The sequence below is a fragment of the Corvus hawaiiensis genome, chromosome 7 (genome assembly GCF_020740725.1).
Source record: "Corvus hawaiiensis isolate bCorHaw1 chromosome 7, bCorHaw1.pri.cur, whole genome shotgun sequence".
NCBI classification, from domain to species: Eukaryota; Metazoa; Chordata; class Aves; order Passeriformes; family Corvidae; genus Corvus; species Corvus hawaiiensis.
This window is the reverse complement of record NC_063219.1, coordinates 17691376-17763464: the sequence shown is the minus strand read 5'-3', so window position 1 is coordinate 17763464 and position 72089 is coordinate 17691376. Positions and strand designations below refer to the sequence as shown.

The window sequence follows — 72089 nt, the reverse complement described above, 5'->3', positions numbered from 1 at the left end:
TTCAGCTGGCTTGCAACGGAAAGGCCTGCAGTTACCCCCAGGCATGAACTTGATTACATGAAGAATAAAAAATACAAAATAAATCACATGCTTTAATTCTAAATTACATTATTTGATGTAATAAGAACTTCCATACCAGATAAAATCTAAATTAGTTGTCTGCCAATAGTAATTCCCAGATGTCTCTGAGGAAATTGCCCTATTCTTCAACCTCCTTTCCCCCCTCTGCAAGTATAATTGATAATTATGTAACAGCCTGACTGTAGGGGAAGTTATTTTCCAACCTCAGGTTGGTGGCTGATTTATGCCCTGAACTGTGAACATTTATATCCATTATGAATTTTTATCAGCTCCGATCTAACTCCCCTCACAAATGTATGAATATGTATGTATAACCTTTTACTGAATCCTGTTAAGCACTTGGCCTCAATGATACCATTTGCCAGCATGTTTCACAGGCATATTACTTTTGACTTTAACACCTTTTACTTTCATTATGACCATCAATGTTTGCTTGGGGAATGTATCAGTGATAGGGATAACTTCCAATACCCTTTTTCCCAGTAACTGCCTCCTCTGAACAGCTCTCAAGCCTCAGCTGGATCCTGTGTGCCTGTGCTGGACCAGAAGGTAACAATCTCCAGCCTGCCAACATTTCCTGCTCCATCCCTCTTAGTCCAGACCTCACCTTTACATTATGGGTTGATGACAGGCAGAAGGATGATTCTTGCAGTAAATGAAAAGGTTAAAGTGTCATTAGGACTACAATAATTCTGCTGCACCATGACTTCCTGAATTTGCGGGGATCATTACATTTTAATGTCAAGAGAAGAGTTTATTTTAGGGAGAAGAAGTTGTTTTGGACTATGGGAAAGACATTAGTTTTGATTTGTGTTGGGTCAGGTCAAAGAGGTGCTTTTGTAAAATACTGTGGAGGGAGGACTTAATCTTGGGGTAGGCTATTACAGCTACATTTTATCACAGGAAAAGGGTAGATTATGTTTGCTTTGGTGGATATTGGTTATTCCTGGTAAAATAAGGTTGGATTAGGAATGATTCTGAATAGAATTTTTTTAAAGAACTGTTTTACCTAAAGATGGGGTTTTACCAAGTGTCTACATGGGCTGACTACTGCTAGTTTACTGCTGGTTTTCTTTACTGCTAGTAAAGAATAGTTGGGTTTTGACTAGAGGCAAAAGAAGATGAGACAGACTGTAGGGAAGATGATACAGAAGCAGCAAGAAAAAACAGTGTTTTCCTTCTCTCATTCCTGAGACATTACTGGTGGCACCTGCATTCACAGGAATTTGAAATACAGATAATTACCAGGGTTGCCAGAGGGAAGGGGCACCCTTGCAGGTAAAACCTTGAAAAAGCACCTGCAATGAAGAGAAGACAATGAGACCAACTTCAATGGTCCATGCATGAAAAAATAGGAGTTTGTGAATCCTCATAACACACTCTATGTGAGGAACTATTATTGGGCTGGAAAAGTTCATTTATTAAGAACAGGGATATATGCAAAGCCAAAAGAGACATGTGGGGTGGTTACAACAGACAGTTGGCAGTAGCTCCATACAGTGACCACAGTCAGTATTAAGCATCTGTGGACTTAGCCACAAAGCTTCAATTTTGGTGTAAATGCTTTAGTTTGGGAGTGTGTGCTGAGATATGGTCTCTTGTTGGTTCACTTCATTATATAATGAACAGCTCTGAAGTTTTTATTTGGATTAAAATTTCCCTGGAACTCAAGTAATTTAGATCTGAGGTTTTGGCTCTGGTCTCTTCCGAGCTTGTACTCAATATAAATTACTCTCCTAGAACCATGACATGTTCAATTTATCCTCCATTTTAGATGGCTGAAAAGGGCATGCATAATTCTGTGCGTGCCACACTTTCTGTAATCTACTGTGACAAATAGACCAAATGACTGAAACTGCTAGGTAATACACTTTATTTTAGTCATGAACCCACACTCAGCTGTAGTTTAAATACCAGGCATTTGAATTATTTGATTTGAATCAATGCCAAATTCAATCTTATGCAAACTCAGAAAGAGAGAGGGAAAAGAAGTCCTGGTATTAACCCAGTGATTTATGTGTGGGAACGTAAGGCCTTAACAAGCAGCAATTGATCCAATTGTAACAACAGGAGTGGGCCACCATGAAAAATCTGACAACTTTTCATTGGAGCTGCTGTGATTGAGGGGTTGGGAACATGGTGATACTTTTACACACAGATAATGACCGCAGGGACCAGGATTCCCCAAATTCCACCTTCTGTCAAAAACATTGGTCAAGCTCAGTACACCATCTCCACTCACACTGGGAGGACCTCCATGGTGCAGTACAACAGAGGATAACAAGTATTCCCATTCTGGAGAGAAAACCAGAAAATAGTTATATCACACCTCTCTGAGAAAAAAATGTATTTTTTCATGATCTAATTCCTAATAACTATGTCAAATTAAGAGCTGTATCCAGAAATAATGAACCTTGAATGTTGAGTTTTGATCTCCTGGATCAATCTGATTTGCCCATTAGTTTGCCATGAGTTTAGATACAGGGAGGCAAAGTCACTTGAACATTCCCCATGGAGAAAGGAAGACTACCTAGAATTTTGTCAGCATTAGACATCCCACAGGGATAATGACTTCAAGGATTATTTTATACTCTTAAATATTACTATTTTTCTAAGGGCTCTTTTCACTATGTAGCAAGGCCATGTTTGCATAACCAAATGTTAGGAAAGGCAGCCAAAACAACTTCTTAGCTACACCTACTAATTCCAGTATTCATCTCAACCCAACCAAAGAGGTTTCTGGGTAGTGGCCTTGAAAGCTTGTTACTGCAGTTCTCTGTACCCACTGGTGCCCAGAGAAGCTCTGAAAGAGCTTTCTCTGAAGTTACACACGGAAAGGTCCAACTCCTTGTAGCTCTTGAAGCAATTTTCTCCTCAGCCAGAGACCTATCCTCTCATTTGATGCCTCTCAGTGGAAATGTTTTTTCTCTCAATTGTCATGCCAAACAGTTGTCTGCTTTGTTAGTTTTTTCACAGAAAGGCACCTGTTCAATTTTAGATACTGTTCAGCCTGTTCCACTTCAGTGGTCTGCACTACTCCTCCGAGAGCCCTGAGCTCTCCACATATTTCAGGCTGCCAGTTCTCCTATGTGCTTTTCCCCAGCAGCCAATTTTGCTCTGAAGCTCTTACGACTGAGCCAGCTTCCATTCCTTCATAAAGGGATACCCTCTTGTAATTGCAATTGAGGAGTTTCATAAGAGGCTTTTAATGTCTCCAGAGGGTTGTTGTGTACAATAAAAGCTTGAATTAAGCTTTACCTAACACTTGTTCATGCAATACTCATTTATTGGCAAATTGTATTTGTTTCTGCTGTTGACAAATACTTTCAGGTTTATTTCTAATGCCCCAATTACATTATTAGATTAATATAGGCCTCAATAAAATGCTGTATGCTTAGTTTGAGTAGCAGGAGCATCTCCAAGCCTGAATCACTAGTATGTACACTGCCATCTTGTGTTCTGAAGTTCTAGATAATATAAAAATTCACAATATACATAGAGCTGTTCACAAAATAGGAGTTAGCTATATGAGTGGAATCTGCAGGGTTATCAAAAGATGTTTGCTGTAATTTCTTTCTCTTTTTTGTAAAATATAAAATAGTCATGGAAAGAGCAAGTCTGACTGGTAACTCTCAATCCATCTGTTCTAAGGATCTATTCCTTTTAATTAGTGATTTGTGGGTAACCCAGTGAAAAAAAGAAAAAGGCCACAGAGAAAATTCTGCTACCACCAACCCATTCTCTTTTTTCCAGCATTAAGGTCTAATACAGACTCCAAGGCATAGCTCTGTTGCAAGGCAACCTCTGAACTGGTGTGGAGTTTCCAGAGCAGTTGTATGCCAAATGCTTCTCTTCTGCCAAAAAGGGGTATGAGAGAAAAGAGGGAAAACTTATATTTTTAGCTAGAATCTCTCCCTTTGGAGCAACCATGGTCTGAACACAACTAGATCATCACTGAGCCTCCTCCAGTGCTCACCAGAGGACTGGGCACTTGGTTGCAAGAGGACTTAAAGTGACATGTACTTACAAAATGAAGAAAGTGAATCTAACATCTTTGTCCTAAAGGGTTTATTGAAAACTGGTTTCAAAACACAAACCCAATGACATTTTGGTGGATGAAATAAGTACTGCATACTCTTTCTCTAAAAACGATCGTTCCTTCATAACATGCTAATCAAAGAAGCCTTTTTGTACATTCATACTTCCAAGTGCTTTCACTGTATATAACAGTATTTAGCTCTGCCTTTTTGTTATGTTTTTATAAAGTTTAGCTTCTTTCTTTTGTTGTTTATTATTGCAAATATGTAGGAGCACTCTCAAACACAGTTTTGAACAATGGCTCTATAAAACCTCAAAGATTTATATGCCGTTGTTGTTGCCTGAAACAAGCATAAGCAAGATAGGGAAAAGGGTGCAAAAGCAAATACTAAGCTTAGAGACACCTGGGGCAGGCAGGAAATACTAAAAGCATATCAAGGTAACAGATGCCAAGGTAGAATGGCAGAGAATATTAGCAGGGCAGAGAAGCACTCTCAGCCTTACTTGCTCAGACATTTGCCTCAGTTAGTGGCTTTCCATGCCACAGATTTTTCCTTCCACCTATTTGGCATTTCTTAGCCCATTTGTACATACTTGTTTACATGAACTTACACTATTATTTGCCACCTTTGAAAGGCAAACACTTGTAGCACACATTATTGTCTGTGGCAGGTAGGGTTTCTGTCTCCCAAGGTTATTTTTTTATCCCTTACATGCATAATATCCCATGACACAGAGTTTAAAGAACCTCCCTTTCTTGTGACATGAGCAGTTATAATGACTTGAAAGAGCTTTTGCTTCTTTGACAATACTTGTATAATACTTTACTGCTTTATAAACTTATCTTCAAAAAGCAACGTGCGTATTGTGGTCTGGTTGCATAACCTCCTGCTCAGTAACGGGAGAACATTCAAACTGTTTGCACAACACATTGCAGTCAGTGTTTAAGTAATGCAAAAAGCTTATTGAAAAGGGCTTTGTCATTTCAAAATCTGGAATGCTTTGCTCAGATTGTTAATGCTATTTTATTTACTTTATCTGCCCATAAGATTCCTGCCAGTTTTCTTAGTTTTCTAGTGGAGAGTCATACTTCCTTACTATATATCCTTTGCTGTGTCATTATCCAAGAGATTTTCAGATAGAAAAACTAATTGGCTACATATGAGGAATAATAAAACAGTAACTCCAATACTGCTAGAGGTTATATAAAATTAAGCAGGAAATTCTTTTCTGTAATCTCTGTTCTACTGTTACCTTTGATGGGATGTGCATTTACCTCCCTGGTGATTGAATAGCACTGGCTATAATAGTTATGGCAAAAGCAGAAGAGGGAAAACTACTGCAAACAGAGCAGGTCTGGGAGGAGAACTGATGTCTTTTGTGTCCTCAGTTCCTGGAGATGTTGGCTGACAAAGCCTGTGACTGTTCAGTCTAAGCCTCTCCAGCACCCCATGCTCCAGCTTTGAGCGTCTGCCAACAGCTGCCATACTGTGTTAGACTGCATCGTGTCCTAGCAATGGATGAAAGTTTGTTGTTTCCATTCCCAATTTGCTTTCCATTAGCTAGTCCATTTTGTCACTGTGGGACCTTCACTGATGCTAGAAGATGCCTGTTCATCAGCTGGCCCATGCTGGTAACTACCTACCAGCAGAGATTAGTGGTGGGAGACAAAATATTAGGGATAATTCTAAGCATGTGAGTTGAACCTATCTCCTCTGGATGAGTTACTACACTCTGCAGTACCATGTCTGAGCTGCCAGGTGAATCCTAAATGTACCTTTGGAGAAAATACTAGCTCAAGTTTAGACTTTCACATTCCCGTCTCAGAGTGCCCTCTGACCACCTAAGGTCACACGCAAAATTGCAACCACTGTGTGCAGCTGGGTCCAGCTAAAACAGCAGTGCCCTTGGGAGATCACAGAACACTCAGAGAAAGAACAGCATCAGGGAAGGGGCAGATAGAGCTGCATTGAACAAAACTTCAAAACATTTATTTATATCTTATCCAGTAATTAAGCTTAATATTTCTAAGCTTTTCCAGGGGTACAAAGCCTACCATTTCTGTTATTGCAGTCTTTGGCACTCCTGGTAGAAGTAAACTACCCCACATCCCCAGAGCACATGCTGCACTTCCCAGAGGCCTTGCATGTACTTTATTACTCAAGCATACTTGTCTGAAGAAACAGGAGGTCTACCACAGAGCACAAAACAACAGGCCTTGAATTTAAAATTTCATAGGTTTTTGTTTTATGGTTTAACAAAGCTGCCTTTCCTTTAAAGTGTCCATCTGCAGGGCTATAAACATTAGTGAGGAATCCTCTGCTTAGGTTTATTTTCTGTTAGCAAGAGCAGTTGGCCATCTGCTGGGTAAAAGGAAGGCTGGGCTTTGGTGCATTTGGAAGCAAAGGTCACAAACAGCACATCCCAGTCCTTTGCTAATGACACATTTAGGCTGTGTCAGATCAGAAAATGTCTTGTTAATACACCCTGCTCAGCTTACCAGATCTCCTTAGATCAGAACTGAGTATCGTGGAATTTCAAATTGCCTTCACAGAGACATGCTATCTGCATAAGATTTTTGCTGTGCCCAGATGTGGTAGGTCAAATGAAAAGATGTCACCAGGTCCCAGGGTCCAGCTTCAGCCTCTGTGTTTCAGGATGTGAAATGGGGATGTCTGCAGTAGCTGGGGACTCCAGGACCCACTGCCGGCCCTGTCTGGGCTGTGCTGGGACCTCCTGCAGTGATTTGCAGGGCTGAGGACACCAACAAAACTTGCCACAGAGTCAAAGCAGCTCATTACAGGTCAGCACTTCAGAAGTCTGAGGGATGCTTGGGCATCTGGCTCTGGAGTCTCATTCCAATACTTGGTACATTTTGAAGAGTCCTGGAAGGTAAGATGGAGTGAGAAATCAAGGGTTGACAGGGGGGGGAAAAAAAAATTGGAAATATTTTCTTTTAAATCCAGTCCAAACATAACTGACTCAAATCTCAAGTAAGATTGACAAGGAGTAAGGATCAAGTTTGCCCGTTTTAACACAGCCACCAGTGCCATACAACTCAAGTAAGAGCTACGGAAGGCAGGAACATTTGGCGATTCTGGGGTACACAGTATCACCCAGAAAATAAATCTGAGGCAAACAATTTTTCCTTTTTAATTTTTAATGGCTTTTAGAAACTGGTTAGAAGCTGTAATATAATGTATTTAGATACTATAGCAAAAGTGTTTAGAAGAGACTTCGCTGATACATAAATACACACTTCAGTTGATTACAAAATAATTGCTAAAAAGATTTCTGTAAAAGCCACGGTAAAAGCAGTGCTTTCTGCTCTGAGAGTTGGAGAGTTTGAATGATGTACTAAGCACTAAATGAGGAATTTAAACGTCTTATTGGAGGAATAAGACACAAATTATCTCTAGCCATTTAAGGAAAAATTCAAACACAGATGAAAAACTCAAATTAGGGGCTCAAGAACAGTAATTTTAGCTGTTTTGCTTTCCTGTGTACCAGGAGTCACCCTCTCCATTCCAGCTGAAATTTGCTCTTTTAATTGGAGTAGGGCAGTTTTAATGCTCTTGGCCCAAGTTGCTTTGCACCAAGATGTCCAAGCAAGTGCTACCATTGTCACAGCAAGACAATTGTCCTGATAAATCTCTCAATTTTCTAACTCTCCCTCTGCTGAATTTATTATCATGGTTTTATTCTTCCTTCAGTCACAAGGTTGTACTATTTTCCTTAACTGCCGTCTTAAAACTAGTGCATCCACAGGGCAGGAGGGAGTCCTCTAGCAGGGGAGCCAACACTATTATCCCAGAGTCTTGATGTTCCAGCAAGCTTGGGAATGATTGCCCTCAGGTTTCTCACCAAGCTGCTTTCAGCTCACAAGAGTATGAGGAATCACTCAGTACCTCTTTTTATGCCTAGTCATTAGGTATATTTACAGTAGTACTTTCTCCCTCAAAGTCTGGCACTGCTTTCTTTGCCCCCACTTTTTATAACTGTTCCTTTGCCCCTAAACTTCCAGTGCTGCAGCGCTGAGGAGCCATGAACACAAGGACAGCTTGTTTTTTCAGTTCTCAACACACAAAGAACATTGTGTTAAAGAGAAAATAAATTCTGTTTTTCTCTCATTTGAAAATGCCTACCTTCTTCAGCGACATCACTGCATGTAATGGAGCAGTAAGCTGGTCCCCTATCACACAAAGCAAGCAGCAGAGATTAATTATCTCACAAATATTTTGGAGAATCAAGCAGTTCACCCATTTGTGCTGCTCCATTTCCCATGTTTTCAGCTGAAAGAGCAGGCTGCTGTCTAAATTGATGGCATCCTTTTCAGCTGAGACCAGCTTAATCTATTTTGTGTTCTTCAAAAAAGGAGCTGCCTTTGTTGTCCCTTGTATGTGCCACATTTCTCTATTGAAACAAAGCACTGGAGAACAGCATTGGCTTGACAGTGCCTGAGACTGGAGTCCTCAGGTCTGGCAAGGCAGCACCGGCAGGAGCATTTAAGGTGTCCAGCTGCTGCAAATTCCACAGGATAAGCTGATGCCAGTCATTAACTGCATATACTTAATTAAACTTCTACAAGGGAAAAATCAAATATGCAGATGAATTCAAATCACGTCATCATCTGGAAGGAAACAACATTTTAAAAAGTTAAAATCAACAAATAACTGTTATTTCCAAAAAGGAAAGGGAGACAGACTGCCAGGCTGGCTGCTAGTGACTCTCACTGTTCTGTCTGCTGTAGCAGTGCTTGCTTACTTATAGGTAATGATGCTTTTTAGTGGTTCCTACCCATGAGTGTCCACTTTACTCTTCTCCAGGAGCATCTCTCTCTCATCACAAAGACAGTTTAGCTGCCTGTGGAGCAGCTGCTGAACTGCTCCAGTTTATGGCCTTGCATATTCAGATAAATTGCCACTCATTTATCTTAATATACTGTGCTGTAATTTGAAAAATCCTGAAAACTAACCCTTTCCACCAGCATTCTGATGTTAAAACTGTTTTAAAAATGGCAACACATTTGTATCTGATCAGGAACGTTGCTTTTATTCATTCAAATATTCTGTCCAGCTGCCTTTGATCACCCCAGCCTGAACTAGAGTTGAATCAACATTTGTTTTGTTTCGCATAATGACAGAATCAGCTACATTTGTTCAAACTTCCTTGATTTACTACCTGTTCTCGTTATTCAGACTTCAGTCTCTCTCCTCCTTTTGTTTTTTCTTTCTCAGAAGAGGCAGAACTGAACAACTTAGATCCAGTTCCAAGGAAAAGGAGAATGAGTTATGTAAGCTGCGTGCTTCTGCCCCAAACGAAGTGCAAATGGTATAGTTCTGGCATAATGATAATTTAGCTGCCTGTAAACCATTAAATCACTCCCTTTCTGCTGTGGTTGGCCACCAGTGCAACACCACATGGTGGATGGTGCTCACCAGCTTGTGTTTAAGTTCCCTGTTCACAGCTCTGTGACTCTGGTTCCTCTTTTGCTGACTGCAATTCCTCCTTCCCATTTCTCCGTTCCTTGAGGGATGGGAGACATACAAAAGAAACATGGTACAAGGAAACAGAACATGTTTTGTTCATGGCATTGGCAGTCTCCTGCCAAAGTTTTCTGTGGCAAGCTCAAAAAAAGCCATTTCTTAATGTTCCGTTTGCCTCCATTATCTTGCCATGTAATTGCTTAGGGTGCTCAATCCCCTCTTGGCACAGCACATGAAGAGACCATTAAATGCCCAATACCACCATGTGTGTTTGTCTGCACTCTGCCTGACTCATCTAATCTGTTCTCACAATCTTGGCACGCATTCCTGAATGTCTTCATTCTGAAGCATGCCTCTCAAAATGAATTGTATTAGTCCCCTGTATTTCTTCATACATACACGGAGGGCACCTCTGCTTTGCCAATCCAGAGGGAATTTGGGCCAAACTAGAAGGAATTGCAGGAAACTTTGGGGGAACAGACTAAGAAGGAACTGAATATCACCCAAGGCTGAAAAAAGATACAAGTACAGGGCATGGGAGAAAGTATCTTAAAGTAGCTTAGTGCATAGACTTCAAATCGGCAGAACATCAGGACTCAGCCTAACCCATTTCCCCTCATCAGACCTTAAATGACAGTGATAATCTTCACTCTTAGCTGTGTGTTAAAACACTATGGATCTGATTTAGAAAAGGATATGGGTGCCTGCATATATCAGAACACATACAGATGCTTCAGCGTAGTTGCAAACTGCCTTCCATTTTCACAAAGCACCTGGAAAATCAGATGTTTGTAAAATTCCCTCTTATTAATTATATAGTCTTGACTTTCCATTAGTGGCTACCTTTACAGGACAATTTTATTACTGTGTGGGAGATAATGATCACGTAACATGATATGATATGATATGATATGATATGATATGATATGATATGATACAAGAATTATTGAGACAGGCTTAATCTAAGCTGTGGATGTTTTATTCTGTTTTGCCATCTAGTTGCCTCAAGATCATGAAAACCTATTGTTTTAAGCAAGGGAAAAGACACTGTTTCACATGAGAAGTGATCAAACCAATGGTACTCTGTGAAGGGAACGCTAGAAGTAGAATCAAACACTTCAAACACAACACACACAGGTGTGTTTTGTTCGTTTTAAAGAGTCACATAATTATTTGTCAGCTTCCATTTGCATGGTCTATTCAAACACTCTGCCTATCCCAAACATGATGTTTGCACAATTACGTTGCTCAGTTGTGTGTCTGATGTTGCATACCTTGGTATTCCCCAGAGCATACTTAAGAACTGTCTTAAAATGTAATAAACACTAGAAGAAATTGTTCCTTCTCTTTAAAGCCTGAGGAAGGACTTGCAATAGCTGATTTGTTTCTTAAGCTGCCTTGCTATCTGATCCAGGAAAGGATTTTTGTGAGTCAGCTACAACAGTTAAGTGTTACAGTTTTAATTGAAATATGTCAAACATTTCTGCTAAGTTATCTAATAAATGTCCCTATTCCAGCAGTAAACAACTCTGTAATAAGATTCAGTCAAGAACTGTACAAATACACTAGGCTTTTCATCAACACCCTTTTCATATTTTAATTAAACACATAAAAATTCAACTGACTTAAACTGCATTCAAGCACAATCAGCAATCTTCACATCCTTGTATTTAGCCTCCTCCTGAGATGCTGTTCTTACCCAGAAATTGTAGAGCTCTTGTCATACTTTTAATCTTCTCAAAAGGATATACAAGGATTGAGTTTCTAAGTAAAACACAAGCAACATTCTCTTCCACAATACAGTTTATGTGTTATATACCTTTAGGAGTAACAACAGTTATTAGAATCAATATGTCTAGGGACACAAACAAGGAAAATACAGAATTAAGCAAATGTCATTATTAGGTAATTTCTTCTTTCTCCTCTAAATTTTGAGAAATTCCAGCAGACTGGGAGAATTTTAATGTAAAAAAATTTAGTGCATCAAACTACATGATTAGACTGGATTATTTAGCAAAATTTTGTAATATAATCTATTTTCTAGTATGGAGAACTGAGAATAGTCATGAGATTAAGTCACCAAGACAAAATGCAGTTGTACAGGAGTTGCAACAGCCAGGAAACTATAGAGGCAAAGAGTTTCTACAGAAGCTCCCTTGTCATGCTGGGCAGCTACATTTCACTTTAACTGTCAGCTCTCTTAAGGAAGGGTATGGGGAGAAAGTTTTAGGGCAGTAAAAGAGAGTGTGCACTTGAGCTCCTTTGGGATATGCACCTTGAAATGTCTGTAAAGGTCAAATTATGCTTAATTTCACTGACCAAGCCACGAGAAGCCATATGTGGCAACTATATTTGGTTTTACAGAACTGCCTCAAAAAGTAAGTATGAAAGCTTTTTCTCTTGACACACTTTCGACATACATTGTGGAAGAGTTGAAACTGGGCAGGGCTATACATCTCTATCTAGAGTTTTCTAGGAAGCTTGTCTCTCTTCCCTTAGTTATTTGGATGCAGCAGCACTGTCATTACAGCAGAATGAAGAAGGTGAAATGAGTTCACTGTGCACCTGCAAAGTATGTACATTGATAAACACATCTGCCACTATTGCTACCAGTGACAGAGCACAACTGGTTTGACTACCAGAAGTAATCGGAAGAAACAGAGATGCATCTCCTTCAGTTTGCAGAGGCCAGCTTTGAACTGAGAGATGCACAAACTCAGCTGTGCATACAGCTAACAATTTAGCAAGTATTTTTCTTTCGTGCAAAATTGGTGTACAGAAAATTCAGGTCTGGAATTACTAAATACATAGATAGTAAAAATATATTGCTAATAACTCTGCCTTAGAGCACCAGTGGAAGGCTTAGTGAAGTCACAGCAGTTTCACTGAGGATTCCATATGCATTTTTAAATATACTATGGACAAGGAACTAATACTTGATTCTCAGTGATCATCCCTCGTTCATACAGATACAGACTTACTTTTAAGTTCTAGCATTTCAGGTCATCTTGTAGACTGAAAGCTGAAATAGTAGAGTTTCTTTCATACTCTCTCTCTTTAACAGGAGAGAGTTGACCATCATGTACAAAAACATCTGCATTTTTTGAAGGTTTAAAGAGAGAACATACTGCCCACTAACATTTTCCATATAAAAAAGGTCAGCTTCCAGTTGGAGATCCCTAAATTGGAGGTTTCATTCACGGCCCATGTGCTCTCTTATAATTTTTTCCCTATTATCACTCCTATCCTTGTGTAACCTTTCAAATCCAGGATGATCCTTGCCAATGGCTTGAGGTCCTGCAGGCTTCTCCCTAGCTCTAAGCTCTGAGACCTGAGCCTTTCTTCTTCTGTGGCACTGAGGCCAACAGACTGAGCTCATAGTGAGTGCCATAAGATGGTAGTGGATGGATGGATGGATTGACAGATGGATGCAGTGCCTTTTCCGAGGGACTCTGCTGACATTATAAAAGTGGCACAATGCCTAAGTAGGTCTTAGAGAAATTGGCTACTTCAGGAAAACTTCTTGGCCCATTCCATATCAACAAAACTCCTCCCAGAGCATGAATTACTTGGTGTTGAATGACATGTTCATGAATGTGTGTAGGCTTGTTTTTTATTTCTTTTCCTCTGGTGAAAAAATGACTAATCCAGAGGTTATCTCAAGGGCTTATGCCTTTTTCCCTCTTTTATTGCCTCAACAGCTTCTTCTGAGTCCATGATTCAGCTGTCGATGTCCCACACCCATCTGATACCCAGGGCAGCCAAAACCCCACCTCTTCTGTAGGTGGTGTATAGGGGTACAGAACAAAAAGGTGTTCTAATTCATTAGTGTCAATCACATCTTAATAGTGGTTGAACTGGAGGAAGCAAGAACATCTGAAACATGCCTTATTCAATAGGTGTTTCCTTCTGTTTAAACCTTGCAAGTAACACCATGAAATGAAGAGTCTTGAAAAAATTACTTTCTACTTTTTTATTTTTCTAGAAAGCAAAGGCTTCTTTATGTCTATTTTATCAATGCCTGGTATTATGATAATCTTCTGTTGCCTTCAGAAGCAGCAAGGTGAATTAAGAATTGTAGCTCAAAGCTGTGTTACTTTATAATTAAAAATAAACAAAAAAATCCTGGAACTTTTTCTGCTATTTAGTCAGTAAAGGAATAGCAGGACATGTACTACAGCACCGCATTTCCTGCCGGGACTGGGAACTTTCTCACGGTTCAATAAAACTTCTTTGAAATGTTTCAAAATTCTTACTACAGTTTAGGTTGAACACTGTACTTCACCTTCTCTCCCAGATGGATGTACAGCTGCAATTTCCCATCACTTAATTTTCTGCATCTGATACCTACATCTCAGGGGCTCTCATGCTATATTAGGTGATTCTCTACAATCCATTGCAGAACTCTACTCAAGGCAAGAAGATTTGTCAGAAGAGTCTTTTCTTTCCACAGCCTGTGTGCAGGTTGCCTAGGAGTGTACTGTTTGTCCTGAGCAGCCTGTTCCCTCCATGGTCTCCCATGAGACCTCTGCATAATAGAACTTCATAACCTTGTTATGAAGACCTCTCTGAAAGTTTAAAGTAGTTTGGCAACTTTGCTTTGTATTACACTGTAAACTGGCTTTAAAACTATGTTTCTTGAAAATGCCAATGCACAGAATTCTGGAAATGCAGGCCTTTGATGACATGAGATGTCACATTGAGCTAGAATCTCACTTATGCTTGCAAATGCACCCAGTTTTGTGGGAAGGACAGCTCATGGAATGGCAAAGGCTGCTGCTTTGGCTCAACAACAATTAGAATACTTCCAACTACTGCATTGTAGATCTGCTGGTATTTTTACTGATATAAGTTCTCTTCAGTGTCACAACATACTACTTTTAAAATCGTGTTTCCTAAGTTTTCTTCTCAGCACTACTGCTCACCAGAATGAATTATATGATTAAATTAGGTAGAGTTTTTGAAAATATGCCAGTGGTTCACTTCAGGCAAATGAGAAACAGTGACCTAACCATCTGACAGCACATTATGTTACTGTTTTTATGACGATTGCCATCCTTCCAAGGGAAGCAGGGATTGCCTGCAGACCACTCATAGGAGCTTAGCATTCCTATTGTAAGAAAAGACCACTCACACAAAAACAAGGTGTGACTTAGCTACTCCTCTGCTTTGCAAAAGACAAGGCTCTCAATAGTTACCAAACCATATCACCGTGTCTCTACCATCCCCAGTTAAATCGTTGTCCACATGCATACTTAAAAATTAATTTGGAACTTTTTTGAGAAATAACTTGTGAGGTGGTGACAAATATTGCTTATCAGATTCTACTTGAGGTCAATTTTTTACTGTGAACCTCTACAACTAGGACCAAATAAATGACCAATGGGCTCATTATTGTTCCTTACAAGTGACTGTGATACAAAGAAACATCTGAGTGGATTTAGTATCTCTTTCCCAAGCGTTCAGCAGTGTGGAAAGTTTTAGATAACTGTGACTGAAAGTCCCCCCAGCTATATCCAGAACTCCAGTAAACAATGTGAATGGAAATTCAGTCGAGATCTGTGTTTGTTCCCTACAGACTGCCTCTGCAGAAGCAGACAGCTAAATGTGGATATGCATGAGTTAATCCAGAAACTTGTATACAAATTATTCACAGGGGGAAAATTTAACTCCATAACCAAACTATCAAACTGCCAGAACAGCTGTTTATGTTGCACTAATAACAGAAACCTAACTTAAGGCTGAGATCCCATTGCAACTAGTGCAATCACTGCCCCAGGAAAATTGCAGACTATTTTCTAGTCAAAGTACACAGAGGGCATAAAATCAATTAACAATGGTGAGAATAAAAGGAAAACAAATAGGAATAACACCTGGGTAGCTGTTATGTACCCCTTCTCATCAGTAGGCCTTACTGGGATTGGTCCTATTTATAAATAGTATATTTATCTTCAGACCAGTCTCTCTAGGGAGATACTGTAATCCTTGGTTTATAAATGGGGAGTTATGATTCAAAGAAGCACCAATATTGCATGTGAGGTAAGGAACTGAACCCAAGTCTCACTGCTTGTGCAGTACATACAGCTCCCTGGAGGACTTCCTGCAAATTGCTTAGTTAATGGAAAGGTACCATGTTGAAGTATCATGGGAGAAACAGGTCCCTGAAAGAGATTTGAAAGAGGGTAAGAGTTTTATGAATTTTCGTGGGATTTTATTTCACATATGTAGCAAACATCTGAGGAAGAAATGAACAAATAAATCAACAATGATAGACAAAATGTCATGGTGAAAGTATCGGTCATCACATAGATCCCAGCAATCCACTTCGGAACTTCCAAAAAGCTGGTCGGTGCCAGTCAGTGGCAAAAACCTGATCATGAAAGTAGCTCCTGTGTTACAACTGAGTAGGTTTCAACAGTGTGAGATACTTCATGTCACAGAAGAAAAGTTGGAATTAATCTGAGCAGGTCATCTAGCCCATCACCTTGCCCTGAGCAGAACTGCTTATAATGATATGTCTGATAGACGTATGTTGTCTGTTCTTAACGCTGTCTAATGAAGGTGACTTTGTTCTCTACTTAGGCAGACTACAACAGTTTTTCATTTTCAGTGCCATTAGAAAGTAGTCTAATGCTAATGCTGAAGTTATGTCTTGCAGTTTGAGCTCATTACTTCTCACCAACCTAGCTGAGACACGAAGGGCAGATTGATTGCTTCCTTTCACTCCATAGCAGTCTTTTACATATTTGAAGACTGATAACCTATCTTCCTTAGTCTTTTGTAAGGGACTCAGTTTGTTAAGCTTTTTTTTCATTCCTGATGGAAAAAACCCCTCTTATCATCTGTTCTACTTTAAATTTTTTCCAGTTCCCACATCCTTCCCTGAGTGGGACTCCAAAGCTTTCTGGTGCATCAAGGCAAATTCATAGTAGAAGAAAGCACCTGGGGTTGCATCAAATCTGTATCTCCCCTTAAATCCCAGTTCCTTTCCCTCTTCAAAGTGATGCTACAAGGTGAATCCTAGATGTTCCCACAGGGCCCAAATATGGTCAGGATTGACAGTTTTCGCAAGGATTGGCCCAATGATGGCTGTCCCAGATACAGAAGGGGATGCACTCCCAGCACTCAGTCAGCATTCATTTCGTGGTGCGGGTTTCCAGGGGGAGCAGATCACCGGGACCTGGATGCTCCCTTCTAGGACAGCCGAGTTGCACAGCCAGAGGCGCCTGGCTCAGATGCACTCACTCACCAGGGCCTTGTGTCCCTGTCAACAGCGACGATAGAATCTCTAACACCTGCAGGACTATGTGCCACCTCACCGACCTATTTCTTAAGTAACCCGCCTATGCTATTGCCATTAATCAGCATTTCATCATTAACTTAGGCAATCCTCATCTCTAAAGGATATCTTTGTGTTCTCTCAAGTTTGTTCAGCGACCCAGAGGGGCTATAATTACAGCACCAGGTGCGGGAAATCTCTAATAAACGCCTTCTCTCTCCCTCTCTCTGACTTGCCCCCCAAGCCCAGCCCTGCCGAGGCAGGAGGCTCCGGCAACACGCGCGGAGCGGGCCGGGGCAGCGGGGGAACGGCAGCGGGGGAACGGCAGCGGGGGAACGGCAGCGAGCGGCCCCGGGTCGCGGGGCGGGGGGGGCGGGCGGTGCCGCCGGGCCCGCGCGGGGAGCGCCGGGCGGCGCCTTCCGCCCGCGCGCCCTCTCACCCGGCGGCGGTCGCGGCACAACGCGGAAGCGATGGCGGCCGCGGCCGGGGAGGCAGCGGGAGGCGGCGGCGGCTCCCCGTCCTCCGCCCGGCGGCGGCTGCGCATCATCTCCGGGCACCTCCGGGGCTCGCCTCAGGCCCCCGGGCGGGGAGCGCTCTCCCCGAGCCCCTGCAAGGCGCAGGGCGGCTCCGCCGGGCCGGCCTCCGGCTCCATCCCGAAGAAGCGGTGGGTGCGGGCGGGGGTCCCCGCGGGCCGCGCCGGCGGGGCCGGGCCGGGCCGGGCGGTGTGCCGGAGCGCGGGGCCGTGGGTGCGGGCCGGGGCCGGGGCCGCCCGCGCTGCCCACAGCGCTCTCTTCCCGCCCGGGGACAGGCGCGGGCCGGCGGGGCCCGGAGGCCCCGCGTGGGGTCTGCGGGAGGAGCGGGGCTCCGGCGGGGCGGGAAGGAGCGGCGGGGAGGAGGATGAGGCACGTCCCAGTCGCGGGGGAAGTGCTGAAGCCATTCATCGCTGTAGGGACTGGAGGAAACCAAAAGAAGGTGTCTTCAGCCTTTTACCTGTTTCTGTAGTAAGTGGGATGGTGTTAAAGTGGAAAGTCGTTTATGGTCACCTTAGTCACTTCTTTAGATGTGATGAAGAAGTTTTGGTTTTGTAAAATACTTTGAAGCTGCTCTAATGGGGAATGCAGCACGTGTAAAGAGCAAGGTCTGTGTCTAGTCTCTCGGTCCTCCCCTGTTCACAGAAACCTTCAGCTGACGTGAATGCTGGCAAAGTGTGCTCATACGTTAGGCTCTAACAAAAGTTTCTTAGAAATGAATAATTTTAGAGATATGAGCTACTTTTTCTGGTTTTTACTGTCTGTAGTAAGGTGTCTCAGGTCACACGACACCAAGGGAAGATGAACAGTCAAATTCTCTAATTCGAAGTTATTTCATTGGCTCTTGGATTTGTTTTTATTCTATAGCTTTTAAAAATGCTACGATTATGATACCATTATGTAGTTTCATGTAATTTATTATCATGAGGCCCCCTTTCTGCTGGGGTGGACTTGTGTTAGTTTTGTGACTTTCTTATACTGCTCCCCCTTTCTCAGACATGGATTTTCTATATGTGTGTTGGCTTGCTATCTTAGAGGAGCATTTTAAGGCTTAGGTTGTAGACAGCCTCCTGTTCTCTCTTGAGCTGTGGACGGGGACTAGTTTGTTTGTGCATGGGGGCACTCCAGAGGCAGACCGGGCAAGCAGTGAATAGAAGAGCTGTTCCTCCTTTGAGAAAAATCCATTCAGCCCATGCTTTGCACTCAACCTTTTCAAAAAGAGAGCAAGAAGCAGCCTCAATTCTCCTAACAGGCAATTTGTGGCCTATGGTCACAAGCTGAACTTGCCTGCTTTGGGAGGACTGGAATGTCATGCACATGTAGTCAGCTGTGAACAGCTTTGAAAGCTTTTAGTTCTCGTTGAGGGGAATTTGATGCTTGTGCAGGAGATGTATCAAACAGTGCTGCTCGCTGGGACAAATGGGTTGTTCTGAAGTTGTTGCCTTCCATACTGAGTTTTGCTTTGGTTTGAATCTAGGAAGAAATCACTGTTTCTGGAAAAATATCAGCTTAGCTAGTTTTAAGGGATTTATTTTAAATGGATCGCTGTGTAATTCCTACAGCTAATTATTGCATCCATGAAGAGCAGGAGAAACAAACTTCAGTGCAGATGCATGTGACCTGTTTCTTTCTCTGTGGAAACAGAGGCTTAGGGAACTTAACATCTGTACTTCTACAGGTTATTGACGTTGCTCTCCCCTATTAGGATTTGCTGTAGGATCATAATGGTTTACTGTTTTTACTCTAAATAACTTGATCTGGACTCAAAAATTTTCTGTGGGGGTGTAAAGGAGTTGCTGGAAAGCTTATTCTGCACCAGAGGTACAACATTCTTGCTATACTTAGAGCCCAGCCTTTTTGTATGTGTAGAAACAAGAAAAACTTAAAGGCAGCTTTATCTCTGTCTTAAGGTTCTGTCTGAACATCTGAGATATGTTTGAAACATGCTTAAGATGCTGCATGTGAAAACTCTGATACTTCAGTATAGCTAGGATATGGGGATCTTGGTCGAGCTTGTGTTTGAGGATAATACCCAGGTTTTGGAGTGATGGCAGAGAAAGACAGTTCTGTTGCCTACACTGGTTTGGAGGGGGCAAGTGAGTCGTGTTCTAGTGACACTCATCTAATCTGGAGCTGATTTTTATATATGAGACCGAGAAGGTTGATGGGAAAATCTAGTAAAAATAACTGACCTAGAGACAGTGCATGCCTTTTACCAGTAATATTAGGACGATACAAACCTGGATGCTATTTTCTTGTAGTCTGTTGAATCCTGAGTCAGCTCTTCTGCCTCTTTTGAACTATTATAATTTTTCCTAGCAAAGCCGTAGCCAAAGTACCTTAAGCAAAATTTTTGTTCTTTACACCTGTTGCATCTTTCCTGTAGTGTTTAAATAGTGGCAAAGCTATAGACACTGCTTTAGCAGATTTAGGTGCACTCTCCTGATGTTGCATTTCTTCTGCAAAGTAGATGGCTTTCTTTGATTAAAAACCCCTTTGTAGTACTTTAGATCTGTGATCACAGAAGTTTTTTTCTGGCTGCTTTTCTAACAGTCAGTAGACAGTGGCCTCTAGAAACATGGCTTTCTTGTTGATAGTTCAAAGACCAAACTGTTAAAGATCTTACCTAGACATTTCTCACCAGCGAGGGGAGGATGGAGAGTATGTGGTATTGACTGAAAGTCTGTAGGTCTCATCCAACTCTTCTTGTTTCCAAATAAAAATGCCTCTGAAGACTGAGCAATGTATTTGCATATTGATGTGTTTAAGTATCGTAATACACTTTGTGCTTTTTCAAATTATAGCTATTGAGGTGGGAAAATTCCTCAAAAGACAAGCAACTATCTATTTGTCTGAGTATCCTGTTGAGGGAAATCTTAGGTACGGTAAGAGTAGAGAGATGTTATTTCTCAGTGGCATTCCCGGCTTGAATGTAATATTTTAATTGAGTGTTGCAGTGAAAGATGGGAATCATAGTTACACAATGTGTGTTGAAGCCTTAACATGATGATAGGTGTGCTGAAAAGGTTGATAAAACAATTGAACTAGAAAATAACTGTTCCTTGAAATTACATTTCCCATCTTTTTATGTTATGCTGTTGACTTTTGTTGACTGGTAAGCTCACTCTGCTGATGAGTTAAAAACTTACTTAATCTTCAGAATAACTGTATGTACATGAAGTATTCAACTTGTACTGCTTTGGAAGCAGTCAGGTGCTACAACTTTCTAGAATAGAGTTGTCCCAGAGTAACTGCTAGGTGTGCTAGAAAGTAAGAGTGCCTCAGAGGTGGAGCCTGCACTGATGCTGATGTCATCAAAATCACTTGTATATTATAACTTATTCAAATCAAACTTTAAACAATTTGGGTTTTGTTAAAAGGGATAATGATTTAGTTCAGCTAAATATTGACTCAGTAGCTTGTAGGCTTAAAATTTATTCTGTCCTGGAGCAAAAGAAAGCAGGACAGGATCTCCTGATTATCCTGTCTCTCTGTGGAGAAGCTGCTTTCCTAGGGGATGAAGAGAGGCTTGTGCATATCTTTTAATTATTGTGGGCATACTGTTACATGGGGTAAACTAAGGGATGACTGTGTAGCCAGCTGACTGTGTGTCGAGTTCACAGGCAGGTTGTTCAGAGTAATGTGTTAATGTTAACCTTCTTCATATACACACTTGCAATTCTTGCTGTAGTTGCTGCTAACAGTTATGATTTTATTATGCAGCAGCATTAATTAACTCCTAAAGAATTGGTACTACTTGAATACAACAAGTGTCTTCAGAGAGGCTTTGTATCTTACCTGCAATACTCAGAGTGATCTTTATAATAAAGACTTCATCCTTTAGAGAACAGTGCTTAAGCAACACTTCGTGCTAAACTGTATCCTGGTGTAGCTGACTTCTGAGTTTAAAGTGATGAAAACTTAGGGTGAAGAAGGAAAGAACCGGTGCCATTACACCAGTCTTAAGAAATCAGAAGAGTAAGAACCTGTTGCATTGAGGAAGGTGTGGCAGTTCACAGGCGGTTCTGTGATTTCATCAAAGCAATTAAATGTTAGTCAAAGTTAATACTTGAAGTAGAGGAACAGATAAAGAAGATTCTCTCATGGAAATATTAACATGAAAAAAGATGTCATAATCTGATGGTAAAAGTGACTTCATATGCAACAGCAATTCCTGTCTAACTTGTAGGTCCAAGTAGTTGCACATCAGGAAGATGAAGTGTAGGAAATCTATCAGAATTTAAGTAATACAATATTTATTGTTAGATCATTTGATACCAAGTAAGCCAAACTGGATATATTCATTAGCTAAATTTTATTAGAAAAAGAACCTAGGTAAAAGTGTGAAGTATTTGATATGTGAAGCTTAATATAGATTATTATATGAAAGCAAGTAGCAGTTTATGGCAAAAACTGAAAGACTTTAGTAGTTCAGCTGCTTAATATCTACTGAGATCTGAACTGTTATGTACAAGAAAATGAATGTGTATATAGCTGTTTATTTAAACTTGATGTGTTTATTTAAACTGAATAGAATTAGAGTAATCTGATAATGCAATAGACTAAAGTAATTACTTGAACTAGAAGCTACTTGGAGCTGAAGTAAAGTAAGGAGATCAGTAGTGCAGCAGATTGCAGTCAACTAGACTTTCCTGAAGTGTTACTGTACCTCTTTGTAGAAAATAAATAATGTGGAGTATTAAAAATCAGTTGCAGGTTGAATGTGATGGACAAGCATAATGCCTCTGTAGTGTTGTTATATCCAGAACTGGGTTGTTTTGTGCAAGTCTTTGGGGTAGGCCAGAAAGCTTCCTTGAGCAATTATCTCATATTTGCTACAGAGCATGCTAAAAGATTCTCTGTGGGATGGGTAAAACAGTGTTGTCCAGGAACTGAACTTACGTGCGCAGATAAATGGCAGACTGTTGATTCCGTCATTAAGTTATTTCTTTTAAGACAGCAAAGCAGGTTTCCTGGTTTTGCAAGCTTTCAGAAAATACTTCTCAAAGGATTGATGTCTTTGTGCTGTTTCATTTACTGCCTGGAAGTAGCCATGTGTGTGTGTTTTGTAGTAGAGCAGTCTCTTCAAAGATAAAAGTGAAACTGGTGTCAGCTGAAGTAGTAGGTGGAATAGAGAGAGCTTCTAGTAAAGTATTCTGTTGCATAAGAATCGTCATTTGGCCAAGTGTGTACTGAGAAGAATGATGATAATGTCTTGGCTTTCCTCGATCTTTAATTTGCCCTAATTGACTTTATTTACTATGGAAGAACACTAGAGAAACACTAATTTCCTTATTCCTTGGGGCTTTGTTTATTACAGTGTGGTGAAATGAAGAGTAATGAAATAGTCAAGGCTAAGAACTTGTGTAAGGAAAGTGAACACTTGTTTTATCAGAATAGTTTAAAGAAAAGCACTCTACTTATGGGTATCTAAACTCTTGATGTCTTATGCCTAAAATCTGGTTGTCTGCATTTGCTGCTTACTGTAGATTTAAACTGTAAATATGAGCCCGGGTTTGTGTTGTCATATCAGATATTCAGCAAACAGAATAGCGACTGATTCGGTGTATGGGCAGCTGCAGGGGCTTAGCTGAAAGTGTGGGCTACAGAACCTGAATGTGTCTAAGGTTATAAAACACATTATTTGACTTCAGACTTGAGAACAATTATATTAGGTTTCCTGCAGGGAAGGTCTTCCAAGAGGGAAAGAGTATAAGAGTGACAAACGCAGGAGATACTCTCTGCCTGCAGTATGGCGTTCCTCTCCAGATAAATGATGCTTTCACAAAGCAGTTCTTGAAGCAATTCCTTGGGCTACATGTTCTTTCTTTATTTCAGGCACCTGATACTAATTTACTACTGGCTTCAGAATCACTCTGTAGTGTTGCTTACTTGGTTGAGAAGTGTGACTGTATAATCTGAACAGAGATACTGCTCCAGGGGAGAGGGAGAGTGATCTTCTGGTACCACCTGTGGAAAGGGTTCTGAATTTCCAGCTGTTGGGCTGGGTTGGTAACCCAAAGTCCAACTGAGGTAGGCTCTGAGGAGTTGTTCTTTGGGTAATGTCTTGTTATAACACCTTACCACACCAGACTGCCTCAGTATTACTGCACCCATGCACTGAGTTTTGCAAGAACTCTACAACTTGCAAGACTGTTACATTAGGCAAATATTGGTGCTTAAGCTCGTGGGGTAGCCCTTAAAACTGCCACTTTAAACTGATTTCCAAGAATCTGCTGGTTCTTCCATTGTGCAACAGAAGTGCCTGTGAGTATTTTATGTGTATGTGATTTTAATGCTGAGCATCCGCTGGTGATTGAATTGTTATTGTGAGGAAACTGATGGGAGCATCTGGGCTTTGCTCCACCTGAGTCACGTTTCTCCAGCTGGGTTGAACTGCACCTTCATCTTGCTTCTCCAAAGAAGCCTTGGCTATCTGTGGGAGATGCTGTGCTTATCCTTCAGCTTCCTAAGGGAGAGATGAGAACTTTTTCATCCAGTCACTCTGACAGTCACTAAAACCTGAGATTTGAACAGTGCTGGCAGGTACAGTTTCGTTGAAATAGTGTAATCCAAAGGCCTCTGCCTGCCCAGCTGAGTGACTGGATGATTTGGGAGCACTAGTTTAGCTGATGGGCCAGGAGCCACCCTCCTGCCCCCCTGACTGTAAAAATCCTTATTCAGTGAGTCAAACTAGTATTTCAGTGTTAGGCATTGTAATGAAAGTGGCGTATTTAAATTCGCTTAAACTAGTTGCACTGTGTTAATCTATTGTCACTGCTTCCATGGTAACTTGTTTCCTTTCAGGCAGTATAATTCTCTGTGTGTATATATAAACATTAAAAACCTTAAGCAAGGTTTGATTTATACTACTTCATATATTTCAGTAGTGAATTTCTATATCTTAAGTTACAAGGCAAGAAAGAACTGGTTAGTTTCTACTATTTCTGGCTAAAATATTCCACGTTTCTGTCAAAAATGAGATAGTTAATGAGCTTGATATTTTGTTGAAGCCAATGTACTTAATAGGAAAGGTGTTTTTAAAGTAGACAGTTTGGGTACAATACTGAATAACATTTAGTTTAAATTGAGAATAGTATCAAATGTTGGTGAGATTCTTGGTTATGAGTATTCTTGGAAAGGAGTCTGGGAAGAAAAACAGAAGGGTGTAAAAATTATATCTTGCTACACATACAACACGTGTAGCATGAGCATGTCACTTGACTAAGTCAAACTAAGCAGCTTTTTTTTTCATAATGGGACATGAAACTTCCTAACATATTTTGATGTATTCAGATATTATACAGGGTATTCAGGTTGTTTTTTTTTTTTTAGTTATTTTAACATTTAGCAACCAAATTCTTAACTTTTTGAAGAATGAGGATAGAAGCTATTACTGCAAGGGTAATTTTGTTTCAGATGGTACAAAATGTTGATGTGTTAGCAGATACATAATTTGTAAAAGTTTAGGTATAATGAAGGTACATATTAGTTGCGTATCAACCGGTAGCTGAAGTCTTCAGAGACAGCACTGAATACACTGGGTACTTTTACAGGGAGGAAGCTTTTAATGTGTGCTTAAGTCTGCAGATGGTCAGCAGTTCTTTCTGCCCTTTATATTCATCTGGCATATGAGCTTAACACTGAGGTACTGGGAATGAAAAATTTGGGAAATGCAGAAGGTTGCATCGATTGCTCAGTTGCAGCTTGGATCATTCTTGAGAGCCAAGGTAAACACGGTGCCTGATGCTAATCTGGCAGGCAGCTCTAATTGCTGCACCAGGGCATTAGAGGGCAGTGGGAGTGCTGTGCTGGAGCTGGGCTGTGAAAAGTGTTTTCTAAGGAACGGTGACTGTACAAATAATGCTGTCCAGGGGCAGTATGAAAATGCCAAGGGAGGAATGCTGTTAAAACACTTAAAAGACTTTTTTCCCTTGCTTGCCTTCTATTTCTTATTATGCTGTCAAATCGCAGTTTTGATTTCCAAATGAGAGCTAGAAAGACAGGGAAATGCAGAGCCAGTGTGTGTTACAGTGTATTTCCCTTGCTTGAGGGAGCTGGGGTAGTGAGCCAGACCTAGGGAAGAGCAGCACACTGCCCTGGCTTCATCTGGCAGAGCTGCTTGCAGGTGGGCTGAATAAGATGTCAACTAATGTGTAACATTCTTCCAAAAAGTTCAGTCTTGAATTATATGAATATGACATTGTTATTGCCTCTGTAGTCATGGAGGCTTGGAGATCTCCTCTGGGTGTCTTCTGCTTTCCTCTCTGCTGAGGGTAATTCTCTTGAGTCTTGAGGTTCACCTGCTCTTGCTTATGAAGAACATACCTTTCAAGTGGTAATGCAAGAAGATCTGAACAGCTTGGTCTTCTTGCAGGCTGTGTGATACAAATCGGAACTGCATGATCAGCCTTTCTTTTAAAATCTGGCCTCTTTAGGCTTCACTTTTTTTAGGGAGCCATATGCAGTATTTCCTCTGACTTGTTCTTGGCATGTAGGCATGAAGTGCTAGAAACTGCAGTATGTAAATCAAACCACAGTTCTTAAACTGGCAGTATTCTGGTGTGGTGGAACAAAAGAAAGAATAACTGTAAGATGACTCATTCCAAAAACAGCCCTTCCTGTCTCCAGATAGAAAGATCAGACTTGCTCAGTATAGTTTTGAATATAAAAATTAGGTGCTTAAGTTTCTTGTTCTGGTGTTTACCTGCCACAAGATATAATACTGCCTATTGTGTGTGGTGGTGTGAAATCTCCTGCCTTTGTGTTACAAGGTAGCCAAGATGTTTGAGTCAGCTATTCTTCTACAAGCATGCAAACTGTTACTTTAGATTTTAATTAAATTATTATCATCATGCCAATGACAGGAGATATGTTGTCTGACAGAGCAAAGCTTTGTGTACTTAATTTTATTCAGGAATAGGTCAGCCAGAAAATAAACTCTTAGGAGTTAAAACTCTTAAACTCTGTTTTGTATTTTAGAGCCTGATCAAAGTGCCAGGTAGTTTAACACCAGCCTAGGAAATCAGGCCTTTAGAACAGGCAAGCAAATGGGAATGCGCTAGTGTAACAGAAAAACCTCGTATCTGGGTCTGTCTTTTTGTCCTTAATTAATAGTACCTCCCCATGATTTTGTGGGAAGTATCTGTCTGTACTGACACCAGGACTAATGATAGTTTCAAACCTGGCCATCATCAGTTTATCTCATGTCACCAGTTTCTTTAGAGCCTGGCCTTTTGTGTCTTGCTCTGATTGTCTCCAGCTTTGCAGCTAGTTTCTCTAGCCTCTTTCATGCATCATGGTTGTCATCTTTATTTTGGCACTGCCTTGCAAGAGGACTTCCCTCTCTAACTTAGAGGGGAAGCTGTTTGAGCCTTCTTCAGTTTTGCTTAGTAATATCAAGTCTGTTCTGACTTTACAAGATTTAACAAACTACAGAGGTCAGGTATATAGAAATACTGCATTTAGTCAGCAGAGGGAGAAATCTTGCATTGAGGAGGACTGCAGTGATTGGGATTTGAATGGAACATTTAGTTAAAAAAAATCACTTGAGTTGGCCAATTCTGTGTCACCTTGTTCTCAGCTGGGAACAGCTCCATTGTGTATGACTTAGTTTCTTTGTGGAAGTTCGTATAAATATATGCAGCATTTATAAATATACATATATAGAAATAAGGGTAAAAATGGGCAAGTCTGCATAACATGCTTTAAGAACCCTTTTTAATAATCTGTCACAATAGCACAAGGCATTCCCATGCTATGGAACATGAGTGAATCCTTGTCCTTTCCTGTGTGAACTCTACATGTGTAAAGGTCAGAGAGAGGAAGGAGCCCAAGGGGCTTCTCTGTCTGGACAGCTCTGCTCAGTTTAATTTTTGGCTGAAATTTTAGAATCGATTATTCAGTATGGAAGGGCAACCTAGACTGGCTGTTTCACAAAATTGTATAGTCTCATTTCAGTACTCAGGAACTGATAATGTTTACTTTAAGTGCCAGATTTGTCAAAGGCTGGTTAGAATGTCTGAATCCAGCAACTGTAATGAAATACGTGACCATGGCTTTTTTCCATTTGATTAATTAAAACCTTGCATACATGCAGTTTGAAGAAAATAGATTTTGTTTAACCCAAGGCTGTTGAATTACAGCACTGATAGTATGTCAGCAGTCTGTGTTAATATTATCTTTATAATGAAAACCTTTGGTAATCAATCATCATATGGTTATCTTGTATGTAATGTTGGAGCTGAAAGTGATTGAGGTAGTGCTTTCTCTGAATCACGAGGTCTTTTTGAAATGGCCACCCCGATCATCTTACTTTTAGGCTGGCAAAGAGTAAGAGCTACATTCACTGTATATGGGGCAGGGAGGTAAATGATCCTTTGACAGACTTCATTGAGATGCATTTCTTTTAACTAAAATTCAGTTTCTAGGATAGTAATTTCATTTGTAGTATAAATAAATAAGCAAACTTTTAAAGCAAAGCTAGATTAATGTGTAATTATTATTAGTGTGTTGCTGTTATTCCCCAAAGAACAGCGAATCACGACACAAGTCCAGGTTGCAAGGTATGGCCTCATTTAATCACCCATAACCTTTATAGCATGGCTCTTGAAAGAGAAATTACATGATTGGCCTATTGGCCCACCACCTCCCGAGGTGATGGGTTGAGCAGTAAGACACCCAAATACTATTCTCACAAAACTGAAAACAATTCTCACAACAACCCGCAGGTGCAACCAAGGTGCAGAAATGGTTTACATTCTTACAAACTGTTGTCCATCCAGTTCTCACGAGAATGAAAGCTTTCACAGAGAAGCTGTGAGTAGCTGGATTTCTCTAACTGCTTTCTTATGAGAAAGGAAAGTTTCACAGGAAAATTCCTCTGTTAGGCCCTGCTAGCATCTACATTAGTGTATTTCTTAAGCCTTAAATATACTTACATTGATACAGTTCTGATGACTTTATCATAGTTAGGACATCCTCTGATATGGTTGTGCTTAAGATTTTTCCATTTTCTGCTTGTATTTTGGCAGTTGTGAGTTTGAGTTTTATATATTTATAATTTTATGCTATCACATTCTGGTTGTATTTGATATGTTATTCCTGCACTTCTTGGGGTTTTGTTGTTTATGACTTTCAGTCCAAATGTGTCTCAAAGTGCCTCATCAACTGAATGTTAAGAATGCTGTGGGATTGCAGTAGTGATGACAAGCAACTAAAATCTTTATTCTCTGTCAAGAAAATAAATTGAAATACTAAATGTCTTTTTTATTCTGAAAATATTTACATGTTACCTATTTGTATGTTGGTGTTTATGTATAGACTGAAAACCAAGTATCTTTCACACATTACTCTTGCCAATTGGAGAATATCACCATATCACCACTGATCTACTCACTCTCTCTACACAGAAGAAAAATAAAAACAAAAGAACAAACCCCTTCAGTCCCAACAACCACATGTACTGCTAGAGGCTGGGGGCAGAGTGGCTGGAAAGCGGTCCAGCGGAAAAGGACCTGCAGGTGCTGGTCAACAGCTGGCTGGAGTGAGCCAGTGTGTGCCCAGGTGGCCAAGGATCAGCAATAGTGTGGCCAGCAGCACTAGGGCTGTGATCATCCCCCTGCACTCAGCGCTGGTGAGGCCACACCTGTGTTCCTGTGTTGGGTTCTGGGCCCCTCACAACAAGAAAGACATTGAGGGGCTAGACCGTGTCCAGAGAAGGGCAGTGGAGCTGGGAAAGGGTCTGGAGCCCAGGTCTGATGAGGAGCGGCTGAGGGAGCTGGGGGTGTTTAGCCTGGAGAAAAAGAGGCTCAGGAGTGACCTTGTCACTCTCTACAACTCCCTGTCAGGAGCCAGCTGGGAGTTGGCCTCTTCTCCCACGTAACAGGTGACACAGGATGAGAGGAAATGGCCTCAAGCTGCACCTGGAGAGGTTCAGGTTGGACATCAGGGAGAATTCACTGAAAGGGCTGTCAGACATTGGAACAGGCTGCCCAGGGAGGTGGTGGAGTCACCATCCCTGAAAGCGTTCAGGAAATGACTGGATGTGGCACTTAGTGCTGTGGTTCAGCTGGCGTGGTGGTGTTTGGTGAAAGGTTGGACATAATGGTATTGGAGGTCTTTTCCAACCTTAAGGATTCTATGATTCGACACAGTGTGCAATGACTTAAGCTGGTGGTTGTTTTTATAGAGCATCTGGTCTTTCAAGTCAGAGGATGCAGTCTGAGGGAGTAATGGTTGTGATTTCAGAATTTCTTTTGGCTCTATGTACTTTTGGTATGTACTTGATTTCTTGAATTGCTGTCTGGTAAGACTTTTTTTCCAAAACGATATGATGGAAAATCATTTTGGATCTGCAATATGCTAATATTGTCACTTACATATTTTTCTCCCTTTAAGGCAAGAACTTTTGAAGTGGAATGGGTGGGGATATAATGACTCCAAATTCATCTTCAATAAGAAGGGTCAAGCAGAATTCACCGGAAGAAGGTGAGTTGAAAATTTATGTAACTGAAGTATCTTATTTAGTAGTTTCTTTGAAAAGAGTTTAAAAGCAGTACAGTACATTTAATTCAAAGAAGGCAAAGAAGTTGCTGCGTCTCATATAACAGGTTATTAGTTCTGCATTTAACATGTTTATTGAAGTCTATACACAATAGTCTGACATAGTAAAATAGACTGTATGGCTTATTGGAATGTTTATTAAAAACGTTATAAAGACAAATTTATGTGAGTCTTCTCTGTAACTTGATACTCTGTGCGTTAATGAAATCACACCGAGAATCTGCACCACGTTCTAAAGCTTTAGGTAACGTGCAGGACGTCAGTGCAGTTTGAGAATCTCTTGAGCATCAACTAGTTTCTTTATTAAACTCCCACCTTGTTTTGGGTTTCTTAACCACTGTGCATTGAGCTATTTCATCCTCTGAAATGGAAAATTAAAACTGCTCTTCAATCGTGTATTCTGTAGTGGCACCACTTCTGATTTATTACCCTCTAACCCTTTATACAGCAAGGTTGTTTTTCTGAGAAATACAACATTGAGAAATGACATTAAAATGAAGCCTACTTGGGGATCTCCTAATTTTGTTCCAGTGGAATTTAAACCTGTCACTTGCCATCTTATTGGTTCGGGGGTTTTTTCTTCCTGAGTGGAAAGTAATCTTGCAGTCTCTTCCCTGTTTTAAAAAATACACTTTCCATAACAGTTAAAAACAAAAGAATGGAGAAGTAAAATTCTATCCTTCATAAAAATTTCTTCCTAGTCTGAGTCAGTCAGCTAGTATGAATTAGCTTGAGTCAAAGCTGCAAAAACCTAACTGGGATGTTGAGCACTTCAGTTGTTAATTTCTTGATTTTCAGGCCCAAATTAAAATGCAAAGCCTTGTATAAGCCAGTTCACTGTATAATATTTAGGGAGATGCTGCACAGAAAATCACACTATAGAAAAAAAAAAATAAGGGGCAGGACTACTTTTTTTTTCAGAAGGAAGCAACAAGGCTGCTTGACTGCTGAGTGACTGATACGTATCAGTCGCTGTTCTAGAATAGGAGAATGGTGGTTTTTTCCCATCATCCACATTGTCTCTGAGAGGTAACATTAGAAATGCCTTGTTGGGCCACACCCGTATAGTTTCTTTGGAATAGTTTGCCACAGTGGCAAAAGGAGAGTGTTGAAGTCAAAATAGGATAATAAGCATCTGTAGAGGTGGTGTAAATGCCTCATCCTTTCAGTACCCACTTACAGGTCTGCTGTCCATAAATTTGTCTAAATTTGCAAGTCTGCTCATACTGTTTGCCTGTGCAGCATCCAGTGGCAGCAAGTTCGAGGTTGTGGTTATGTAAAGTACTTGTGTTTTGAAACAAGTATCCCTTACTGTTTTGCAGGACTAGGCGAGTGATAGTTCTTCAGCCTATCCACTGTGTTATTGATTTATAAGACTCAGTCATATCCTCTCTTGCATTTTCTCCCCATGCTTCTGGAGTCCTGGGCCCTTCAGTTTCTGCTTGTAAGGCCCTGTGGTCTTTACAGTTGTTCTTTGCACCGTCTCTAGCTCCACCAGATCTTTCTGGAGATAGGGACAAAAGCTGTGTGCAGCACTCAAGGTGAGGATACAGCAGTGTTCTACAGAGCAGCAGAAAGGGATGAACTGTCTTCTTTCTTACACCTGCCCAGTTGATGCATGGCACTGTTCATGTGGGAACAGCCACAACACGTGGGCTGTTGTATGTGGTCAGTGAAGATGCCATGATGCTGACTACCAGTGTGATTCTGCAAAATAATCAAGTAATGGTTTTTTTTTTTTTGGCTTTTGCAATTATCTTAACTTCCATCTTTTTTTGTCTGCTTAAGTTTTTTTTTAAGGTCCTGAATTCCTATCAGTGTGATCAATAAACTCTGCCCTTTGCTTCTTAACTTAATCTTATCTTATCCTTCAGCCTGTAGAAGAACCTTTTCTTCAGTACTGTAGCAGTGTGTTTTCTTAAATAATATTTGGAGTGAACACCTGTGGAAATATAAAGGAATGTGGGACTTCATGTTCATTGTATCCACTTTATACGCTTTCTGTTTTTACACCCTGATAGAACTCCAAGGATTAGTGAAAAAGGATTCCCCTTTATGAAAGTCATGTTGACTTTCCTTACAGACCATGCATCAAATGATCTTTTTATTATAGACTCTGCCATCTCCACAGGGATAGATGATACTTGCTAGTCTGAGCAACTGAAGCTGTTTTTTGGAGTGTGTCTGCAGAAGACAGTTTTTGGGGGGCTTCTTGCACCATCAGTGTATACATACAACGCTTGCTTCCTGAGCAATTATGCATTGCACTCTGTGCAGTAAACTAACTTCTACGCTGTGACTTCTGTCTGTGTCTTAAAAGTTTTGGGGTTCCTGACAGCTTTAGTTTGTCCTTTGAGTAAGTGATTAAGGTTACCCTCACAAACCAGCTATAGTGATAGTTTGGCAATACTAAGAAGTAGGTCTGGAGAAGAAAACATGCTAAGGTGACCTGGGTCTCTGCCTTCCTTGCAAACTCTTGATGCAGATGGATTAAACTTTCATTACTTATTGCACTTTCCTTTTCACAGAATTCACATAATTTCTGTATGGGTATGATGAAACAGTAACAGCTGTCACAGGAGGAATGACTGAACACTGTCTTCCACGCTGAAGAGTCTAGCTTGAGTTGAGATAAGGTTGTATAGCCTTTTAGTTCTAGGAGTAGAGTAGGGGGTTTGTCAATAGAAGAGCTGGGGGGTTAGTAGAGATGAGGAAACAAAAAGAATTGATCTTTCTGTATAACAAGTGACTCAGTTGTAGAGTTGGTTGCACCAGCTGTGAAGGACAGGGTCATAACTGGAGTTACAGTGACTGATCTTAGAGGGACAACCCTATTAGGTCTAATGCAGTGGCCCAGGTGAAAACTATGGTAAGGATTCTCAGCTGCTGAAAGCTCTTAATATCAAAGGAAGATCTTATTTCTCCTCTCTTCTGGGAATAGTTTTGCACACGTAAATGTGCTGAAGGTGTGTATATGTGTACAATTAATAGCAGTAGTTTCTAGCTGTTTCCAGTGTGTCCCCAGCCTTATGTGTTTTCACATGTGGTGCACATGGTCAAAACCAGCTCCTCTGTCCATTGTAAGTCTGCATTTGTCACATGGCTAAGCTCTTGCCAAACAGTTTGTGCTGGACATAATTTTACAGTGCTTGATGGATTCTGATGCATTTTGATGAAGGGGCAACCTCATACTGTTTCTGTTTTCTTGAAAGCGTAAGTTGTACTGAAATGGGTTTGTGTGTCTGAGACTACATTGCAGTGTGTCCTCTGTAACTGGCTTGTAAACTCTGGTGCTGCTTTCTATACTACTGCAAGGGAGAGACCTTTCTTAAGAGTGGTGGGGTGGGATAACTGAAAAGCTTTATGCCCAAAGAAAAGTGATCCCATGCTGACAAATTATTTGATTCTGTGTGAAGTAAAGAACAGTTAAATACAATGAAATATGCGGTTGCATGAAAAGTAAATGTGCAGAAGCTTTGCAGGCTTGTAGGTAAAGAGTTTGGTTTAAAACTTCTGTTTGTGTGTACATAGAATTGAAAGAAATGTATCTGACATACATTCTTTTAATTTAAAATGACCCTGTGTAATATTGACTTTTCAGGTACAGATTAGGTGGTATGGTATTACCAACTTTTAAGGAATGGATAGAAAAAACCTTTGGAGCAAGTCTGGAGCACAAAACTACCTCTAGAGTAAGTAAATAGCTGAACCAGTTCTTTTGAACATTAGTCTTGGTGATAATCAAGACCACACTGTTAAAGATGATTCAGCTGTTGCACATAATTGATTTAAATACAGTGTATTACTACCTCCAAGTTTTTGGGGAAAAAAAATTCGTTTAGAACTACTATGTGAAACCTTACATGTCTTAGCATGACTTGTGGTTTCAGGATAACTGGTAGTACATGTATTGAAATGAAAGTTCCCAACACAGGGAGTTTTTTGTCCTGTCTATAGCTTACATTTCAAGACTGTAGAAACTGTTAGCCTAGAGGGAATTGTTTATACAACATGAATGTTATTCATGATAACAAAGAAAATACAGGGCAGTTAAACTGTGATGTGTTTTCGGTGTACTGAAAGATGTCAAAATTCTTATTTGACAGTAATTTTTATTTCCATGTCTGGGTGCTGAAAACTGACTACCAGAATACTCAAGATTGAACTGAACGTTTTCAGAAAAATAACACGTTGGGAATGCTCTGGGTTTTGTAAGTCATACATACTTTGCTTTTTAGAAAGAGTAACTTATGTTAGAGTCAGGAGACCTGGCTCCCTTATTAGAATCCCTTTGAAGCTTCAGGTTCCTGACAAGATAGCTGCTAAAGCAGTATTGGAAACAGGCTGTGCTTGTACTGTGACTGTAGCAGCCCTGCTTTGGGTAATGGATGGCTACAACCCATCCATTGGTTGAGTCAATGAGTTCAAGATCGCATTTTCTTTGAAGCAGGCAATCTCATAGGGCCTGAAAACTTGAACATTTCTTCAGTTTTCTATTCATCAAGACAATAATTCATCTGCTGTGACTTACAGGATCTCCATCTGCCAATATATTTTGAAAGATTCATCTGGGTGTGTTTTTGTTGACCAGGGTTGGTCTTAACTGGCAGCTGCTTTAACGTGCTGTGAACAGAGGTCTTGAGAACTGTTCCCTTTTTACATGTAGAGAAAGGATAGAGCAAAGTAGAATTGAAGGACAAGTACAGATTTTTTTACTAATACCCTGATTCCACAGTATGTCTTGCAGACCAGCTCCTCAGGATATCTGCCAGCAATGTTGAGTGCTTTTCTGTTATGTTGTGCTCCTCTGGTTTTGTTGGTCTTGTGATCTGAAGCAGGCTGACTACCTTGATATGGGATAGGACTCTTTGGAGTCTCCAGTATATACCTGGACTTCTCATAGCTAGTCTCAAGTACTACTGCAGGTCCCTCATTTTCATGGCTGTCATAACTCCTAGGGTATATTTCAGTTTGTCATGCTGTGCTGGGTTTTCAACTTCTACTATCACCTAAGCATGAAGAAAGCTGTGTATAGGAACAGCAGTAGGAAAGTGGTCTCTTGGTTCATTTGTCTTTCTATCCCATCTCTTCCTGCCTCTGTCATATAAGATTGGAGGGTTCCCTGTTGCATGTGACTTTTGTGTTTTAATTAACAACAGTAAATGTACCTGCTTCTGTGATGTTCAAGAACTGTTGATGCTGTTTCTTTTTTCAGACCAGACTTAACGTAGATAGCACTTTAGACCTAGTTCACACAGGCTTCCTGACTAGCTTTTCAGGGTGCAAATCTTAAAATATTTCAGTCCTGTGAGAATAAATAAAGGTATATTTTTGTTTGTCACTGTGCATAAGATTTTTATAGATAAATACTAACTTTTTAATCTTGAAGATTAAAACTAAAAGATTAAAAAACTTGTGGAAGAGTTATAAAAATCAAGATACTTAAAACCATCTGTGAAGAATTGTTATAGTTTTAAGTATTTCTTGTTACAGAGAACAAAGATCTTCAGGCACTTAGTGTTCAACTTGATATGAAATAGTTCTGTCTATGGAAATCCATCAAGAAACAAAAGTTTAAAATATAAAATGTAAACATAGCTAGCAAGAGTTTTTCTTAAAACAAGTGATTTAAAGATCTTTATTTGGTACCTATTTGTTTGTTTTTCATGTTTGCTATCAGAGTCCTTTGGGCTAGCAAGCAGCACTGTGTGAATGTGCATTAATAGCAGAATAGTAAGAGCAGCAGTTCAAGACCAGATTTATGTCGTGCTTACTGTGACTGGCTCCTAAAATCAAGGTGTCTCAGTAGTGGAGTGCCTCTCACCTAACAATACTTAATTTCAGCTTTTGTGTTTGTAGGTGACAAGGTGAATATATTGGAGGGAAATGGCTTTTTTTTAGCTGTCTGACACCTTATTTCAGTAAGTACGGCATTATCCTTAAAGCAAGTCAGGATGGCACATATCCTCTTCCAGAAGTCAAGTCACTCTGCATTTTTATTATGTCACATGTTCCTTATAAAAATTCTAACCCAAACTTTTGGCTATCTCTTTGAACCTCTGAATGATGTCAGCTGTCAGTAATGAACGTCTCATGCAGCTATTTCTTTCTGAATTATTCCTGTCAGTACTCTTAGTTTCTCCATAACCTTACATAGTTTTTTGTAGGGTGAATGCTTCATCACAATGATACAACTTTCCTGATAAGTTTAAATCTTACCTTCTTCAGCTCTCACAACTTTGAGACTCAACCCATTCAGAATAGACTGCTGCTGTTGTGGCAGATGGGAGACTATTAATCTCCAATTTCCTTACTGTTAGCTTGTTAACTGGTACTATCTGCTAAGATTTTATCTTAAGACCCATAATGGCAAAAAGTATCGGCTGCTCTGGAGGTTATGTAGAGCAAAGATAGGCAAAACTCTCTTCTAGGAAAGAAAACTTAGAGGTGTGAGTATACTTTTGTAGAAGACAAACTTCAGAAGATGAAAGCAAAGTGAATTCCATTTTGTTACTCTATTTTTGTATTTGTCAAGAAGCATAGGTAAGGCTTGTCAGAGAGATGTCTTAAGTTTCTTTGACGAGGTGGAACATTACTTCAAAATACTTTTTGATGGTGGGGCTGTAAATTAGCTCCTTCAGGCATCACTAGGCAGCCCAAAACCTTTCCTGAGAGCTTTATAGCAAAAGTGCAAGCGCATTCTTCTCTTTGGGTTGGTGTCAGTTAATTTTCCAGCAAGGCTTTCATAGCAGAAGTGTGAAAAGCATTGCACTCATTTAACTGATTTTTGTTCAATCCCTGATTTTTAAAAATGTATTTAAAATACAAGATGTGGTGGTAAAAAAACTTTCAGTTCTGCTCTCACACTTGATGAACTTTGTTAACAGGAAATAAGCTTCTTGACCAACATTTTCTTTTGAAATAAGACTTGAAGTCAAGAAGTTAGATTCTAGTCGTCAGACAAGGTTTTTATCTAATTACAGAACTCTTTAACTAGAGGCCATTTGTGATAGAAGATGTATTCCTTTAGGGAGATTACCCACATTTGCTCCATTTTTAAGGAGAAAAAAAAAGCATGGTCTTCGTGGAATCTTCAAAGCACATAAAAGTCTTGAACTTAATGTCTGCAAAGTATTTTTTTTAAACTGAATCTTGTAAAGAATTCTTGTTATCTGAGTGGGTTTAAAAAGTTGACACATGAACTATGTTTTTATGTGACCAATAATCTTAAAGTAGAGTTCAGAAAAGAGAGTTAAGTGGGTATGTCTGCACTCCGAGAAGCTGTTAGAGTACGTAGACAAGACATCTGTTGGAAGAACCTGGAAGAATCGGCTGCTAGAAAATCTTAAGCAGGTTTTAAGGTTTTCCCTCTGGACTTACAGAATCTTGATTCAAGGTCTGTTGGTAAGTCAAAATGTCCTGTGTAGCTTCTTCAAAAGAAGAACACCTTTCCAAGGTGTTGGTCAGGACTTTAGATGGAGGCTTTCTGGAAACACCTGCATGTTTGTGACTCAACATGGATTTTATGGAGTCTTTCTTACAGGTGAGGTCTGCTTAAAGTGTGCCAGTTATGTTATATCAGTCAAACTTAGTTTTACCTAGCACTGGACTTCTGATTAGGCTTTGGTCCAATTTGGACTTAACTCTCAGTACATGACAGGAAGGGGGAACTGGGTTAGTGAAAACAGAACTGTAAGTAGAAGAATTTGCAGTGTGTAGTGGATTTAGTATGTATTGTAGTACCTTGGAAAGTCTTAAAAAGAGATATTTTGTTCAGTATGCATTCATAAGCTCACGTATTTCTCCAGATTTATCAGGAGAAAGAAAGGTAAGAATGTGCTACTGAAATAAAACTTCTTGTGTGCAGAGTAGGACAAGCTGGGTTGGTGGTTGAAGATGTGAAGGAGAACTGATGTCTTTCTGATCTGGAATAGTTGTGTTTGGGTATCAGTCAGCGTTAGCCTCTTTTTCTTATTTCTGTTGTACAGCAATGCTGTAAGAGTGAGCCTATCTTTAATGAATTTATTTTCTTGTATTGTAGGCATCCCTAAATGTTAATGATGTACCTCCATCCATTGTAAATGAAGAATTTCTTCAGGATCTTAGAGCCACTAAAATCTCATATTCCCAGGATGCAGAAGATAGGGTATTCAGAGCTCATGGTAAGAGAGCTTCATTTGTGTAACTGTGCTGCTTTTGATGCTTCCTTGTTTGAACTTGTTAACTTATTGTTTGTGTTCCAGGTCACTGCCTACACGAGATATTTGTACTCAGGGAAGGAATGTTTAAGCGAATTCCTGATATAGTTGTATGGCCTGGTAAGCTTTGTCATCTTCTCCCTTCTGAGCTGGGAGGCCATTGTTTGCTAAACTCCTGTGCTCTCTAGTCAGGGGAAAGCTGTCTCTTGGTTCACTGACTTCACTCATCTTTACAGAAACTGAAGGATTTTTCTCGTGAGTGGTAATCATGATTCTTTAGCATCTGGACTGCAGGTTGGGTCTGTGAAATCCCATCATTTTGTAGAGAAGTCAATTTATTATTAAATATAGCTGAAGTTTGTGTTGACAGATTAATTCATCACTTAAGTAACCACAGTGTAATGTGAACGTGTATGTTCAGCAAGAGCAGTTGTCAAAAATGGCAGTCTCAGTTTTGGGTTCAAGGTGTACATGATGCCAGAAGGGTAGTGAAATATTTGTATCTAAGAACTTTTTTTTTTACATTCTGTACTTCAGTAAAAAAAAAGTATAACACCTGTAAATCCTATCAGAACACTTTACAAAAGATCAATGACTTGAAGAGCAGTGCAATCTGAGTATAGGCTAGGCCTGTTTGTTTCTGTCTAGTAAAAGGAACAAATGCTTATTTTTTACTTGAGTCATGTGTCTTTGGTCACTTTGAACTACTTCATATACCTTTCTTCAGCAGTGAACCAAAAGGTCATTTGATCTAAGTAAATGTCAATTTCTGTTCAGTTGTATGATTCCAACTCTTTCGTTACCTTTTATAACTTTGATAGCTGCACTGCATTAAAAACCCCAAAATTTTTTATAAGAACTTAGTCCTACTCAGTTTTGCCTCCTTTATTTAGAGGAAAAAATGGGAAGCATGAAAAGAGGCACTGTAAGATGAAATTCATTACTTGAGGCCAGGTACTTGACAGCTCTGGTGACTGTGAACAGTACTTGCCAGAACTTCTATTTTGTGTAGCTCCAAAAGCAGCTGAAACAAAATGAGTGACTACCTTCATTTGAAACAGCTCTGTATGACAAAAGCAAAGTAGCCAGAGTTTGGAAACTATTTATTTAGTCCTGCTAATTCTTTGCTGTTTGTACAAACTCATGTATGGAATGTATTTGATCTCTTTTTCGATCCTTTTACTTGGCTGTGCACAAGCATTTCCGCCTCCCTCTTTGACCAGGTACAGAATGCATCCTGAAAAACTAGATTTCATCAGCAACTCCACTTCTGAAACTGAATGTCAGCCAGGAAGAAAAAGATGTGCTGTTCATCTCTCAGAAGAAACTTATTTCTCACTTAAAATAAATTGGACAGCCTATTTTGAATAAAAGCTTTACATGTGATTTGTTCTCCAAGATACCTAGGTGAATTGTTAATGTTTGGTGGCCCATCTTGCCCTGAGAATTTGTGGGAATTCTCAATCCATGAGTAGGGCAAGAGACTAAGACTGTAGTTAGTTCTCAAACGTAGAATTCTTTGAAGTCTAAACCTTACTCTCTAAGTGATACTTCTGAGCCCAGCTCTTATTTAGTGCCTAACTTTGAACTGTCTTCCTTGCTGGTGTCAGAAAAGGAGCTGCTGCTTTTTCAGACTGCAATATTTAGTAATAAGCACAAATAACAGTACCAAGCACAAATCCTGTTTTTTAACTGTTTGTACTTTTTTAGTTTGCCATGAAGACGTAGTTAAAATTGTGGAATTAGCCTGCAAACATAATCTCTGCATAATACCATTTGGTGGTAAGTGCAATTATGAAATCTCATACCTGTTTAAGGTTATTAGTGAAAATGTCTTCTACTTCAATTTAAATATGGGTTCTTCATTACTTGTGCTTTGTTCCCACAACATGTATAAATTAGTTTTTTTCATTGCACTGTTGAAGCTCAACGTTTCAGAGAGGATTGTGGTCAAACACTACTGCAAAATTATTATAATTTCCTTGTAGACGTTGTTCAGTAGAGACTGCTGTGGCAAGGGGTTTTCAGGAAGTGTTCCAGATAAAGTACAGCTAAAGGCCTATACTGTCTGTGTCCTTCTCAGCCTAAAGGATTAGTAAAGGACTTCAGGTTTTCAGTGTGGATGTCTTTTCCTCTAAGCCTGCTGAAGTAGAGTTGTGAGCTACCTTGTTTTGACATAGAGCTCAGGAAACATGGGGGGTTGGCTTTCATTAGCTCATTCTGTGAGAAGGTTTTTGTTAAGAACTCTTAATTCTGTGGTATAAATCTGTGTGTTTTACTTGGTACTTGCTTATGCTGTAGTACAGCCCTTGCAGAAGGGCATTAACTGTTTGAGAAGATGAGTATTTCACTTGAAGACGATACCAAACTCGTGGAGCTGGTTCCTCCCTAGGCACTCTCACCCTTGCCAGATGCATCTAGAGGGCTTCAAGACTGCTAAAAGTCACCTTTTAACTAGCACTAGTAAACTGACAGAGCTGAAAGCAGCAATATTGACTATTTCTTGTTCACTGACCAGGATACAGAAGGATCTTCAGGTTATTTTCCAAGTTTGTTTCTAGTAACCTACAGTCAACTTGTGAAGTTACTACAGTAGGGGTTGGTATTTAAGGAAAATGCCGCCTTTTCCGTCACTGGAAACAAAGGTGATGGCCTTCACTGCTCTTGCAGGGTGTTTTATTAGCTGGTGCTTTCTCTATACTTTCCCTTGGCTATTCTTCTTGGAGACTGCTGTGGATCTCAAGCATCCTACTCTCTCTTCTCCTATGCCTGTAACAGTCTTTGGGAAACAAAAGGCTTCTTGGAAGCTCTTCTGGGACATCCTAGAAAGATGCATTAGAAATCTCTTAGCAGTCTGATGCTTGATTTTATACTTTTTTTTTATACTTAAACCCTTTCAGTATTTTTGGTTTCAGATAAGTATTACATTTCTGTACTAGACAGACTTCTTATTCCAAGTTTTTAGGTTGAAGTGTAGTGGCTTCCATAGTGATATCTGAAGAATATATAGCAACTATAGTTCTCTGTTTCTTGAATGGCTTTGTAATTTCTCATCCTTCCTTGTTTTAAAGCTCTGTGCTTGGCTTAACACAAGCAGCTGAGATGATCACAGAATGTCACATTTGTTACGGAGTGCTGCTAAAGCATTGTCCAGCTCCACTGCTGCCTTGATTTTGTGAAACCCAGTCTGGGAGACGGCGACAGCCTTAAGAGGCTAATCACAAGCCTCAGACAGTTAACTTTAGTGATCTTTCTTTATTCAGTTCCGTATCAGAAAGGAGGGAGAGGGGCATGGTATTGGAAGAAAATCTACCTGAGAATTTTATAATCACAATATCGTTCCCATATTTTCAGGAGGGACAAGTGTCTCTAGTGCCCTTGAATGTCCTGAAGAAGAAAAAAGAACAATTGTCTCACTGGATACATCACAAATGGTATGTCTCTCTTAAAGTTTTATTTTGATTTTTTAAAATTATCCTACAGTTACTTGGGTGATCACTAGACAATGACATTTCTTTATGTTCTAGAATAAAGTAGGGATGGAAATATTGATCTGTACCATGATGATTAAATTGGTACTCCTTCAGTTTGTTTTTCTGATATTAGTCTGTACTACTTCATATGTTCTGTATATATTTAATAAAAAAAAATCACTGTTAAGCCTTATAGCAACTTTAAGTGATGAAACTTAGAGAAAGCGACTCTTCTTCTAGATTGGAATTTGTATCTGAGGATAAATGAAAGGCCAAGAGGAAGTTGTTATTGCAAATTTCACTAGTTTTTGCACTAGACTTCAAATTACTTAAAGCAAACGTTGATAAGATGACCTAATATCTATAAATCAACTTGAAGGATAAAATTTCAAGAAATAACTGGGTTTTTTTGTGTAGATAACATCTTGAGAATGTGAAGTTCATAGCTTTATGGCAGTCTAGAAATGAAGTGCTGTAAAATTTATTGCTAGTTTTCATCTTTCCATTATGAAGGAGCTTTGTACTTTTTAAGTGATAGATTTATGGCTACTTGGTAATGAGATGCTTCGGAAACAGCTCTTATCTTTGATGTGAGGCTCTACTGCCTCCAAGTACCTGCTGAGCTTATTAACTCCTTTAGCCTTGAAGGTAAGACCTGGGTTTTGGCTCCATTCTCTCCACTCAGTTGTTCTTCAGTTAAACAAAGGGATTTTTTCTGCAGAGGTGGTAGTTGCATATTGAAGGAAGCTCTTCAGGTGCCTATGCAGAGTGAAATGCAGTGAGTACAGTAGTGACTCAGGCCCTCATTTGAACTCCTTGATTTATAGCTTTGACTTCTGTCAGGTTTTGGTGTGGCAAGGAAATGTGGTTAATTCTTACTATCTTGCTTTTTTGTCAGCTAGATACGTAAATAAGCATTGAGTCAGAAAATAAACCACTTCCCTGTGTCTTGAATGATGGCCAGCCAATTCTTGTAATCATTAATGAAGAGGGAAAATAAGAAAAATAAGGTGAAAAGAAGCATTGTCAAAGTTAAAATGTGTGTGTCTTGGAGCAGTTAAGATGATTGCTGCAGCTTTACTATTTTAATAGACACTTAGTGGTTATCTTCAACTTACATGAAGGGTCTATATTGCATAAAAACTAATTCATATAGGCATCTGAGATCAGGTAAGCAGTTTCTGTTGTAACTGAAGGAGCTGAAGTAGTTGGCTTTGAATAATTAGTTAGCCCATATTTTGTGAGGGGGAGACTCCTGTAAGAGTTTTGACTTAATTCTTTCTGGCTTTTTTGCTTTTTATTCTGTAAACATTCCTGGTATAAGTTGGCGAGTGTGTTACTCTCTTGTAATGGTGACTTCATAAATTGAAACCTGTTGTGTAGCAGTTGGAGGGAGTAAGGAGCCTCAGCTTCCACTGCTGTGGAATAACTAATAGCTGGAGTGGTATTAATAGTAAATTGTATGACTAAGCATGTTAATCCTATAGCATTAGAGAAGGAAATCAACAAAAATCTTAAACACTGATTCGTAGTTTTGATTGGCTTTTCAACAGAATCGGATCCTCTGGATAGATGAAAAAAACTTAACAGCTTGTGTAGAAGCTGGCATTGTTGGACAAGATCTGGAAAAGCAGGTATTTTTATCTGGTTACATTTCTAGTATTTTTTCATATTTTTCTTGGGTATTCTTCATATCTTGTCCAAATCATTGAATTCTAGCTTAATTCTTGTGTGTTTTCATGCAGCTGGTAAGAATTACATGCAATGGTTAGGAACCCACCCATCCTAATACATGACCAGTAAACATACAAAGCCACAAGTTCCTGTGGTATAGAGAGAACCATGAGCTAAATTAATCGCTGTAGAGAGGATGTAGAAATGACTTTCAGTCTTTAAGTTAGAACCACTCTGTACAACAGAACATAGTTAATGGTCCTTGTTATATGGTATACTTAAATACAGCTGTCCAACATGATTGTTATCAGTTGGTCAGTGCAAATTGATTATCTCAAATGCTCTGATGCAGTTATCACTTAATGTGAGGGTGCTTGGCCTTTAATTTTTGCGGTTTGACAGCTTTCGTGTTGTAATTCTGAGGGCATCCAGTCAACTTCAGGTGCTGTGCAGATGGCAAAGCCAAGTTAATACAGAAAAATGAGAAACAAGTGACTACTTAATGTACAGGAATGCATGATCTGCATCACAAATAGTTGACACGGTTGCATACAGGAAGCCCAACCAGATGGCTGTATATTAAAACACATCTCTCCTTGAGAGAATTAAGTACAGGCAATTTGCTCAAATTTTCTGCAGACCTGCTGCATATCACATTAGGATGGAAGGAACAAGAGATTAAGTGCCTTATTTATTGGCAGCATTTGTGCAAAGTTGGCAGTTATTTAAGTTATAACTTTGTGCAGATGTATATGAATTCGCACCTTGTTTTGAACAATAGAGTTCTCAGTTTTAAAATACGGGGGAGGAGTATTATAGGGTGATATGTAGCACAGGTATGCACAGTAGAAGCAGAACCAATTTGCATGTTGTACATATCCAAGATAAAACTTGAATAAATGGGTGTGTGATCAGGATACTTACTTAAAACCAAACCAAACAAATACAGAATATTGAATTTGGAATACTAAGTCAATGCAGGACCTGTAGGATGTATTTTTCTTTTCTTTAGCTCGCTGAAAGTGGCTTCTGTACAGGCCATGAACCAGACTCCATGGAGTTCAGTTCACTAGGAGGATGGGTAGCAACACGAGCATCAGGCATGAAAAAAAACATCTATGGAAACATTGAAGATCTGGTAAGTAGTTTTAATACTTGTTCTAATTTCTCTGTTCAGATATTTAACTTTTATAATGACTCACAATGGGAGAGTAAATAGTGGTTCTTCGTGTGATACAGTTTTGGCATCAAATCTTGACTGAAAAGCTTGTTTCCTTGCTTTTGGTATTAGTAGTAATAATCCTTATCACTGATGTAAAAGTAATTTTCGTTTGGGTACTCACTGACTAGCTTAAGGAATTGTTACCCTATCCTCACTCTGGTGCTGTCTTCTACCATTCTGGACTCTCTATTAATCCAGTGTAATAATCCCATCAAACTACCAGAAGTCCCATGTTCTTTCCTACCTGTTGTGTGTACCTGAAGATGTTTAGTTGAACTGTCTAACTCTGACAGCAAGCTCCCCACCTTCCTACATCTCCTAGGCTAGGAGTATTTTTTAAATCAGTAGGCTGATCTAATTGCCCATGTGGGCGTACATGGTGAGATGTAGTGCCACCACATGATCTGTAGGAACCCAGGAGAAGGAAGCAGTGGACTGGGAATGGCAGTATTCTACCCTTGAATCTGTTTTAGTCATTCAAATGCTTCATCTTTATATTAGCTCAGATAATTCTTTGACTTTTAAGCATGCTTTTTGATTTTAAAGTCTACGTTTTCCATTACAACAAATGCATTGAATATATTGAAGATAAATCATCACTGTTCAGTCTTTGACTGCCTTTTTGCTTCAAACTTCCAGCTTTCTCTCATAATTTGTACAGTAACCCTTCCATGTGTAAATTTTTTCCTTCTTTCCTGCAGCACGCTCTAGGTAATGTATCCATGTTACCTCAGGCTTTTTCATCAGCTCATGGTCCAGACATATTTGTTCTGTGCACAGATGTGACACTTCACTGTCAGTGACTGAGCTTGGCAGGAACTACACAGTTTTTATTCAATAGACCTGCCTGAACTAAAACTAGTAGCACTTACAAAGTGTCATCGTTCCCCTGCTGCCTGAAGTGTTACGGAATGGTATAGTTTTGCTTGTACTGGGAGTTGTGAAGCAGAAGGCTTTTCTATTATGGAGGCATAACTTCAGGCTAAAACAGCTTCTGAAATTTTCATTAGGAGGAAATAGGATTGAAAATTGATTCAGAACAGTTCATGAGTTTCAAAATAGCACAGTGAGAATGTTTCAGGGAAGTGTTTACCTTCTGAGGAACTTTATATCTTGAAGCAGTGTGTTATATAAGCTGCCTAAAACCCACTTACTGCAGAATCAACGGTTCATAAATTGCATATAGTGAAAATTACTGAGCTACCTGTGCTTGGAAGTTTTAAAGCCATTAGCTGAAATTCAGTAATTTTTGCTTCATTTAAAGGTGCCACTAAAGAAAAGCTGAAGCTCTGCCCTTCCTTGGTATAAAATAGAGGATTGAGTTGAATAGAGGATTAATAAAATCCCACATGTGGGCTCTATTGCATGTGCCTGAATAAAGCTGGAAGCAGTAACACTGGAAAATATTTTCTAAAAAGCAACTGTCTAGCCCTACACATGTGTCAGTCTAATGGCAGCTTTTATATTGATAATCTATTTCACACAGTTACTTCTGTCTTTCCTCCTAATTAAAATATTTCTGTAGCAATCAATGACTGAATTACAGTAGTTTTATCAAGCAGCAGTTCTAAAGCAAAACTTAAGCAAAGCTTAAACTTAACCTCACTTTTTTCCTCTGTAGTATGATGTATGTTCTGGATTAAAATCCTGGTATATATAAAGTTCTATCTGTGAAGTTCTACACGGAGAAGCAAAACAGTTTTAACTGGTATTGCCTGCATGTAGCCAACAGCTGATAAGATTTGTCATAGAATGCAAACAATTTGTTGTGTAGGGAAACCATGCTGTGTTAAAATAATTGTTGGTAACAGTCCACGGATTCATGGGATTGCCTACAGAATGTCTAAAATCTATAAAGCCAAACTGTATCAAACTTCATGTGTTTTGTAGAAAATAAATATAGTAAAAATCTGTGCTTAATGCTAGTATTTATAGTCATTGCACTTTGTTTAAACAGGTGATTCATATAAAAATGGTAACTCCTAGAGGAATAGTAGAAAAAAACTGTCAAGTACCTCGCATGTCAACGGGACCTGATATCCATCACTTCATTATGGGATCTGAAGGTATAAACAGAGTAATTTCTCATACTGCATCTTAATTCAGCTTCTGTAATGGCTTGGTTATTTGAGCATCTTTAATGCTGTGGCTTCCAGTGTATTGATGGGTGGCATTGTGCAGGCATGAATTTCCTGCGTTAGGATAATACATTGAGACCTTAATTAGGACTGTGAAGTTGCAGCTTTTAACCGTGCTTTAAATGGACCTGTGGAGTCAGCCTACAAGTCTAGTAACAAAGATCATGATTTAGAGAATATTTTGTAAAAATTCTCCATGTAAAAAGTGAGGAGTAAATCACCTGCTACTGCAAACTGAATTTTTGGGATTTCTGATTTATGTTAACTTACAACATTCTGATAGATGTTAAGTTGGGTATCTTGCAAGAAGTTATCTTGAAACATTTTGCTCAATTCTTCTTTTCTCCTGAAGGAACTCTTGGAGTGGTTACTGAAGTTACGATAAAGATTCGCCCGGTCCCTGAATACCAGAAGTATGGCTCTGTGGTCTTCCCCAACTTTGAGCGAGGGGTGGCCTGCTTGAGGGAGGTGGCAAAGCAGGTAAAGAAAAGCTGGATGTTGCCTTCACTCAGAGACACGGATTCTAGCAGTAGGAGGGTGTATTGATAGTTCAGTATTTCTGGCAGTTGATAACCAGGAATTTGAGTAGGAATCTCATAAGCATGCATGGTCCATGAAATACAGGATATGGGCCATGAGGATTTTGGAAATTACGCAGTTGAGGACTGAGCACATTATGACTTTTCTTGGTATTCTGAGCCAAAACATGGACAAGCCTTTTAATGGCTTGCTTCAGTGGGAGTTGTTTTCATATTGCAGCCTGAAAAATTCAACTTTGTATCTCCTTAAGCTGAGAACTTTACCCTCAGATTAATTAGGACTGTGTAAAAGGGACCAGTGTTGACAGAAATTGAGTTGAAGCATACATATAAAAGGCAGTTGAATTTATGGCTTTGAAGTGGTAAAGGAACAAAAGGAATGCAGTGGAAGGATATGGCCTGTATTTAGAAATCAGTGCCTGGAGCACAGTGACATGGACAGGTGAGATGGATATTTCCAGGTGGAATTGTGCTTACACTGTAGTATTTAGCGAATAGTGCAGTCAGATGGTTTCAGGCAGAGAAGTACATAGGTATCCAAGTTCTATAATAGTTTTCCTCAAGGCTGTGCTTCCAAACAAATCTTACTCTGGTTAGCCTCTTTCTCCACTGACTAACTTTGCTTTGCTCTGTGCAAAACATACCAAATTGTGTATATGAACAGTAGAATGTACCCTGAATTGCGAAAATAATTTCAGAAATGTTTTAATTAATGCCAAACTAAACACGGCTTCACATTTTTTCCAGTGATTGGTCTAAATTAATGGCTTAATGTTCCAAGCCAGATGTTCTAACTGGTATGTGAATGACATGTATATGCTAGTCAGCAGCACTTGCCAGTTTTTCTGTTGTGCTTCTACTGCTGGTGCTTGTCCTTCTTGTTAAAGGTACCAAAGCAGACTTTTTGGGAATGCTTAATCATTTGGCTGATCAACGTTTAAAATCAATTAAGGAACTCGTGTCTTTTTCCTGTCCATGGGCTTAGTTAGAGAGGGAAAAAAGAGGCACTATTTGCCACTTAATGTTGCTCCATTTCTAAGCTTCTGTTGCTGCTGCTGCTGTTTCACTGCTTACTTGAGCCTGAACTACTTATTATTCTTCTCTTCTGTTGCCCCTCACATCAATCTCAATAGTAATTACAATGATTGCTTTCAGAAAAGCTCCTTCTTTTATGTATCAGTCCACTTAAATGTAAGAATAATCAACCTGCAGGTTGTGGGTGGGTTGGTCTCATTTAAAACCACTCCCACAGTCTCTTCTGTTGACCTGCCTGTCAAGCTCTCTTAGTTCTTCATGTTCTTTCTTCCTCTTGTGTGACCAAATACATGTTAATGATACTGTGAAGGGTGAACATGTCAAATGATGTGGAAGAGGAGTACTTCCATATCCATGTGATTAGATGATGACTAGCCTAAAATTCAGACTTTGTCATATGCCTCTGGCCATACATTTCAGTATAACTGGACATGACCATCAGAGGTTATATGATGTAGGCATATGCATGACCAGAAACTTACCTAACTGAAGGCAGCTGTTCTTACAGTTTTTGAGATTTCTGTACAGTGCAGAATCTAGACCCAAGTACAGATTTTAATTGCAGTCTGATGGCAGAGCATGAGTGTACTGGGTCTAGCCAGGATGGAGTGAACTTTCTTCATAGCAGCATGTGATTCTGTACTTGTAACCAAAACAGTGTTAACACACCAGTGTTTTAGTTATTGCTAAACAATGTGTACACAATGTCAAGGCTTTTTCTGTTTCTCCCTCTCTTCCCACCAAGTATGTTGGGAGCAGATAAGAGGCTGGGAGGGTACACAGTTGGGACAACTGACCCAAACTGACCAAAGGCAGATAGCATATAATGTCATGATCATAAATAAAACTAGAGGGGGGAGTTTCCTGGGGATTGCCATTGCTTGAAGACTGGCTGGATGTTGGTCAGCTGATGGTAATTGGTTGCTTTTTGCATCATGCTTTTGTGGGTTTTTTTCTCATTTTGTTTACCAAGATGTTTTCATCTCAACCCATGTGTTTTTCTACTTTTGTCCTCCTGATGTTTCTTCCCCATCCCACTGGGAAGGGGGCTGAGTGAGCAGCTGTGTTGTGCTCAGCTGCATGCCAGAGTGACCCTCAACAATTAAACTTTTCCAGTGGATTTTTATTGTGTGTATCTCTGATTACACAGAAACATAAGCTTGATGTATTAAAAAAGTGTACTATCTTTAGTGCATGTGCCGTTTTAGAAAAACACTCAAAATTTGAAGATCAAAGTTTTTGGACTATTACTGTGTTGGCTTGATGTTAAACTGAAAATTCTCAATGCCTTATATCTAGACATACTTAGTAGATGTTGCTATACAAGTGAAAACAAGCTTTCAATGAAAACCCCCTTATATAACACACTATGGCCAGAGGTCTCTGGTATCAAAGTGTGCTTTCTTTTATGCTATTTTAAAATGCAAATTTGATTGTAATGAATTTTAAAACCAACTATGTACATAATCTTTTTATTCTTCCCCCCTTTTATTCCCCTAACTTCGCCTCCAAGAGATGTGCTCCTGCTTCAATTCGCCTTGTTGACAATGCACAGTTTCAGTTTGGTAAGTATGTAGCTCATCGTGGAGTATCACTTGTTTCCAAGGGGTTTTTAGTAGCCTGAGTCTGTTCTGGGTAGTAATTCTTTTGCTCAAATCTAGACAGAGAGCAGTGAACCTAGAGTTCAAACTCCGGATAGTGCCATAATATGTGGTTTCAGAAACAGAAGCCTGTCTTTGAGGAAGCAGTATCAACTACTTGAGTCAGGATAGAGCCATGCTCTGCGTATAAATACATGAGATGAGTTTTCTGCTATGTTTCCTTTCTTGACATTTAGTCTATTGGTGAAATTGAAATTCTGAAGTCACTTCCTCTATTTTGCTGTAAAGGAGCAGAGATCTAGTTTTAAAATATAGTACTTGAAACATTCTCTTCCCAAGAGTATTAATGAGAAATTGGATAGGAAAAAAAAAATCAGAATGCCAGCACCTTATTTTCAAGGTAAGTGGGTTGATTCCTTTAAATTTCATGAAAGCATCTCAACAGATTCCTTAGAAGTAGTAGATTTTTTGAAAATATTCTGATGTGATGATGTTTGATTGGGTGGTAGAGAGGCAATGATATTTTTGCAAAGTGATCTGTCTGTTTTCAAGAAAAGATCAGATGTTGTAAATGCTGTAACTGTGTGCAAATACATCTAAGCTGTGAGGCTTTAGGTATTGAAGGTCAGTGAAGGTACCAGAAGATTCCTGAAGACAAAAGATTTTGTAAAATTTCAGCTAGTTCAAACACCTAAATAGGACAATGTCAAACATGCAGAACAATCATTTCTCAGCAATTCTTAGGGAAAGCTGTTATTTTAAACTCTAGGAAATTTGGCAGAAGATATGTTCTGGATCAAGACGCTCTCATGGAGACCCTAAAGTTCCTCAACCCAAAAGCTAATAGCTTGCAGAACTTGCTGAGACCATGCTATTTTGGTACCCAGAAGATGAAAATGGGAAGTGTGACTGACCTTGAAAATCTCTATTTTAATAGCACTTCAACAAGTCAGAATTTCTGAAAGTTCTTTTGCACAGAAGCCTCAGTGATGAATCTCAACTTCAAATGGCATTAATATAATGGTGTTGAGAAAGCTGGACTTCATTTTTCAAACCAAGGAAATTGTCATTTGTAAGACCTGAGATGCCCAGCAAGCCTTGCTGCTTGCTTTGCTCACTCTTTTGTGTTACACTGTTCTGCTCAGACATGTGCAACAGAAGGCAGATGCATTTCTTTTTCTTTCTTTTTTATTTGGGAAGCACAATTTGACCAATTACAACCTGTAAACATAGTTTCAGGTGTGTCAATATCGATTTTTCTTGTAGTCATTATGAAGTAAATTTTTAGATTGTGGTTTAATAAATTCATGTCCTTTCATGATTTCTGTGTGCTTACTGAAGTGTGCTTGTAGGTGTACTCCTTGGGGTTTGTATCTGCAGAGAGAGTCCCCCTTTGCTGAAGAGGAAGGAAGAGTAGTCAGTTGTTGAAGCTCATGTGTTATTCAGGAGGAAATGCTTTGTGAAGTATTTTAGAAGGAAGTATGTAAATGGTGCATAACTTTTTATGAATTGGGCTCACAGCATGTAGGCCAGATGCCAGGCTGCTAAAGTGAAGCAGTAATGAGAGTTCAGAAGTTGTTTGTGACTGAAAACAATGGAACAAACAGTAAAAGACTTTCATCTCAATTAAACCCAGTCCTGAGGCAGAGATGTTAATTTAACAGGCTCCAAGACACCATTTATATATCCTGGTAATTTTAGTTCCCCGTTTGTCATTAAGGAAGCAATTACTAGCTTTATGTAGAAAGCTTCACACAAGTGGTGTAACTGTTAAGGAAAAAATTGCTTAACTCCTACCTTGCACCATTTTTAGCTGTTTGTTTCAGTGGTTTTGGTATAACTTTAAAAAAAGTCACTGATTTTTGCTTAGTTTTGAGGTATAAAAACTAATGAAGTGCTCTCTTAAAAATTTTCCACGTGCCATAGGCTTGTGAAATCTAAACTAAGGCAGCCTTAATTAAAGTGTCAAATATTTGTGCACAGTTGTACATATGTCTTCAAAAAATTAATGAAACCTTTTCCTAAATAATGTTCTAAATGAGTAGAGAGAATTCTCTTTAATTTTGATAATCAAAGTGCTCCAAGCAATTCTAGTAATTTTGACTACCAAGCCATTTTTTATTTGCCCCTTGAAGTAAGAATCTTAAAAGCACTGTTTGCCTTAATGTGCCTTTTTCTGCTTTTTGCCAAAGGTCATGCTCTTAAACCACAAGTTGCTTCCATTTTTACATCATTTTTGGATGGACTGAAAAAATTCTACATCACAAAGGTAATTTTGGGGTTTTTAACATTGGTTTGAATTTTGTGTGCTATTCATAAAATTCAAGATTTTTTGGTAAACTGCTTCTAGTGCAGCTGAGTTTGGGTGTAACTGATACTGCAGTGTGAGAACTTGAGGTTCTAAAGGTGGTTTAATTCAAATGAGATTGTGTTTGAGGAGTTAATCCAAGAGAGCTATTGTCACTGGTCATACCTGTACAAGAGATTATTGTGCCTTGTCTAACAGTAACTTGGTGGCAGGGGAAGACTGGAACCAGTTTACCCAGCTTGCAGACCAGTGATCATCAGTTAATAGTGATGGAGCAAGGCCAACACTATACTATGTTTTTATCTTCCTAGATTTTGTCAAGGCATGATCTACCTTGTTATTACAGTGAGCTAGAATTTTGCAAGATCCTCAAGATATTTGGCTGATTTGCCCATATAAATTGGTTTTTTGTCTTTCTGAAATTCATTCCTTTTTAACCTACAATTATTTGGTGCTAAAATGATGTCACCTCGGCACATAATTTTTTGTATTAAATATTTTGTCTTATTATTGATTTTTTCCTCCAAATTAGCTAACTGGAGGGTTCCTGCAAGTATGGGTATTCAAATGTAGAAAATTTCATTATCTTCCACAAGTGGGCTTACTTTTGGAAGGCAGTGAATAGTGTTGATTCTGCTGCTTTTTCTTGGACTATTGAAGTGGTAAACAACATATGTCTTGGGACTTCTTTTGTTAGGGAATACATATTTGGTTTAGAGATAGCCCAGAAGTTTTTCCTTCCCTCCACATTCATGGTGGTCATAATCTTCTTCCTGCTTTTACAGTTGATAGGAATAGTTGATAGAAGATAAATGTCTCTATTGCTCAAAGCATTTAAGACCTGTTTTTTTCTACAGCATAGGTAGACAGCTGTTATGTCTATCCTGCTTTTTAACAGGAAGAAAGAGGTGACAGATAATTTCTGTTATTTCAGTTGACCTGTCCTGTCAAGGAAAAACTTAAGTGTTCGGGGAGTAAATTTCTGAAAGATTTTTTTTTTGCCAAGCATTCCTCTTAATTGCAGCAACACTTACTGACCAGGGCACGTGCCATGTGTTTGAAAAGTAAAAACTTGTTCCTTGTGTTCTACCACATAGACTGTGACTAATGGAAAGTTTGTCTCTCTTTGCAGTTTAAAGGATTTGATCCCAACATACTGTGTGTAGCTACCTTGCTCTTTGAGGGTGACAGAGAGAAGGTTCTTCAGCATGAAAAGCAAGTCTATGATATTGCCACCAAGTTTGGGTATGCTTTTCAAAGAACATTTTCAATGTGAAGCTGAGAATGAACTGTCCAGGGAAAAATTGGCCTACCATATTTTTGTAGTGGTTACTGTACGGATATGTTCTCAATTTACTAGTTTGAAGTGTCAGCAATCAATTAGCTACTGAATATTCCATTTGATACACATGGCTTGTACTAACTCTTAGGTAACTTTACTGAAAAACTTCAGCTGACTGTGTATTGCAGAAGACTATTTTAGTAAATACAGAATGGATGTTATTAAAGTGGAAAGTAGCCCTTTTAATTGCTTACAGGCATGGAAGCAGCTTGTTTTGCAGTACTAGACTATATTTTAACTACAGAAAGGGAGACAAAATCATAAAGGTGGTATTAAATTTTTGCAGAGTTCATGTGAGTTTACAAATACAAGAAACTTCTTTGGTTTAAAGAGTGCAGTGATTTTCTGTCCCACAAAGGGACAGAAAACACTCATTGAAGTGGCAGGCTGAGTAATGATCAGGCAGTTTCTTTCCTTCTGCTTTGATTAAGTGTGATTGATGAAAACCATCATTAAAACTGTGATTTGTCAAGAATGTACTGTTATTGCTAATATTAGTCTCAGCTATTCAAATATACATATAAGTTTTATCCATTTCAAGGTTATAGTTTCTGAAATTTGTGCTTTTGTTGTGCTTTCATTCTATTACTTGAACTGTGAATCGTTTTGTATTTTGGTATTTCAAGATGATGATGTATTGATAAGGGGGGAAACTTCACTGTTAGATCCACTAGAAGATGGTGCTGTCTGTGCTGTTTTATTAAGGCTATTAGTGAAGTGTTTAACAGTGTAACCTGGTTTAAAATGCTAAACCATTTAATGGCTTTATAGTATAAAATACTTTAATTCTATGCTTCTTCAGGGTGTCTGATTTCACATGCACCCCCACACCCCCCTCTCTCAGATTTATGGGTGCTTGTAGGAAGACCGATTCCAGATGCATAGCACTTTCTTGTTCTTAGAAACCAATAGTTAAAACAAATGCTTTCATCATGATCCTTGATAGACTAGTGAAAGCAAGGCTTCCTTTTTCTTTAGTGCTATGTCTTTTGTGTCTTTTTTTAATTCATTCAGATCTCTTACGCTTTGGCGATCTTAAGTCTTGGGGTCTCATGACCTGTGAGCATACAAGTACACAAATTCAACATGCTTAGAAATGTAGTTACCCATGTTCCTGTAAATTAATATCCGGGATGTACTGTGTCTACTTGTGTTTCTCCACTCTTTTATGAGTTTTGAAGGCTGTTATTTTAAGATCACATCAAATATTTTAAGTTGATCTCCCGGTTATGGACTGAAAAGAGAAGTGAATAAAGGTCTGGTCTGAAGTAACTTCCGATTTCTATTGAAGAGATCTTACTATTAACAAGCTCTATTTTAATACAGCTTAGGCAGCTAAACTTGCACATACTTTTAATAATCAAAGTTATTTTATAAATATTTTTGTAAACTGGTGACTAATTGGGTGGAAAATTAATTAAATTCTTGTAAATTGCAGTGGCTTGGCAGCAGGAGAAGATAATGGACAGAGAGGATACATGCTGACATTTGTCATCGCTTACCTTCGGGTAGGTCAGCTTTTGTCTGTCTGCTGAAACTTCTGTTAATTAATGTAACAAAACATAGGAGATGTTTCTTTGAAGATGCTTTCTCTGAAATCTGAGTGCAGCCTTCCTTGGATGATATCTCAGACTTCTCCCAGGGCTTGTATCTCTTCCATTTCTGAGCAGTGATTATTCATGGAATTTCATCTGCAAAACACCATATAGACATTATTTATATTCTTGTTAAGAAAATAGCTTCTTATAAAGGGTAGGGAGAATTAGATTGAAGAATCCACAGGTTGAATGAAATCAGGGGCTTGGAGTGTACTTGAAAAGCTCATGTGTTCACTTGTCTTTTTAGTCTTCTTTGGAGATCTGCTTATGACTGTGCTTTAAATCCGAATTCCAAGACAACAGACTTTTAGTCGAAACTGCTGCAGCTGTTCTTATGAATTTTAGTCTTACTGTTTGAGATTTTATTTTTCAGAACAATATGCACATCCTGAGTGCTTGATTTGTTGGGGACAAATCACTGAATCTCCCTTTATTTCATCAGGCTATGTGTAAGATGGGCAGATGTTTGTCTTTTTTCTATCTAGATAGCAACTACATTCCAAAAAAAAAAATATTTCTACTAGGTGTTATACTGATTAGCACAGTGAAGCACTTGGTTTGATATTATAGTGATACAAATATTTGATTAGTGTAGATATACTGACAGTCTGACAAGTTGTCTCACTGTAGCCATGACATCAAAATGTTTGTCATCTTTGTCTTTTAAGAGCTTCCCTATTTCCATAATAATAAACTTATGTCACTGGGACATATGATGGTTTTGCTAAATTAGAATATCTGTTTTTCTCCTGCAAACTAAAACGTTGTTCAACTGTTAGCTGTATAGCATACACTGGAATCCCAGATGCTGATGCTGAATGTTACTAATAATTTCCTTATTCGTTTTATTAGGACCTGGGCCTGGATTACTATGTAATAGGAGAATCATTTGAGACGTCTGTTCCTTGGGATAGGTAAACTGTGATTACTCTTAAGAATTTCTTAAAACTTGATTTCATTCAAATTATTCCTAACTCGTGTTTGCTCATGAGGATGCTTAATTTAGGCCTTGTGTGTATTGGATGCACCCTGACATACCTCAAGTCTTGCAGCTGTGTGTTCTTGCTAAGGTTGCTGATAAATTACATACCAGGATTTTGTAAATGCAATGTAACAAGTATTCAGTAACATTTCTTCTTAGGTTAGCTTACTGTAACAAATTTAGGACTTGAAATTACCCTGTTTAGGAAGCAGGACATTGGTGACAATAACTGCAGTGGGTGATGAGCAGCCACGTGTGTGGGATCAGCAGTGTATTTCAAATGGATGAGTCTGTAGTGAAGATGAAAAAAATTAAGTATATTTAAATTACTTTTTTCTTTTTCCAGTAACGTAGGGAAATGAAAACTGAAAAGGTAACTTTTGCCCAAGATTGAGATCTTTTTCCTAAAATTGTTCTATCTGTTAGCTATGGTTGAGAAACATTTGACCGCAAGAGAGTTTAATATACAGAATCATTTTGGATGCTCCTGTCCATTTGGTAAGCCAGAAATCTCTTAAGTAGGATCTAAGGTGATTTGAATCAAAGCTTTACAGTATTCAATGCAAAGTATGATGACTTAAGCTGGCAAGCCTATGCTCTTGCTATTAAATTTAGTGGCAATGGTAAATTCCAGCCCATTTGAAATTGGCAAAGTATCCTAACTGCGTAGAAGAAATCTGAGGACAATTTAAAAGCAAAAGTGCTCCTTATTTTACTTTAGCTTTATAGATTTTGAAGCATGCTAACTGCTTAGTCACCAATTTGTTTTGCCTCTCCCTCATTTCAGAAGACACTGAATTTTTACTTAAGAACTTAAGAAAGTACTTAAAATTGTTGTCACCAAAGCAAATGCTTTGAAAACCTTTTTCTGCTTTGACTTGTAAGAACCATGTAACTTTCCATAAACTGATTAACTTGTTCTTGATGGGTAGCAGATACTTGAATAAAATATTTAGTTGTCTTTCTTATTCACTAAATGCTTAAATTCTCTTGTGTTCTGTGAATCTTTAATGTAGTTTTAAATCTGTGTAAAACATCTTAATCTGAATTATAGCACTGCAGACCTTTGTGGGAGAATGTATAACTGAAGAAATGGTAATTTGAAAAACAGTGATTTCTTTTGGTTGCTTTAGCAGTTTGTTTGTCCTAGAAGACTTTTAATAAAAAGCAGAACAAGTATGGCTTATGTAAAGGTCTAACAGCTCTTTGCCATATTAGAATTAAAGCATTTCAAGCTGGCACAGTAGTGCACAGCTGAAGGATCTCCAGTTTTGGTCTTGCAGCAAAACAAAGGTATGAGGTTAGCGGAGTTTGCCAGACCTTTGAGTTCTCCAGCTTTCTCCTGTGTTTGTTAACTACTCTGCCAAAACTTTGAGGCTGTTTTGCTAAGAAAGTAAAGACATTCAGAAGTAGGTAATCTCCTTTTTTTTTTTTTTTTGAGCACTTTTGACACCTTTTCCTTATGAAAAAGAGCTTTTAGGTTCTCTGTTTCTGAGTAAACTTGCTGTCAGGAGAAGTGCAGAAAAAGCAGTGTAGTCTTGATGATTACTATTCTTAGAACAAAGTCTAAGCTAGTTAACACTGATTTAGAAGGTCCTCTTACATTGTATTAGATTATGCTTTTAAAAAAGGTTGCTGAAGTTTTTTTTTTTAGAAGTTGTATAAAATCACATACTAAAATTTTATATTTTAACGAGTTTCCCATTACAGGGTTTTGGACCTTTGCAGAAATGTAAAGGAAAGGATAGTAAGAGAATGCAAAGAAAAGGGTGTTCAGTTTGCTCCTCTTTCCACCTGTAGGTAAGCTGTGCAACAATCTAAATATTTTTTCTTGAATCCTTGTTTAGTAAGAGATCTAGTGATGATATTACAAATACTAGTGGCCATGACCTTCCTCTTGAACCTGCAAATGGATTACATGTAAGAGTGGGGAATTCAAGGGATTGGTAGCAATTGCTTAGGCTTTAAACTCTTGCTTATATGGACAAGAGTCAAGTGTAATGACTTAAGAGCTTCAACATTCAAAGTCATAGCATTGAGTTGCTCATGGATTATGAGCAAAAAGGATAAAAAAAAATTTTAATAAGATGCTATCCCTTTGAATAAGAGAAATAATCTTATGAATTTTATAATGTCACAGTGGTTGGCTTAATGTCATAAAGCTTTGTTTGTAATGCAGTTCTCTTCAACAGGGTGACACAGACTTATGATGCAGGTGCATGTGTCTACTTCTACTTTGCCTTTAACTACAGAGGAATTAGTGATCCTATTCATGTCTATGAACAAATTGAGGTAATGTATACAAAATGCAACAATAGATAAAGGGGGAAAAGCTGATGACTTGTATTATATTCTGAACCTGTTGGCCAAGCTTACTGAGTTTTGCAGGAAAGATCTCACAAGTCTGTCCGTAAAGCTTTGATCATTACTGGTAATAAGAGGTACATGTTAATAGTTCATCAAGTAGAGAAAAGACTACCAGGTGACTGTTTTAGATATCAGTAAATCAACAGTTCTGACTGAAATATAGGAGAGCTTGACCTGGAGTTTCTTGGATGGCAGAAACTTCAAACCTTAAGCCCCAAATCCATGGGAAACTAGTCTTCCTCAGTTCTGTTATTTACAAAGCTACTTCTTCTGCTTAATAGTCTGTAAGATGCATGGTAAAACTATCAAGATCATCCCTTATTAGTAGTGCTGCATGTAGAGAATAAGGAATGGGAGTGTCTCATGCTATTTCTGTTAGGCCCAGATAAGCACTGGTCTAAGTCCAGTCTGTTAGGCCAGTTGCAAGCTGCTTCAGCATTGGCAAAGAACCTCTGCAATAATTCTGCTTTAACACTTTGGTTGATGAAACACTGTACTTGCCTAGTTAGGGGAAACTAATATCCTTGTTACCTTGAAGACATAATTCTTAGAAAGACTATGGCCAAACTGCCTTTTGTCCTACTTTCTGGTTCCTATGCTCAAACTTCAGCACCAGTAAATTGCTAACAGGACTGTGGAGAAATAGTATTTATAACTAGGATATCATTCTTCTCATGCTTATTCTTTAGAAATTTCTCTTGAGTTTAGCAAGCAGATGCAAAGTTTTACCTACAAGTTCAAAGGCTTCCATGCCTGTTGCATGTAGGGCACTGAAGAATGTAATACTTGAGTGTTTATTTAATGAAACTGTACTAATACCTAGATATTACTTTTACTGGAGTTAATGTGATGACCTGGATGCACATCTTCCATTGTAGTGACTAAATTTGACCTAACAAAGAGAATTTGCTGACCAAGTATATGTACTCTATGGCAGACTGAAAGAAATCTCTTAACTGCATGGGTACAGTTATATATGTTATTCCTAAAAAAGTACACTCTTTTGAAAAAAAACATGTAGTGCTTGGGCTTAGAAAACTTTCATTGTTACACCTTTTAAGCTCTCTAACTATTGAGAGGTGAATGGCAAATAAGATTCTACAACTTGAACATTAACATAAAAAAGTAAATTTTGTTTTCTGCCACAAACTACACTCGTGAAAGGATTGTCATTTGTAAAGTACCTCACTGCCTCAGCCAGGATCTTGGAGATCTTGGTTGAACTCTGATCTGAATAATGGTCTTGAATCACTCTGACGACCCTGTTTTCACACTTCTTTATTGAGACTTAATCATCTTCCAGATGAGAACCCCAGCCGCTGGACTATTTAAGTTTTGGCAAAGGGAAAGTGATCCAGAATATTCTATTGTTGAGTAATAAATTCATTACAAGAGATGCCATTTGAAATGTCTTGGCTTTCATAATGTTTATTTAGAAGACTCTTACTTACCTTTATCTGCAGACTTGAACTATAATGTTTACCTATATAGTGTACCCTAATTACTTTAGAAACTTTTCATACACCTGTGTGTATGAGTGCAATAGCAAGCATTTAATGAAATCTAAAACTCTTGTGCATTTTCTGTTGAATAAATACATATCTTTCAAATTTAGAGGGCTGCTAGAGAAGAAATACTTGCCAATGGAGGAAGTCTTTCACATCACCATGGAGGTAATATTCTCAGTCTAATATTAGTCTCTTTGATACTGCTAAATATTCATGAGTACATAAAATAATTTGTAGTAGAACTCTGAAAAGTATTTTGCGGCATTAACAGAAATTCCTGGGGGCGGTCGAGGGGAAAGGAGATCTCCTGGCATTTTATCGAGAAATTTCTCACTCTTTTTCCAGTTTGTTCAGTTTGTCTTAAACAACTTCTGCTGATCCTTGTGCAGATAAATATTCAGCTACAAAGACTTCAAATGGGAGTTTCAGAGTTTTAAGACAGTTTTGTGGCCCTTGTGTCTTTGTGAATGCTGTTAGCCCAAATTCTTGAGCACTTAGGCAAAGTGTCTGAATGAAAGAGCCAGTGACTTTAAACTGGACTGTGTTGCAATCTACCATTTGTTGCATAATTGATGTTAAGTAAGTGTTGACATTACTGGTCTGCTGTCTGATAAGTTCTAGTTATCTAGTTTCCTCTCTTGGAGTTTGGGAATTACTTGCCCTGTATTACTAGCATCTTCGCAAGGTATTTTCTGCTTTAATATTAAGAACCAATGTAATGTATAAATGATACTTCCTATACCTGATGCTTTACATATGCTTTTCCCACCTACATGGATAGCCTAATTTGATTGCATGTGCCCTATGTAATGCTGTAACCTTGGATGTCAGGAAGACTTGTGAAGTCAGTATGATTTGTGCAGCTATCTTCTTGAAAGTGGTTATCTTAATGCATTTCTTTTCTCTGCTCTCGTGGGACATTGCCTGGTCACAGATATAAGAGCAAAGAAGAAGGGTAATGGTTTAAAACTAGAGAAAAACTTTGTCATTCTAAAAGTTCTATGTGGGGAAAAAAACTAAGGGCAGAAGTTGTACTTTGAAACAGTCAGTGACTTCCTAGACTTGAAAATTTTAGCTAGGGCTGTTTTCAGGCATCCTGCTTTGTGATGGAAACTGAAATGGACCTGGCTTTAGCAATATCAGGATATTGAAGGATGTGTAGGTAATAATATGAGTGAAAAGGTTTCAGTATTTTTTGTTTGATATGCTCTTATGGTCCTCTGATTAAATCTTTAATATGGTGGTGTAGTGGACCTGTCAATTCTCACACACTAGATGTGGAATTAGCCCCATGATGTACTCTCCTGCTTTCCCTGCTGTGGCAGCTCTATTTTACTGTGACTAGCATTTCATCCATTAACTTGCATGCAGCTGGAGCTTGTCACACATTTGGATGTATTTGCCCTCAGCATATAAAAACCTTGCTTACAGCATGTGTCGAACAAGAAAAAAACCTATTCTATAGCATTTCAAACCCTTGCACACTTGAACTTTGTGACTCCACAGCTATGGAAATGGGGTTTCTGTTTGTATACTCCTGTTGTTTGCATGACTGCCTCTGATACTGATACATATTTTCCACTTTGAGTGGTTTTGTCTGGCATTGTGTTCAATATTCAAGATGAATTTTATCCAGTTCTTAGTAGATGTGCTGCTGAAAATTAGCCTAATATTGTCAGTTTTATTTACTGACCTTCAGGCCTTGTCACTCTTAGTACTGCCTGGTCTATTGTGTGGTGTAAAAGAAAATCCTGGTGCAATTTCCTTTGGTGTTTGTCTTGTAATTGTGATTAATAACAGTTGTTTTCACTATCTGGAAACAGACAGGCTGATTTGTCTGCGTACAATCACACTGTGATAAATGGAGCTATTTTAACTCTGGGGTTGTGTATCAAAGAAAACAGATGTAGTCTGGGACTTGAGGCTATAGGAAATACAAAGCCTGCTTAAGTCAATCTTCATATACTCCTTGAGTGAAGAAATGGTCATATATGGCAGTTCGGGTTGTGTAAATCTCTAAATTGCTTTACATCTGGGGAGGTACCGACTGCAGGTAGGTACACAGCTGCAGTCCACCGTGAAAACTGAAATCATGGTACTTGGAACTATAGGAAGAGTAGCTTGAGGAGGACTTTACTGTGGATGCATCTTCCTTTCCCCCGACCCCCCCATTACAGCTGTCACCCTGCCTTGACTGTGTCCTGTGCTCAGAAAGGGATATTGCACATCTTCAAGCACAGTGTTGGTCCTTCTGCTTTTCTGGGCACTGGGTATCTTCAGATTTGAGAATCGTGTAAGTAAGGTTGCTAGAGAGCCATAGATAGTGTTTGCAAACTTAGCATTTAAAAAGCAGCATTAGGAATGACAATTTCTTGTAGATAAAAGTTTAAATTTAGATAAATAATTATTCTAATAATTTATGGCAAGCCCTAAAAACACCTGTATGATGTGTCACACCTTTCATTCTTGAATCTTTTTCATAAAACGCCTTTTTTTGTATGCATGAAATAACATGTGCTGAGGAAATATCAGTAGGTATGACTGGTGTATAAATACCACTATAACCCCTTTGGGGTACAGCATCAGAAAGGGAGAAGGTTGGGTTTGTGCCTAATCCCTTTCATATTACTGAGCTAAGAACCCATGTAAAACTAAAGAACAGTGTAAAAAGTAATGATGCATTGCTTCCCTTTGAGGGACTGTTTTAACTACAACTGGTGGCTTAAGGAAACAATTATCAGATTGTGGGGTTGAGGAAAATAGCCCCATTTAGCCACTTAACATAATAGAAGTAATTTTCTTCTACTTTGTAAACAACTGGCTGGAATAAACGTTAACCAGGTAGCCCACGCTGCACAGGCTTAGCTATAGTATCAGTGGCAGTTTATATAGGAAAACAAAAAATAAGAAAAAATCCCACAACACTAAAAACCCAAGCAAAACCCCCAAAACAAAACAAAGGAAAAAACAAACCTTACACCTTACCTGCATTCAATTACGTTTGACATTGCAGCTCTTTGGCATTAAGAGGCTGTGGCTTAAGCTATAAACTGTAGTAACTAACCCAGACAAACTACAAAATCTGATATTATAAAGTTCTTTTATGAGGGGGGATTGAACACATTCTCTTCTCTTCTACACAGGGGAAAAAAATCTTCTACTCTTAGGTTAAGTATACTAGAGTTTGCTCTACTCATCAGAATGAGTTGAAACTGTAATATTTGTTAGACATGGAGTAATCTCATGTGAAATAATACAATAACACAATTGTATTTTCCTCCTTGGTCTGCTGAAAGTGTTAATAGAATAGTCATCTTCAGTGCCTTTTCAAAAAAAAAATAGAAAAGGAACAGACCTCCTGATTCATCAACACAGAACTTGAACATATTTAAGCTGTTTAAGATACCAAGTAAAATATGCGAAGTGTTATGGTGACGGTAAGTGTTAATTATTTAGTAGACTTGGCATACACCGGTCCAATGAACTCCAGTGCTGCCATGTTTTTACATTACTGCACTGACCTTGCTCAGTATTGCAGAGTTCTCCCTGGAAGAGTAATAGCTTTTTAAGCAGTTTATAAGGGCAGGGAGCTGCTTTCTGGAGGGACAGGTAGCTTCAGGAAGAGCATGCAACAGCTGGACCTGTAGGACCTGTCACTGCTGCTCCTTCCGCAAAGCTATTGTTTTGCAGTAACTGACTCCTCAAGTTGAAAGGGCTGGAGCAGAGGAAGTACAATGTGCAGTGCCAGCAGAACCTACTTCCACTGGGACCACACGGTTCTATAAATCTGTTCTGCATGGGTGTCGAGTAATTCCTGGAATCAATCAGCTACATGAAAGCTTTCCTTACAAGACTGTTCGTGTCTGCCCTGGTGCTTCATATTCCAAAAGTGAGAAAACCAATGGCTGCCTGCTGTTTGCTCACTCCATTTTTAGCAGCCAGACATTTTGTAGCCATCCAGATGAATTTTTGAAGATGAGCAAGTGAAAAAGGGCAATGGAAAAGTGAACAACTTTTCCAATGAGACCAGCATGGAGCAGCATGTATCAAAGCTGGGGAAAAGTTACTTAGTTTATATATTTCTCATTCATATGTGGACTAGAATGATGGATAAAAACCTAAAACTAAGGTTGGTGTTGGACTGTCTTTGGAGTAGCTACTGAACAAGCTCCTTGGCTTTCTGATCTGAAGTACCTTGTGTGAAGTAGGCTCTCTGCCATGCTGTGGGGTTTGTACTCAGTATAATAGGCTGGGGTTCAGATTGGAGGTTTCTGGCTTCCTAGTAGTGAATGTTTTCAGGCACTATTAGACTGCTCAGCACACCTCAGGAACAGGCCACTTGACACCTGTAAAACTTGAAAATTAATTCTCTCGTACCTCATCTTGGATAAATAAGATCACTGAATCACAGAATGGGTAGGATTGCAAGGGGCCACAATGGGTCATCTCGTCCAGTTTCCCTGCTCAGACAGGGCCATCCTAGAGCACCATTGCACAGGCTTGCATCCAGAAGGTTCTTGAATATCTCCAGTGAGAGACATTCCACACCCTCTGTGGGCAGTCTGTTCCAGTGCTTGGGCACCTGCAGAGTAAAGAAGTTCTTCCTCATAGTTAGATGGAACTTCTGTGCCCATTGCCTCTTGTCCTTTTGCTTGGCACCACCAAGCAGAGCTTGGCTCCATCCTCTTTGACACTGTCCCTTCAGGTGCAAGATTAAGTGTCTTCAGAGGAAGAAGATGCAAGAAGGAAGGGCTGTGTTTGTTTCCAGTTGGGGCACAAGGATTGTGCATGTGATGGTGTGTATAGCTGAGTGGACAAGTAGTAACTTGCTATGCTAAGCTACTACAAATTGATTTGTTAATAATGTTATGATGTAGCATATAGAATGAGGGGGTTCTGATCTCATTTTTTGATTGAGAAAAGTATACAGTGCTAAAAGCCTGTAAGTGCTAGATGCTTGTATCAGTTCTGGTTCTGTGCAGTCTCCCATCAGTTCTAGGTAAATGCCATCATGTAGGGCTAAAACTCAAAAGTCTGCTTTCTCTAGGCTAGAAATGGGAAGTTGGTTTTCTGTAGTCTGTGATAAGATCAGGCTTAACTGAGACCTTCTTGTTAGGGGAGTTAAGGCCTCCTTGAGTGCAGAGCTGTTCTTTAGCTAGTCTAAGAGTAGAGGTAAGCAACTTTGTCACTTGGGATTGCTTTTATGTTCACAGAAACATCTTTTACTATTATGGCATTTTCTTCCTCCTTTTCCCTTCTTGTCCTTGAAGCCAACTGGGTTGTCCTGTGGAGAAGGACCAGAAAATAGCACAGCACTAACCTGAAGTGCAGCAATATATAAATGACTTTTCTAAGTTCTGCTCTCATTTTCACAGAGCCTTTTCTTCACTTGGTCTATTTTCCATTTTATCTGATGGATCAGCTTAGAATTCGGAGAGATTACCTCAAGGCTTTTTAACTCTAATGTGAAAACTTGAGTAGTTGAAAGCTCCATGTATATTTTATTGACATGAACGGTAGGAGCAGGGGATCAACTTTGCTGTTATCAAGGGGTTAAAATCTTTTTGTTGAGCATGTTTGTGAAGGACTGCTGGTAACTGTAGTACAGCTTTTTTTCTTTCCAGTTCACTAATCAGATGTATGTTAGATTTATTATTGCAAAAGTATAAACCATAGAAAATTTGACAAGATAGATGTGTAAATTATCACTTTGACAGAACTAATGATGCACTCCAAGCACCTTCTGTTTTCCAGCACTTGGTGAGCGACTTCATTAAATATGCAACGACTGTTTGGTGCTGCTCAGACAGTAGTTCAGTTCCTTGTGGAATTGCATTATTACTGGAGGTGTAAAAGAGGCAGGCATGCTAGCTGTTGGGCATCCTGCTGTGATTCTAATGTGCTCCATCTTGTTGGAGCAGTTGTTTGCAGTCTTTTCAGGACAATTACATCCATAACCACAGAACACATTCACTGAAACTATATTACAGATAACAGTTGAGAATAGTAATGACTGTTCTTCAGCTGCTTGTGTAAGAGCCAGTGTGAGTGACTTGAAGGGATGGTCAAGCCACATCCACGATTCAGGTGTTCAGTAGTAGTAGTGAAGTTTTAACAGATAAAATTCAACCACATCAGCTTGCTCAGACAGTCACATTGTAGCGATAGTATATTCACAAACAGGGATTCTTTCTTGAGCTGGGGCTGCAAAGTACAGCCACAGTTCCTACCACATGACAAATTATTTTGTCCTTCAGTTGTGATCTTTGATCTTGACACACATGCTGCTAATAGTTGTTTTCTAGCAAACTGCAAATTTCATTCTGTCTCACATTATTTGCTTTTTCTGTTGGCATTGTGACTGGCTCATATTCCTTAAGGTAGACACAAATATACTCTGTTCTCCAGAGGTGTCCTTGTAATTTATTATTCTGATGACAGTTTGATGGTTACCCTGAAACAGGGCACAAAAGATGGCTTGAATTTAGCTTCAGATACTCTTAAAGCTTCTGTCTCTCAAACCTTTACTATGTCTTATCATACTGACAAATGGATTGTGTTTCAGGCTGACAAGTTAAATGCTAGAGTGTGTTTAATGAAAAAAATGTCCTCAGTTTTGAATGATCTCTTAATCAGAGTTGATGATTTGGTTAATTAGCATGTGAACACTTGGCCATTTAACAGGACTATTATGAGAATTTAGTGAAATGAGTTCTTAAAAGATTGTTTCAGCTTTGTTTGTATTTGGTATATGTTGTGAATAGCCAGTTTTACATGGGAAACAAAGCTCTTGTGTAATGCTATTGAGCAATTACCAACCAGCATAGAAGTTTTCAAATGAAATATTAAACCTTCTTCGTAGAAAAAAAATTTTTAGCTATTTAAACCAATACTGGTTTAAGCTTGATTATTGAATTACATTTTCACTTTAAAGTAATCAAGAAACGTAGGGTTCTGCTTTTTAGTAATCTCCTCTACAGTTGACTACTTAAAATTAGTTTGTGGCTTTTAAAAACTTATTACTGATTCCTTGTCTTAATAGAACATGTGATTTCAGCCTAAGCTTCATCTAAATTTCATAGTTTCTGAGGAAAGTAGACAGTGTGGAACACAGTCCTCCTCTGGGAGTATGCTGAGCTTAATGAGCTTGATAGTCTGGTGGGCTCAATAAATCAAATAAAGCAAAACATTTCTCAATTTTGAATAAAAGCATTTATCACACAGTGTTTATTCATTCATGGTCACAAGATTGATTGGCTCCTAGAATCCTGCCATATATTGAAGCACTTTGTTTTTGTTTTTCCAGTAGGCAAATTGCGGAAGCGCTGGATGAAGGAGAGCATCTCTGATGTTGGCCTGGGAATGCTGAGATCTGTTAAAGAATATGTGGACCCCAATAACATCTTTGGAAACAAAAATCTTTTATAAAGCTCTGCACAAATGATGTACTAAAAATTAAAAATTACTGTTGAAATTCCTCCACTTTCATTGTATTGATATCCCAGTAATCAAATATAACATAGACTAAACTTTAAAAACTAGTAACTTACATTGATTTTTGCTACTCCCTTCCCTCTTCCCCCAATAAAGTGTAAACATCACTATTAATGTTTATGGACTTTTACTTAACAATGTTCCAACCTACTGGGCACAAAGTACAAACCAGGAAATGCAAATTTGGGTTTCCAAGTTCAGCTAGGCAGCACAGCTGAAAGTATTTTCAGTGCTGGATACTGCCAGATGTTTCTTACTTAAAGCATCCCCCGCAAGGAGGACAAAGACTGACAACAGTGTTTTCTACAGAAGCAGCTGCTCAGCCCAGCCTCTTGCTAAAGGAAAGCTGCAAAGAGACAGATGAGAGAACACCAAGGAGTACCTCCCTGTACTGGATTAAGCATGTAACAGAGTTGTAACCAGCAAATACTTAAGAGTACAAATGTAGGCTTTAATCAAAAGAGACAGTGTAAGTCAAACTACTAAAAATTCAGTAGTCTCTCCCTGTAGTACTACTGGAAAATCTTACACAATTGAACTGTTCTGAGTTGTATTTGCATTGCTGGGATAATCTTAAATTAATTGTAGTTCAGTCACTAAGTTTTGTACAATGGACGTTTCTCACTGTACGTTGAAAACAGGTTTGTAACAAAATTTTGTGTTCATCTGTACTTCAGTCCTAGTGTGTATGGGTTTTGTTCCCATTGTGTTTGTTTTGCACAGATGCAAAATTTCTCTTTCGGTTATTCAAATGAAACTGCCCAGCACTGTCTTTTGAAACAGTCACAACAGTTTAATAAAACACTTTAATGGACAACCTGCTGTCATCCTGGAAGTGAGATTTCCCATTTGTTTTGTACAGTTTCCTATGGCCTTTATGAATCATTTATTTACTTCACAGTAGCCACAATTTTAATTGTCCATTGAACTTTATGAAAATGAAATATTTTCTTGATCCGTATCATGTGAGAGTAAGCATTTTTACATTGAAACTGGAATCTTAATCAGTAAAATAAACGAAGTATTTGTCAATACTCATGATCCATTTTTAAGGTGGGTTCTTTCTTAAAGCAAATTATCCAACTTTTTGATAATTAATGTATATGCATAAGATAGAAAAAAATACAGACTATCCTTTGAGGACACTGTCTCTAGGCAACTGCTTCACAGCTCTGTAGTGTCAGTTTGGACACCTTTTGTATTGGTAGTGCCGCTAATGAGGAGAAAAAGATAAATTGCATTTTTGTTTTTAAACTATTTTAGAATACTCTCTAATTAGCTCTCAGTTTTGGTAATATACCAAAAAGAGTATAAAATGCCTGAAAAAATACTGCATATCAGACAGTTCTGAACTTGTTCTAAGATTAATTTCAATGCTACAATTCAAATGATTGAAAAACATGGACACTCAAAACATGACTAAACTGCATGCTGTCAAGGTAATGAAAGAAAATGTTTTTATGATCTGCAGGTCGTAAGACAAGAATGTTCATGTGATACTTTAAATGCAGCTGGATTTATTTTGAATGGTCTTTATTTCACAACATTTCAGTATATAAATCTATTAATTTTTCTTGTCCCCAGAGTTCATATTTCAGCAGTAACCAAAACAGTAGGTGTAGTCCGTTTTAGGAGACTGAGCCTTCACACTGTGGTTAAGTGTTCCTTAAGTACACAAAGGTGTCTTGGTGAAGTGAATCTGCACATGGTGGTGCAGGGGCTTCCTCACCTCAGCTGCACAGTGGTGACTCCGTGGCCACGGCTGGCGTCTTGCTGATGACTTGTGTCACTCCCCAGTGGAGGCCTTTCTAGGAGCTGGTAAATATGGAGGGTGTTTATGTGCCTCAATGAAAGTTTGTGTAACTATGAAGAATTAATTTTGAAGGAAAGCATGTGAAGCTTTTTTGCAGAATGACAGCACAAAGAGTAGAACAAGTAGTCATAGCTTAGTAATACTGATCTCTTAAGATTTTGACTAAAGTACAACACAGCTCCACAACATCCTTCCCATTTTTAAATTTTCTGACTATGGTTTTTCTCATCCTTTTTTGTATTGAAAGTACACAGGTAAAAACTCCTTATACTCTCTAACCTTTAAATAGCCACTGACTTCTGAAGTGATTTAAAATGCAGTAAAGATTTTTACTGTATGTCAATTGCCCTATGGGAAGGTGAAATAACAAGGGTCCCAAAGCACTGTCTCTGGATAGCTCTGAGGAAAAGATTAACTACAAATGTAATAGATATTGCTGTCTTCCTAAATACTATCTTACGAATGGGTCAGAGCCTAGTTGAAACTGCAGTTGAAACATGTATTACTGTCTTTAATTTCACATTTAAATTGCTAATGCAAATAGAAAAAAAAAGTAATGCAAGTTCAGAAGACCTAGATAGAGATCATTCACCATTTAAACAAAATCTTACTTTCTCTAATACTATAGTCTTCCACGCCTCTTCCTTCTGAATGCTCTTTCTTTCTACACACTTCCCTTCCTGTAGCTGCAGCCTGTTTAGGGATGGAGTTTGATCCATGCAGATTAGAAGTGCTGATGCATAACACAACTTTTGCATTTGCTTGACTATTTTGGCCATACGTAAGTTACAAGCAGTTTTAATTAATCTTGTAATGACTTCCAATTACACAGCTTCTGCTCCCTTTGAAGGAGGAAAGGTGCAGAGAGTGACTGTGGCTTGACTGTAAAATCTGTTTACATTAGAGAGACCTTAATAAAAGTTTGGAGGGGAAAGAAGCAAATCTGTTAAAAGCTGATCCAGGATCTAAATCTTACAGTCAAAGAAAAATGTGTCTTGATTTGACTTACAGTATAATAGTTAGAGATGTCATCTTTGCCTTTTGCTGTGAAAGAGGCAAGGCCAAATAGTTCTTCCACAGCAATGTTAATTAACTGAAACCAATTTCAAAGGGCAGGGATACATTAGCACTGAAATCCAGAAAACACAAATTGCTTCTCAATCTTGGAAATGTATGTTTATCAAGGTTGTAATTTAATTTTCTGCAAATAAAGCCAAACAGTGTTTGTCATTTTAGTGTGAGATTAACTGTAAAGCTTCAGTTGTAATGTTAAGAGATTACAGAACCTTATATTATTAATAAAAAGAAAATTGGCCTAAACCAGTATGTGGTTTTTTGTGATCAAGCTAAACAAATATATTCTAACTTGTCATATTGCTTCATTTTAATTTGGTGATGAACTCTTACCTAAGGAAAACTATTAGGAAAGCTTTGGCACTTGCTGGGAGAGAAGAGGTTGAATTTATAAAAGTATGCTAATAGGAGCTCTGCTTTTGTGTCCCGTGTAAAGCAAAAACAGGAAAGAGAGAATTTCAGGGAAGGAAGGGCAAAACAACACTTGAATGCCAGGCTGCTTGGTTGAGAATTTCACCCCTTTGGTGAGGGCAGGACAGGGACAATGTTGAGCTGCTCTTTGAAACTTCTTTCAAATATAGTACAGAAGCAGACCTTGTCTTACTTTGCTTCCCCATATTTCAAAGCCCTGTTGTATTAAGCTGTTGCAACAGGTATATTGTTTCCTGCTGCTGTGCTCATCTCACGTAAAACTTCCTTGTTACAGGTCCTGGAACCTGTTAGAGTTCTGCGTGCAGCAATGCATTACGTGTGAACAGAAGCAATATTTCACAGTTATCTGCATCACTGCTATAAAGTCTTTGTGCCTTTTAAGCTAAACTGGCTGAAATCACGTTGCTCTAAAGAAATGTTGCATTGTCTTGTGTTAGCACCATTATTCAGTCTTAACACATTGCACAAAACCTGTAAAAGGCGTAGTATGCAAGAGACAGAAGAACTAATGACATGGTTCACCTTGTACAACTATGGCAATTTCTCAATATGATCCAAATATTTTTGTGTGCTTGCTCACAGGAAGGAGAATACCTGGTCATCAAGCAGTTTGTGTTTTCCTTCTATTAACAGCATTAAAATGCAGTATTTTTACTTGGATCCACTTTGTCTCAATCTGAAGGAGATTTTAGATGATGATATACTTGTCTCAGGATGACAGCCAGGCCCCATCAGTGTTCTCTTTGTTTGAAATACATAAATTTTATAAAAAGTTGGATCTGAACTCACAGCTGTGTAAATACTACAGGCTCACTGTTTATGGTTTTATAGTCCCAACACTGACTTTGAATTCCACATTACCTTTAACATAAATTGATGTCTTTCCTCAGGCCCTCTATGGAGACCAGAATTGGCAGGTGGCTGCTTTTTTCAGTGTCAGCTTTAAGGTCTGCTTTGCTCAAAGGGCAGAGGTGGTCAGAAATACTGTGCAAAGATGTTTGCTGTGCTGTCTCTGAAAAATACTAGTGCTGTCAGTTTGAAATTAAAAATTCCATTTCAAAAATATGGGGGCTATGATATTTTAAATCATACTGTTATTTGCACTATTTACCAATACAAATTGCAATAATATGTACCTTTATTGAAATGCTGTGAAATGTTTCATTTATTAATTTGTTTTTGCACTTTGGAAAAACAAAGCATTGATCTTTTTATGGGAAACTTGATTAATCTTTCATTTTGATTCAGAATAAATCTAAATTTCAATCGACTGTTGGTAATTTCCAGTATAACATTCCTATTTGAGTAGCACT

At 38.8% G+C, this 72089-nt stretch overlaps 1 protein-coding gene across 1 annotated transcript; it reads left to right on the top strand.

Moving 5' to 3' along the window:
* The first annotated feature begins 17341 nt into the window (after positions 1 to 17341).
* AGPS (alkylglycerone phosphate synthase) lies at positions 17342 to 70590 on the top strand. Its single transcript, XM_048309109.1, has 20 exons — positions 17342 to 17548; positions 29814 to 29903; positions 33580 to 33670; positions 38020 to 38140; positions 38222 to 38296; positions 39887 to 39958; positions 41531 to 41610; positions 43203 to 43283; positions 44336 to 44461; positions 46503 to 46611; positions 47036 to 47163; positions 49771 to 49822; positions 52051 to 52127; positions 53299 to 53411; positions 54947 to 55016; positions 55959 to 56020; positions 57799 to 57888; positions 58281 to 58380; positions 60071 to 60128; positions 67270 to 70590. Exons 1-20 carry the CDS (start codon positions 17355 to 17357, stop codon positions 67389 to 67391), a joined length of 1911 nt encoding a protein of 636 aa, XP_048165066.1. The 5' UTR covers positions 17342 to 17354; the 3' UTR covers positions 67392 to 70590.
* The last annotated feature ends 1499 nt before the right edge of the window (positions 70591 to 72089 follow it).

What these genes read in the sequence shown, in the direction of transcription:
- AGPS (XM_048309109.1), top strand. Translation starts at nt 17,355, where the DNA reads ATGGCGGCCGCGGCCGGGGAGGCAGCGGGAGGCGGCGGCGGCTCCCCG. An exon ending in TAGGGTATTCAGAGCTCATG is followed by an intron (nt 38,141 to 38,221) that starts GTAAGAGAGCTT and finishes TTTGTGTTCCAG; the next exon opens with GTCACTGCCTACACGAGATA. An exon ending in TTGTCATCGCTTACCTTCGG is followed by an intron (nt 55,017 to 55,958) that starts GTAGGTCAGCTT and finishes TCGTTTTATTAG; the next exon opens with GACCTGGGCCTGGATTACTA.